Raw genomic sequence first — 72,089 nt, forward strand, 5'->3', positions numbered from 1 at the left:
TTGTTGGCAAATAGGTTATGGATCTGTAGTTTCCAGGCTCATTTCATTTCTTATCCTTCTGAATTAGAGGTGTCCTTCCAGTTGTTCATTTTTCATTTTCTGGTGCTTCCAACACCCAATTCATCTGGTCTGCCAACCTCAAGTGTAGATTTGTCAATGGAGCATCCCACCTTCTCTGATTGATTTCATACCATATCCTTGGATATCGTAATGTCTTCCATACTGAGTACTTCTGTGCATTTTCAATCTATTTTGTATTTCTATTGTGATTCCTGTTGTTTTCCTACAAACCTTTCCAAAATGTTAAAGTGTCTTTGTCATTTTTTTTCATTATTAGTGTTTGATTCTTTCTCATTTTAAAAGATTTCATAGAATTGATGCTGATTTGTTCTAAGTCTCTGCACATTAATCACTATTTTTTTCCTCAAAGCTAGTATATTCGCTTTTGAAATCCACATCTGGTAGAAATATTCCAAAATTGAGTAATTTAATTACTTTGACCAAATTCTTCATTTTTATTTTGTCTTCTAGTAATCTGTCTGGTAGCCTAGCCATATTCTGGTTGCCTAGCAGAGGGATATGAGCCCTATAACACATTTTTCAAAGCATGCCAAGGAACCATAAAATCCAACAGGACTCTGTTAATCTGAGCAACAGTTGATCCAGTAATTAAATTCAATTTGGGTATTTATAAGTGTTTAAAAACAGATTTAGTATGACTCTTCACCTAAGACCTGTTTGGAATGTGTTAGACTTTGGAAGGGTTATTCTTATTTGGTCACACAGCAAGCCAGATGTTAGATTGAATTTGGTATTATTATGCACTTATTGAGTCCTTCCGAAAGGGATAGGCAGATGTTGTTGTTTAATGATGCTAAAAGCATTATTGTAGGATGTAATCTGTTCCAAGTAAAGCTGCCTTTTGAACTGTTATTATTAATTTCACAATTGCATAGACAATAGTTTTCCTGTGATACTGACATTAGTATCATTTGGATTTTGCAGAAGCAGGGTGGAAACAGTATTCATCTTTGTGAACTTTAGTATTAGTAAAGACTCATCAGCATATCATGGATAGCAAGGAAAAAATAAATATATAGGAACATAAAGCAAATCAATTGAGAACTGTGGAGTCCATGGTGTTCAATCCTAAGCTACTGTATGTATATTCTCTTCTATTGGCACAACTGAAAATTCATATTTTGAACAATTTATGTAAGAACAACTCCCTTGAGAAGCCCATAATTCTGGGAAGAAGAAGACAATCAGCTGCAAAGTAGGTAAACTCAATCAAAGCAATGATACATGTACTTTTGCAAGTTTAAAGAGCCTGGCTTGAAAGAGATCATTCTAAATTTAAGTCTATATATGTGGTTAAAGATGCTTACTTGATCACAATCACAATCACTCATCCCCATATAAGAAACATTATTTGTTACAAAGAATAATTGTTTAACATCAAAATAAATAAAAGGATTAATATATTTAATCAGGAACAGAGCATTTTCAAAGTAGTACTTCCAGAAGTGTGAACTTCCATTAAGACTGTTCTTGAGGAATGTTATACAAATTAAGGATATGAGCCAGAATTCATATCTCTCTAATTACAGAGAGAAAATTATTCTTGAATTCAGAACTTCTTTAGGAGCAAGATATCTCCAAACACATTTACAGCACACTATTTTCTTTTTAGAATCTAGATCTTTGCAGCTGCAAGTAAATTGGCCATTTTCGAAGTACCCAGAAATAATTTCTTGGCATGTAAAAATAGTTCAGAGCAAATTACTGGGTTTTAATTGAGCATCATTTTTCTATATGGTTACAACTACAGAAATATGTGAATATTGCTCACCATGAAGAAAAAATGAAGGGGAAAAATTAAGTCTTAACAAGCTTGAAACTTCAATGAAGTGTGAACATAAGAGCTATGCTCAGTTGGAATCACAACCTCGATTAATGGACCAGATAACTCTAACTGTTTGAAAATATCTTTTTATGATGGCTAAAAGCAAAGTGGAGGATCTTCTCATAAGTGACATAGTAAAGGTGAAAGTGATGCATTTATATTATGTATGATTAGCAATGGTATATATCAAAACCAATTCATGTAATTTGTGTTCTTTATTGGTTGGCTTGACTTTTCAAAATAATAAACAAAAACATGAGTCCATCCAAAATGATATGAAACATTCTTGGCTGAAGGTAAAATGATTTGCAGTATTATTCACAATTACACAAAGAGACTCAATAAGTTTATTTTTAGGAATGCCTGAAAATCTCTAATAGTTTCAAGGGACAGATTTTTGCTTACTCAATTAATTAAAAAAAAAATTGCTTTCCAAACAGCACCTATAGCAGTGGTGGCTAACCTTTTTGGACTTCTGTGCCAAAAATTGTGCGCGCGCTTGCACACTCACTGCTGCATGCCAGCACCCAAAAGGCAATGCACCCCCCCCACGTCCCTTATGCATGCACACACAATCCTCCGCCACCCCCTTACCTGCACTCTGCCTCACAACTGATTTTTGGCTAATTTGAGGCTCTTTTCAGCCTCCCAAAGGCTTGAGGAAAGCTTCTGCAGGCTTATACCAGCTTTGTAGGCAAAAATGTAGCCCCGTTTCATCACTTTCTGTTTTTTCCAAAAATACCGGAAGTGACAAAACGGGGCTAGATTTCAGCCTACAAAGCTTGCGGAGGCCTCAAGCCTTTGAAGGCCGAAAAAGGCCTCAAACTGGCCAAAAATCAGCTGTGAGGCGGGCACATGCGCAGTGAGGTAAATTTGTCTACAGCTCACATGCTGGCACAAATGGCTCTGCGTGCCACCTGTGGCACGCGTGCCATAGGTTTGCTATCATGGACCTATAGCAACTAATGCTAGATTCAGCTACCATATTGCAACAAAAATTACCCATGTATTATATTATACACACTAAGTTCTTAAAGAAAATATATATATATAAAACAATAGTACATAAAATACTTATTCTATTCCAATTCAGCTCAACCATTAATGTTACAATCTTCCATTAATATTAATTAACATCTTTAACATTCCTTTTTAATTAAATATCATACTTCCTTAGGAACATTTATAATATTTCCATAATTTTGTTTCATATTTCTTTCATATTTCTCTTCACTTAATTTTTTATAAATCATTAATAACAATTAAAATGTTCCCATCCTTTCCTAATTTCATTCTTTCATTCTCTTCATTTATTTATTAACAAACATTCCATTCCATTACAATTATTTTATCTATCACTTTAATCACACTTGTTTCTATATTCATTTCTATTTCTAATATAACAATGCTATCTTATGTACCGTTGCAGAATCTTCTCTTTCAATTAAATTTTCACCCATTGTCTCTATGTCTTCTAAATAGGCTTATACCTTTAATCCTTGTACATTTTCCCTGATTCTCTATATCCTGTTTCTGTCCTTCGTAACTTCTTTTCCTTTCCTTCTTCCCCCTCTTCTTCTCCCTCCCCTTTTTGACCCCTTGTCTCTCTAATTCTAATTCTCTATTCTGTAATCCCCTCTTCTGTTTCTTCCTAATATTGTAATTACTTTCCAAACTGTTCTTTTTTTTGGTTGTTTTTTCACATCTTAAATTTTTCACTCTCTTTCCCCCCTTTGCTTTTTTATACAGAATTACTTGGGCATTTAAGATGGCTTATTCTTTGTCCCAACCTTCTTGTTCTAGATACATTTCTTGTTGTTTCTCATAGTTCAAGATCTCCATTGAAATACGAAGCCAAAAAAACCTCTTTCTTGTTGTGCATCTTCTTTCTGCTTTTTAAGTTCTATTTTCAGTTCTTCCAAGAGTTTAAACACTTTTAAACAACCACCTGATTGATTTTAGTCATTTAAATTCAATAACCAAAAATTCAAAAGTCACCAAGTAATCCAAATAATCCAAAGCTGTTTCTTCTTGCTTCTTTTTTCCATTTTCTCTTCCTGGGGTTCTATTTAGCTTGTTACAAAGTTTCAGTTAGAATGTATCTTTTAGGAATCTTGTTAAAGTTTCACTGTTAATTCCTTTTACTTCCAGGTGGTCTCCTCCATTTTTCCAGATCTCACCCTTTTATTTTTTCCTTTTCTCTCCTTTCCTTCTTTAAAAAAATTTTAAATATCCAAAAATCTTTATTATCGCTTTGACACTTTATTTTCAGCTTAAATGCCTATTAATGCCAAAGTGAATTTTTATCAATTTCTTGCTTAAGTCTCTTAGCTGTCAATATGGGGAAGGAAAGAAAAAAAAAACCCCAAATCTTTCCCCTTCCTTCTCTCCTTTGCTGCTTCAAAAATCTTCTTTGGGAACAAGTTATTCTTTATAGTTTAAATTCCCAGGTACCTTATATTGTTGCTTTTTCGATTCAACCCAGTCAATCAAAACTTTCTCTTCTTATCTTCCTCCTGCACAATCTTTTCCAGTTGAGTTCTTCTTTGAGGTGGCCATTTCTGACTGCCGCTGCAACTGCCTTTGGGAAAGAGAGTAGTGGCCAGCTGAGGAGGAGAGATGCGGCTCTCCTCGACCATGCTGGTGGTCTCCCCCCTCTTTACCACCTCTACAGGGTGGCTTAGCCCCGAATCCAGCCAGCTCGTGGCGCTCTAGCAGCAAGCACAGATCAAAACCACGCATGATCATGGATTTCAGTCCATTGCCGAAGAAGCTCAAATGGAACTCAACACTCATCTAATACTTTTTAGTTCTCCAATTTGGAATAAAGTTTTCCTGAAATAAAAGAATAAAATGTACAAGCATCAAAGAAACGACTACAGGTCTTATTCATTTATTTATATTTATGTTTACTTAAATCTGTTTTTTAAAAACAGAAAGTACTTGTAAGATTGTTTATGATTAAATTAATGGCATTGTAAATGAAATTTACCTTAATGGATAAGAATATTCATAACAGTTGGATGGAGGCAACTTGTGTAAAGGAAAGAGATGTTGGTTAAAAAAAATGCTGTCCTTTCTAGAATATGGATCTGATGGTAGAACTGGAAATATGAAATTATCTCAGTAGTATTTCCCATTAATCATTTGTTAGCTGAGATCATCTAGCTAAAGTTGACGGGGTCTAGGAAGAAAGCATTTTCTGCCATTGTGCCCACTCAACAAAATATTTTGCCCACTGCGGTGACATAGGCTTCTACTCAACTGACCTTCTGGCACTGTGATCCAAGACTGGTACACAAACCTATAGTGGTTGGTGGTTTAAAGGCCCTTTCTCTATCTTTTTAATTTTGTCTACTTTTTTGTAAGAATATTATGGGTTTTTTAAATTGATTTTTTTTTACTTTAAACCCCTTAAAGATATTTAGACAGTGAGATGGCAGAGTATAAATGTGATTAATAAAAATAAACAAATAAAACACATAAAAATAAAGTGATGAGGTGGAATAATTCAAAGACTAAGTTTCTCAACTCCCAATCTCTCTTCATCTGGTAAAGATATGTGATTAGTTCAAAAAAGGTTTTGATTTGTAAAAGGGAGAATTTTGCACTCATGAAAACACTTTGCTTCAACCCCAAAATGAAAAATGAAAAATATTCACTACCAACATAGTCTTTATTAAATTTTATCATTTTTCCTGTTCTTATTCATAACTATGGCAGTTAGCATATCTTTTTAATGCAGTGAATATAACTTGCTGGGGAAAAAACATTTGGCAAATAATAGCCCTCAGCTTAGAAACATATAAAAAGGAAACCTCTTCCATATAAATATAAAAGAACCAAAAGGCAATTGAAAGTGAGAAGCAAATATTTCTGATTAAGATCTCATAGAAACTCATAGAGGCAGTAAGACACATAATAAAATATTCAGAGGCATGAGCTAAAGCAAATAATTTCTATTTATTGCAATGGGGATATATTATGCTATACAAAGTCAGAACCCTAGCATACACAATGAAGCAATTAGATGCTGACAAATTTATTTTTCCTGTTTGCAGGCATAATGGAAAAGTTATTTCTAAAACTAATCTCCTATACTGCATTTCTCATCTTTCTGAAAAAACATATCATATGCATATCAATTTTCTATAGCATTGCATCAATATAGCAATATCTTTAAACTTGTGCTGAAAATTTGACGAGCAGGTAGAATCCATTTTTTCTTTGGTTGGGTAAGAACAATCACAGCAATATTTTAATTCCAGGTTTTCTGGAAAAAAAGGATTTTTTAAAGCTTTTTTTTAAAAAAAATATTTTAGTAAGTGTGTGATCTCTATAAATAAAGTGAAAATACAAAATGATTCCCAATGTTAGACTCTTTAATACAGCCACCCCCCCCCCAAACTTTTGGTCACCTTGGACCTGTTCTGTGGAGAGAGGTTTTTTCATGGACTGGAGTAGATGTGGTTTGACATGTTACTTGCATCCCTTGGATGGGGCTTTGCTTGTTTGCGCGGAGGTGGTATTCAGCCGGTTCAGACCAGATCTGGTATACTGGTCGTGGAAATTTTGATCAATTCAGAGAAGTGGCAAATACCACCTCTGATTGGTCCCAGCCCTGCCATTACCTGTCCTATATTTCCTTGTTTTTTAGCTCAGCTGATTGCCGCGCTTCAACTGAGCTCAAAAACAGTCCAGGCAGCTTGCCAACCTTGAGAGATGTCTGTATTTGAGCTTTGGGTGTGCGTGCAAAGTGTGCAAATAGAACCGATAGAAATTTTTTTGGAAACCACCACTGTTTGCATGGTCTGGTTTCCTGCATGCAATGGCCTGATGCCGGTCCACAGACATAGGGTTGGGGACTCCTGCTTTAATATATACAACTATGTTCACTCATTGTTTCAGAAGCTCTGCCCACTTATTTCCCAAGATGGGTTGCTTACTGTTACGTTTAAGCAGGCAGGGTGGGCTAGATTATCGCATAGGTGGCATTTGATGTAAATTTTGCTTTCATTGATGGTTTCAAGACATTTGAAACATGTGCAGGAGTCTGGGAGGTCATTGGTAGAGATATTTTTCTTTTGTTTTGGTTTGGAGTTTTTGGCTGGCATCGTCAATGGCAATAGTACAGTAATCAATTACAATAGCTAGTTAATGTGATAGGTAGACAATTACTTAATGAATGTTGGTAATTAATAAATGTTAATTGATATGTTAGAGAACAAATCAAATGTAAGGTTGCTTATTACTAAAAATCAATCAATCAATTGGTTATTAAAATCACTCTAATCAAATAGTTTTGCTAAGCAACAAACAGCCTAATTTATTACAGTAATTACTAAACATACTGGTCAATTAAATTCACTAAATCACTGGTTTTACTAATCAGATCTTCAATAAGTACAATATTTGAACTAAACACTCAATCATACTAAGCAATAAAAACAATAAATCAATTAATCATTTGATAAAATTAATTATTTTAAAGAAATTGATTTTTTTTTAGATAATGAAGGTAACGAAGTAGTATGAAGTAGTATTGAGAGTTGGTAAGTAAAGAGTTATTGCTTTGCTTTGCTTTGCTTTGTTTTGCTTAGCTGTTGCTGATATTTCAGAATAGGTTTATAACCCTTTATAAACTGGCAGGAGGTCTCTTTTCCTGGGCTGTTTGAAAACAATCAATGAGCAAGGGTTTACACTCTCTTTCTTGTTTTGTAGATTGAGTTTTTGAGATAGTAAAGATGCAAAGATGTTGAAGGGGGGATCTCTGGCCCCTTCTTAGCAGAGATAAACAGAACAATTCACTGGGAGGCAACAGGAAACTTTTTCTTTTCTTTTCCCTTGATGGATGGGATTTCTGGCCCCCTCCTAGTGAATTTAAATACACTTTCAAAGTTTGTTGCTTTTAAGAGAAAGAAAGATAGTCTTGAACTGGCAATTTTAGTTTATATTTTTACTATGTAGACTCAGATTTGTATTGAGCATTCACTCCTGGCTTCAATATACTTCTGCTTATATCACAGGAAATAAAATTGCTTCCAATCTTGACAGGAGTTCAGTTATAACAATACTTCCCTACTTATTGAAAGTCCAAAGTTACTGTCCTTTTAAAGAGGATTTGCAATTTGGTGAAGAGGGAAGAGGGAAGGAGGGGCGGCAGGTGGGAAGCAGTCTGTTTCACACCCTGGCTGCAAATGTCTGAAGACCAATTCACAGCTCCCAGTGCTCACCGCCCTGCAAGGATGGGATGAATCTCACCATTTCACCGCCCTGCAAGGATGATCGTTGAGCCCCCTGGTACTGGCGACCCCCACTGCCTTACCTTCTAGTAAGGATGGGTCGAGTGGCAGATCATTGAGCACTTTTGAATAGAGCGCTCCCGAACTTAGTGCCCATCGAGAAATGAGTTCTTTTCTGGCGTGCTGGTCAAGGATGGGAGGAATCCGAGATCTCCGAGATCTCCGAGTCCTTTTGAATTGAGCGTTTGCTGAGGAATGGAACTCTCTTCTGGCCTGCTGGCAAATCTCAAACATTAGGCTTTCCATCTTGCTGGCTGGACCCGCAGGGATTAGAGGGCTTGTTGCCCGGTGCTGCCCATGCCCGCTGGAGCTCCTCACACTACCTCTACTGCTGCGTCCCCAACAAGTCAGATTAGGAACTTTGGAGTGAGATGTTTGTGAGGCATGAATTGGTATCCATGACTTTATTCCTCTTACAGATGGTTGAAAAAAATTTTCACATTGAATTTCTCACAAACAAAAAATGACAAATTAACTTATAATTAATTAATGTTTACTCGATCTGGATAAGTGTTGAACTTGTTTGATTTTAGATGAGCAATATGTTCTTTATTGGATATTTTCTGTCCTCTGACAGTCAATGGTTTTCTGCATTTGCACTGACAAAATAATAGAAGATAATATGCCAATATTAGCCTGAGAATTATTTTGTTCTCTTTAGTATGCTAATGTAAAAGTAATTGAAGAAAAGATCTGCAGTAAGAGTATCCACTACAAGATCTGTTTAAGAATTTGTTAAATATTCCTTGCACAGCCATCATCTACTCCCCATATGGCATTTATGCAAATGAAATTTTCAAGACAAAACCATTGTATCTTATTATACCAAAGAGTGCTTCAGACATTAATAGCTACAATTATTATCAGGAAATATTAAAGTACCAAAACTATTTTGCAACTGAAAAGCTAATATCCAATTGCTGTTCTGCACCAAAATCAATAAATGACAAATAAGGCAGAAGAAATAAACTATACCAACTCCTTGCATATTTTATGAATAATGTTTATTTTCTGAAGAAGGATGGTTTCATGGTTTGTCAGCTAATATGACATTTTATTTCTATAAAAATGGCTTATGCTACTATTAAGATAAGGATTTGTTTCTGTCCTACTCTGTTTACTATAATATATGTACAGTTTCCCTTTAAAGCAATAGACAAGGCTTAGACAACTCATGTTCAAACCATCAATGTCAGTTTAATCTATGTCAAAGAGTTCCTATAATATTAATTAGCAAGATTAACGTGTATATATGATCTTAAACTTCCAGTATGGAATATTGAATATAAAGTATAATAAATATGCCAGTACAATAGATCTTAAAGGAAATAAAATGCTGTTTTTTGTGAGTCATTTCAATGGACTTCAAGAGAGTGCTTTAGCAAAGCACTTTGTGTCCCATAATGCTTTGAAAAAAGATATTTTAATAGTGATAGATTGCAGATTGAAACTTCAGGGAAAAATGACTATAAAAGGTCAAATACACTTTAAAAGTGGATCAACACCAGGTATGGTTTAGAAATCATAGTAAATATTATTTTCCGCTTTATTATATATTTGTCAAACTCCACTGTGGGCAATGTGTGTTAAGAAATCAATTTCAAGAACTCAGGCAGCTTTAGTTTGGAGAAAAGAAATGTCAAGAAAATTTACAATCTTCAAATACCTGAATGTATATCATATGGAGCAAAGTTGAAAAGAGTTGTCTGTCATTCCAAGAATAGGATATGGAATAAGCTTAATTCTATGTAAAGGGGGGAATAGAAAAAATAGTTTAATCTGACTATAGTATCATGCCATTCATTTAGAAGTCATTGGATTTATTAAGAAATAAATACCAATTCATAAAATTATCAACAGTTTTTCAAAGTGCTAATGTACGCAGATAATTTTTTTTTTAATATGGAGCAAAAAGTAAGTAAGAAAGAGGTGGGGGGAGTCAGAGAATTGTTTGAAAAACTCAGAACTGTATATAATACTGTAGCATGGACAGTCCCAAAAGTTCTTGGTTATTCCACCTTTAAACTTTTTAAGTACATTATAAGCAACAGGATATAGGTGGAAAGCAAGGGATCCCTCATCTAGTCTGTGTTATTAAATGAACAGTTTTATAGACCAGGATGATACATCCAATACTGAGAGGATTTTTGAGAATCTGTACATCCTTAGCTGAGGCAATATTTTTAGAGACAGATCTAGGTAAACAAATGAAATCCAATGTAATTTATACATAAATATATAATGTTGTAGACATTTTTTCTTCTGGTTTTAGAAAGTTTGAGATTTTATTTAAATCTAACTCAAAAAAAATGAAAGGGAACATCATAAAATGAAGTCATAATTTATGAAATAGTCAAGATACAAGGGAATCACTGGTTTTAAAAGGACTTGCTATAAAATAGGATGATATTTAAAATAGCCTGCTTCCTCTGTACATATTTCACTATTTCCTCTGATAAAATTTGGCTTCAATGGCTTTAGTGTTTCTGAAATACTAGTAATGATACTGTTGTGAATCAATAAAAAGTAACTAAGCCCAAATGCAAAGCGGGTTTTGAAAGCCTGCACACCTGATTGGTCCTTAAGCAACGAACAAGGATTGGTCCATAACAAGTCCCTGATTGGCCAATATTAGGACACTTCTTATTGGATATTAGTTGAACTTGTTGCACATATTATTGGTTAATAGGGTAGCAGCCAACCCTATAAAAGGGTTACTGCTGCCCATAGCCTCGCTCTGTTCTGTTCTATCTACTGTTATTAAAGAGTTGAAGTCACTGGTCAGATGTCTGGTCTCCATTATTCTCCATACTTAACAGATACCTTTTAGGATTTACATAAAGATATATATACAACAAATATAGCACAAAACAATTATCATATGAGTGAATTACCAAACAATTATACAAACCAGTGAATTACATTGGTTATCATACCAATGTGAAATCACAGCTTTCAACTTCACTGTGCAGGTAATATGTAACATGCACATTTGGGGGAAAAAAAACATTGCATTAGAAAATTAATTAATGCCCTGACATAAATGAAGATTGGCCATCAATATTTTGTCAGTGATGATTTAAGCATCAGCAATAACAAAATATTTCATGTGACAGATGTGTAAAGCTATTAACAGTAGTTTCAGCAGTCATACATTATAGACAAAATGTTTACAATAGGATGAAAAAACAATATCAACTTGACCATAAATCTCTGGGGAATGATATTAAATTCAAAAGAAAATAGCTATTTTTCATGAACTTCTTTTAAATAAAAATAAGAGTTCTGTTGCTATGGCAGACTCAACACAGAGAAATCAAGATACAAAAAATCCAAAGAAGGAAAAATAAAGGAAAGAGGTCTAAAGGAAGATGAAACAAACAAATCAGAACTGAGAGAAGGCTAGATTACAAAATAAAAAAGGAAGAGTAACTTAAATGGACGAACATGAATGTATGTAATATGTAGAATATGTAATATGTGTAATATGTATATGTATGTAGAATGGAATTCCATAAACTAGGAAGAAACATCAGAATTGGGGGTATTATCATTGGACTATTTTTATCTACAAAGTAAGATATGTACTGAAGGTCTGTTTGGTCTTTTTCATAAAGAGCAGGCCACATTTCACAAAACAGCCAGAGCCAGAATAAATTATTGGGTAGGATTAGGACAAATGTGTAATTAAAATGTATTAAAATAAACATATTACTTCTCATATGTTTAATAATTTCCCCTTTATCCTCTATCACATTAAAACTGCACTTAATGGCAATCCAGGTTCAAGGAGACTTTGGGAGTTACTTGCACTTTCAAGATTTTGGAAAATAAATCCTTAGTTAGTTCCTGTAAAAGATATAGGAAAAAATGGTTAAAATGTGAATTTTCTGTAGTGGTGTAAAATTCTTGAGTTAATATATATAAAAAATATGGCTATGAAATTAAAGTTGCATTCATGCCACACTCCTGCCTCCTATTTTTCCTGCCACAATAAACCTATGAGATAGGTTATGTTGACAGAGAATAACTGACCCAGCTGGCTTTCATGCCTAAGGGAGAGTTAGATCTCACAGTCTTCTGTTTCTAAGCCTGCACCTTAAAAACACTACAACTGTTCCATACTAGCAGGCTTGTAGGCCTGCATTCCTATTGGTCCGGAGAAGCCGGGCAGTGATTGGACAAAACTAAGCGTTCTGATTGGTTCTTATTCAGCTGCCGCGATTGGGCAAAACCAAGCACGGCAAGCTCAAATGCATGTTATAGGCTGCCTAGCCGCAGCCAGCTCTATAAAAGGAGCTGCCTCGGCTGGGAGTCTTGTCTCAGTATCTGGTTTCCTAATAAAGAGCTGTTGTCACTACTTCGAGTCTCGTCTCTCCTTGGGACCCACCGCCCAGACATAACACTGGCGATGAAGGTGGGATACTGAGACAACAGAGCTGACTAGCATGTGGCAGATAGCGCATAAACGACCTGCAAGATGGCCAGCAGCGCCGTGCCACCCGCAATCCGGCCAGCGAGGACTGGGAGTCCTACATTGATCATTTCCAAATGTTCTTGGAATCAAACAACCTGAAGGACGCCACCGGCAGCAAGAAGCGAGCGGTTTTTCTAACACACTGCGGACCCGCCGTTTTTAAAATGGCCAAGGCACTCACAAAGCCAACAGACGTCAAGACCATGGATTGGGATACCCTAGCTCCCATCCTCCGGAACCACTACGCCCCGGCGGTGCCGATTCTCATCCGTCGGCATGACTTTTACCAGAGGGATCAGCGTGAGGGCGAGAGCGTTGGAGAGTTCGTAGCCAACCTGAGGGACCTAGGAGGCTTGTGCGGATTCGCCAATCTAGACGAGGCCATGCGTGACAGAGTCGTCCTCTGCCTGAAAGACCCAACTCTCCAAAGCAGACTGATGGCTAAAGGAGACATCTCCCTCGCCGACGCCGTAGCCGAAGCCACCGCAGCCGAGGCCACCCATAAGTCAGCGGCGCAAATGTGGCGTTCAAATGGAAACGACCGCCAACCCACCAGCGAGACGGCAACCGCAGCAGACAAACACGCAGCATCCACCCACCACGGTGACATCGAATCCCCTTCTGACAGCGAAGAGGAAGAAATTCACAGATTTCAGTCGGAACGCGAGCGACGAGACCGGTGCGGTCGTAAGTCGAGCTACCAATGTGCCGGCTGTGGAGGAAATCACCCTCATTCCGAATGCAAGTTCCTGGACGCTGTTTGCCGTTTTTGCGAAAAACGAGGGCATATTGCCAAAGTATGCCATAACAAACAAAATTCCAGCCCCCGACGATGGGGAAACAGCCCAAGAAGAAGAGATGGCACCCCCACCATAAACCGGGACCGCCATAATGACAGCCGATGGAACCGGGACAGCCAACCCAGGAAGTTCATCGAGGTACCCAGAAGAGAAGAAACGCACCAAACAGTCACCATCGGCCACGCTTCATCAATAGATGCACGAAAGATACGTGTAGAGGTCAACATCGAGAATCAGCCTTGCACCATGGAGGTAGACTCCGGTTCCTCCTTCTCTATGGTCTCCTGGAGGACCTTCAAAAGACTAATTCCCAGCATCCGCTGCCAAGAGCTAAGCGACCAGAAGCTAATATTAAGAGACTATCAAGGTAATCGCATTCCGGTCATTGGCACTGGACATTTTCAAGTTTTGTTCAGAAACCACACCACCATCCTACCACTCACAATCGTCGATAAAGACAGACCCAGCCTACTCGGGTTGCAGTGGTTCGCATCGTTGGGGATCGAGATGGCAGGCATCAACCACACAGAAGACGAAAACTGGGAAGCAACGCTCATCCAGGACTTCCAAGAAGTCTTCAGTGAACATCTAGGCAAGTACAAGGGGTCCCCTATCTCCTTTAATCTCAGCCCTGACATAGTTCCCATCCATCCCAAGCCGCGCCGAGTGCCTTTTGCACTCAAGCCTAAAATAGATGAACAATTAGACAAACTAATAGCGCAAGGCGTGTTAAAACCCATCGATCATGCCCGTTGGGAGACCCCAATTGTCACCCCCATCAAACCCGATGGCTCCCTGAGAATTTGTGGTGACTACAAGGCCACCCTCAACCACGCATTGCAGCAGAGCGCCTACCCGGTGCCAGTGGTCCAACATCTCCTGCACTCACTAGGGGGTGGCAAGATCTTTGCAAAGCTCGACCTGGCTCAAGCTTATCAACAACTGCCAGTCGATGCTGAAACTGCCGAAGCCCAAACAATAGTGACACATAGAGGGGCGTTCAAATGTAACCGGCTCCAGTTTGGGGTCAGCGTCGCACCGGGCATTTTTCAAAGTCTAATGGAGAGATTGCTGCAGGGAATTAAAGGAGTCGTGCCCTATTTCGACAACGTTCTGGTTGGCGGGTGACAAGCCCACTCCACACATTTTGTCACCTAGAATGACAAGATGGTCTGAATTTCTTGCCGCTTATCATTACAAATTGATACATCGCCCTGGCAAGACAATCTTGCACGCCGACGCCTTAAGCCGCTCCCCCTTGCCAGACTTGCAAGAGGACCCAGCACTCACATTACCAGTCTTGCAAATTGAAACGATCCCCATGCCACCAGTAACCGCGCAAGACATTGCCCACGAAACTAGGAAGGACAGACGCTTGGCGCGAGTTCTCAGCTGGGTGGAGACGGGATGGCCAGAAACCGAGCCAAACGAACTTTTTAAACCATTTAAAAACTGGCAAACTGAACTCTTTTCACAAAGAGGTTGTGTGTTGTGGGGAGACCGGGTAGTAATACCAGAGATACTACAGAAAAAAGTTTTAAGACTTGCTGCATGACGGGCACCCTGGTATTGTGCGCATGAAAGCTCTGGCCAGGAGCTACGCTTGGTGGCCAGGCATGGACAAGCAAATTGAAACCTGGGTCGCCGCTTGTAACAGATGCCAAGAGACTCGCTCGGCTCCCCCTAAGGCCCCACCATTAGAATGGGAAACACCCAGAGGCCCTTGGTCGCGCATCCATATTGACTTCGCAGGGCCAACCAAGGGGCACACCTTCTTAATCACTGTTGATGCTTATTCAAATTGGCTCGAGGTGAGCACAATGAAGACAACCACCACGGAAGCTGTCATCAAGAAATTAAATAGACTTTTCGCAACGCATGGTCTGCCAGATGTTATCGTTTCTGACAATGGGCCACAATTTACCGCCTTGGCTTTTGAACAATACTTGGCAGACTGCAGCATCCGACATGCATTGACATCGCCAGCTCACCCGGCGGCGAATGGTAGAGCTGAATGCATGGTTCAATTTACAAAAAAAAACTGCACAAAATGGAACATGGCAACATCCACGAGAAGATCACCAGGATGCTTCTTCTACAACATATCACACCAAATACCACCACCAACAAGAGCCCAGCAGAGCTATTAATGGACAGAAGACTCAGGTCACCTCTAGACCGCCTGCACCCTGCTTACACTCCAGAAAAACCCCTTGGTTCCAGCAGCAAGCACCGCGCCTTCAAGGTAGGAGACACTGTATTTGCCAAAAACTTTACAGGGGACCCACTTTGGATCCCTGCAAAAATCACCCAAGTCACAGGCCCCCGCTCCTACCGGCTCGACACCACCGATGGGAGGTCGTGGAAACGTCATATTGACCAGATAAGATCCAGGCTGGCCGCTTCCCCCCTCATAGACTCTAACCAAGAAATCAGAGGGGGGGGGGGAAACCTCAAGTTCAGAAAATGAACGAACATCTGTACAAGTAGAACACCCCCCACAGACATTAAACAAAAACCAACAATACTTACCAGCCAGAAGGGAGTCGTGGCAGACGGGCACTTCGCCTGAAAGCAGCAGCCAGACAAGCTCCACCAGCCCAGAGAGCCCAGGCGGGAGCAGCAGAGCAAACGACTCAACCGACCCGGAATCACCAGGCGGGAGTCGCAGCCAGAGGACCGGCTCATCCTTCCAGGCAGTTCCATCTTGCAGCTTGAGAGCGATGCAGAGCCCATCCGAACCCGATGGTGAACAGAGACACTGTGAACTGCGCAAGTCTAGTAGGCAGGTACGAAGACCCGCCTACTTGCGTGATTACATTACCCCGTCCCTTGGACGGAACCAAGAGGGGAGGGATGTTCCATACTAGCAGGCTTGTAGGCCTGCATTCCTATTGGTCCGGAGAAGCCGGGCCGTGATTGGACAAAACTAAGCGTTCTGATTGGTTCTTATTTGGCTGTCGCGATAGGGCAAAACCAAGCACGGCAAGCTCAAATGCATGTCATAGGCTGCCTAGCCGCAGCCAGCTCTATAAAAGGAGCTGCCTCGGCTGGGAGTCTTGTCTCAGTATCTGGTTTCCTAATAAAGAGCTGTTGTCACTACTTCGAGTCTCGTCTCTCCTTGGGACCCACCGCCCAGACATAACAACAACAAACTCTCATAATTATACATAATCACATAGTTCCTACAGAGAGGCTGCAAAGAACAATTATAATACTGTGATCAGTGGTGGGATTCAAATGTTTTTACTTCCAGTTCTGTGGGCATGGCTTGGTGGGTGTGGAAGGATACTGTAAAATCTCTAGTCAGAGGTGGTATTTGCCGGTTCTCTGAACTACTCAAAATTTCCGCTACCGATTCTCCAGAAATGGTCAGAAGCTGCTGAATACCACCTCTGACTGTGATGTTTTTCTACCTAATTCGGAGAACTTCCCATGAAGAAGACTTAAAATTGATAAGTGGTTGCCATTTTTTTCTGTTAAACAGAAACAATTTCCTTGATTTTTGTATATATTATTTTTACCATCACCATTTTCAGTGTTTGCACAGAAAATGGGCAAAGAAAGACAGAGCATAATATAATGTTTTGGGATCTATCAAAAGCAACTACCAGTCATTCTATTATTGGGTTACTTTCATTAGTAGAATAGGTCTAATAGGAGAATCCTATGCTGGATGTTTTAAATCTTTGTTGGCATTTTGGTTAGATTGTGCCATATCTGATCCCCAGTTTAGCACTAGCCAGATTTATTCCAAAATTGGCATGCTAGTTATAATTTCCAATTTCTATGGAGCAATTTATAATTTTTAAAAAGTGTATAAATGTGTTATATTGTTGTATTATATTGGCAAAATTTCATACAAATATACATGTATCAGGAAAAGCTTTCATGCAAATGTACAGCAGGAAAGTGGGCTTAAATAACTTAAAAGAAATGCACCCCACAATTTCATACAACTGACTTTTTTCTTGAAGGAAAATGATATAGAAGCAAATGAAGAACTCAAGAACACTAGAATGCTAAAGTGAAGAAAAAAATATGAGGATTTATTTCTTTTTCTGACTTGAAAGATAGAGCCAATAAGGCTAATCTAAGAAACAGCTTTATTTCCTTCTGTCCAATGATTTATAATAGATTGGAGGATCCAAAACCCAGCAGGCAATTGTTGGAATGATAATTACATGAATTTTACTATTCAATTATGCATTATTTGCTCTTAGGTGTTTTTTTTTTTTTTTTTTTGGAAAAAAAAGTCTTAGAGAAGTATTTTGTAGTGGCCATATTTTTCATGTTAAGTATACATTTGAAATGTGAAATATGCATGTTTTCAAATAATTATTATATATTTCAGTTTACTGTGGATTCCATATTTCTCCTTGGGTCCACCCTCTTTCCTTTCTTAAACTCTTAACCTTACCAAGGTTGAGAAGCACTACTTATCACTAAGTTAAAGCAGTGTTTTTCAGCCTTGGCAATGTTAAGATGCATGCTGGCTGGGGAATCCTGGATGCTGAAGCCCATGCATCTTAATATGGCCAAGGTTGACATACAGTGAGTTAGACTTCACCTCGTTATTCCTAAACATACTAAAAGTTGGAAATTCTCTTAACTCTGGGGAAGGAAAAGTGGTGGGCCTCAGAAACGATATCTTCCAAGCAAGACATATGCGATCTTTATAAGGTCTGTGGATCAGGATTTGCTAAAAAGCCCAGAGAACTGTATAAGGACATGTAATGGAATCTTTATCAGTCAAATACTTTGGATGTATTACTACGGCATATTTCCATTAAAGATTTGCAAAAGCTGAGCTTCCTGCATGATTTTTACGTCCATGTGGCTTTAAAAAAAAAACAAGTACTGATCTAAGATTGTACTACCCTAGCACAATCCTAGCAACTTTTTATGTTTATCTGTTAAATGTCTTGCCTTATGGCTACTGTTATTAACTTACCTGTATTAACTTACATATCTGTGCAAGCATTCTGATAAGTTTCAGCATGGTTTTTTTTTCTTTTGTTCAATCTTGTCTGATTATCACATATTATCTAAACAAATCCCTGCAGGTTTTTTTTTTTTTTTGTTGGCAAGTTTTTTTCAGGAGTGGTTTGCCATTGCCTCTTTCCTATGGCTGAAAGAAAGTGGCTGGCCCAAAGGCACCCAGCTGCCTTTGGGCCTAAGGTAAGACAAAAATTCAGAGTCTCTCAGTTTCTATCCTGACGTCCTAATCAATACACCAAACTGGCTGTCTCAACACATATAAACCCACCTAAATGAGGATGTCAGTAAAAACCTAGACTTGTGTATTATATAAATAAATCTGAGTTTGTTTTTATACACAAAACCACATCTGGTTTCTCAAATGACTTTTCATGTCAAAAATGCTTTGCATTCACACAGCAACTGATCAAAAATAAAAAGGTGCTTCCTTCTTGTTTTTTTTTAATCAAAGATGAATTAGATGTATAAGATGTGATATCATGAAACTGCTTTATCGAAAGGAATTATAGTTGAAATTTGGCTCGTAAATCAAGACATATTTTATGACATCAAGGTCTTGTCAAGGAACAGCTTTTGTGATGAGGTATTCAAATGAAATAAGAGGGAAAAGGATGTTTGACTGCCTTTCTTTGAGGCCTTCTTGCAAAAAGGAAAGAATGGCTATCAAAATAAGTGAAAATAAACTGGATTACTATTAATGCAAGTATGTCCTATATAATACATATTCACTCTCTTTCTCTGATCTTTTTTCATTAAATATGGTGGATTGTAAATCGGCTTTTCAGTCTATTTCTCTTCCTCCCCCTCCCCCCACCATTCTCTAAACATCTAAAGATTGTATTACCAAAATTCAGGGCCTAAAGTGAAGCTGAGTGGAATATGAAGACCAACACAGAAAGAATATTATTAATTCCAGAGAATTACATTTTGTGTTTGCTTCTTAATCAGTTAGCTGTGGTTGAAGAAAATAGTGTTGTATCTACAAAGGTGAAAAGCAGATTATCCCTTTTCACACTGAAATAATTTCCACTGCAATGTGTTTTCAAAGAGGCAAGGATAAAATTCCACATTGGTTTGTAAATGGTGGAAATAATAGATTTCCAAAGCAAGTAATAAATTGAAAATGACAAGTCAAAGCAAATTGAACTAACTCAATTAAGGATTTGGTTAATGAATTATATTTTCCCTTAACATAGTTTGTTCCAGTGGTGGTATTCAAAAACTTTTACTACTGGTTCTGTGGGTGTGGCTTGGTGGGCACGGCCATGTGACTGGGTGGGTGTGGCTTTTTTTGCAGCCACCACCCTTTTTTGGGAGCTTCTTAGCCACAGAGGAGCCTCTGGGGGACATTTTTGCTCCCCTAAGGCTCCTCTGGGGCTCTGGAAGGCAAAAAATGGAGGGGGGGGTCTGAGCTCCTGCCTCAATTTTTTGCCTTCCTGGGCCTCAGCAAGGGGAATCCTGGCACAGCTGATCTTATCTACAGCTGATTATCGGGAGGGAAAAAAAGAAAGAAATACCTTAGGCAATTGTCAGGTAGGTGGGCAGGATGAGCGAGCATCCGGAAGGAGGGCGACCAGGTGGGGGGCGTGGCCAGCCAGAACTTACTACCGGTTTGGCGACCCATGCCAAATTCTTGCTACCAGTTTACCTGGTAACTTGTTCCTTTGCTATTAGATCCCACAAGCTCAGGAAATCATATTAATAACTAGAACAAGGGTTTTCTGCTACTGAAGGCATAAAACAATATTGAAATCAGATTGCAGGATTGCTATGAAGGATTTGTCTGTTTCAGTTATATAAAAAACTAGTTAGTTAATTGATGTGATCTAAGTACTTTGATCTACAAATGTATTCATAAATTTTTAATTTTCTCACAATATATATACATTTGGGGAAATCCACAAGGTGGATTAAATTGGCAAGATGATCACCACTACAAAATTTATATTCTACCTCTCAGTCCCCATTGTGTTCATATGGGAAGGGGGAAAATAAACCAGGAATAAATTCCTTGCTATTTTACCAATGAACCAGAAAAAAAATAGTTCTTGTTAATTCAATCATAATGATATCAAGCAGAGAAGTATTTTTATATAAATTTTGATGTACATAATTCAGGCTAAGTCCAGAATCCAAGGCTTATAAAAAGAATTTCATGCATCATCAGATTCAGGATGAAAACAAAACTCCACTACTGCTTTCAACATCCCTTGGAGTTTCACATAAACAGCATACGAAGAAGCCAGTTCTGAATATGGTGACTAAAGCTGAAAACATAAAGTTTTATGGATGATTTTCTCAACAGAAAATTACAGCCTTGTCAGTTACACACTGAATGTTATTCATTTAATCACAATGTTCTTTAGAAGAGACTCTAAAGTTTGAAATGTGAATACAATTTTTCAGCACTTCACAAATTTCAATGTGTTAGTCTAATCTTAAAAATATAATAATTTTGATCAGACAAACTCTAACTCTATAAATATTAATAAATTCATGATAATTGTCTTTGAATAAATATTCTATATTTGAAAGATGTACACATTTTATTTGTTTTAACAATAAATGACATTCTTTGCAGACTAAATATAGAAACAAACTTTTTATGCAGTATATATTTTTGAAACCATTAATCTGGGCATCAGATTTGTAGCAACTTGCAAAATACCTTGTTACTGTAACAAGATTTCTTCAGTTTAGCTATACCTTGAATTTGACTTTTGTTGTTTTGTTTAATTTTCATTTACTAAATTAAATGCAGGTTACAGAGTTGAAGAATCTAATCCAATGAGTACTTCAGTACAGGTTAATAAACACAACCAATATTTATTTAAAATAAATCTTGCATTTTCTCAACAGCAACACATTATCATATGAAAATGAATTCTTCTTAACACTTTGTGAAGCATAGGTAATTAATTATTTATGCATTATTAAATGGAAACAATTCAATATATTAACATTGCAGTAAGTTTGACACCTACACAGTCTTTGCTTAGGTTTGATGTCAATAAGGTGACCAACTTTTTTACAATAAAAAGGAGGACACAAATAAATTGAAGAGAAAAAAAAACAAAGCCACTTGCGCGCGGCGCACTCTTGCGTGCAGCACACTCTTGCATGCAGCACTCTTGCGCGCGGCAAATTCTTGCACGTGGCACACTTGCGTGTGGCACACTCTCTCAAAACAATTCTCCTGTGTGGAGCACATATGTCTCATAATAGCATCTCGCTGCACTGTACCGAGCCTTGACGAATCGTCATGTCAAATACAAATACGTCACATCACACACAACGGATTGGATCAGCATCGATCAAATACGGAGATTTACAGATTAGTCTTCAAATATCAAAAAGGAGGACATGTAGGAAGACACTTTTCAAGAGAGGACAGAACTTACAAAAGGAGGACTGTCCTCCCTAAAGGAGGATGGTTGGTTACCTTAACGTCAAAGGTACCTTTAGGTATGAAACTTCTAGTATGGAAGATTAAGCAAAAAAAAAAAAGGTCCGTTATTGAATGGTGGATTGAATTCTAAATCTCATGAGGTTTCCCAGGTCCCTGAAGCAGTTCATGATGATTTGGATTTCTTATAAGGGCCACCCACTTTATCTGATCAGTTGGGTCCAAGACAGACAAAGAATGCTATTATCACTCTGAACTGGTATAAATCCCCAATTCCATGAGAGCACAGTTTCAGAAATCCAAGCACATACAAACTGAACCAGCAGCAATGAACAGTTGTTGAAAGGAACTCCCTTCCTTTCTCCCCCCCCCCTTCTGTGAATTTCTGGAAGTAATCGTTTCACTTAAATCAAGACCATGTGTTGGAAAATATACCCATCTTCCTTCTTATTTCCTGGCCCTTTTCAATCTACTGTTATCTCTCTTTACATATAAATTAATTTTCTGATCCCCTACTCTATTTATTTTCTTTCTTGTCTTTTTTATTCTTCTGAAACTATTAAATAAGTGTCCTTTTTATTTTATTTCCTTCTCCAATTGAACTCCTGACTGTTGGCTAAGGTGAATGCAATAGTAAACTCCCTTCTACATTCTGTCTAAGGCAAATAAAATGCCTTTATCAGGCATATATGGTATTTTCTCTGTTCCCTACATTTTGCCCGTTGATAGTTCATTGCTGTTTCCACTCTACTGTTTAAAAACAATTTCTGTATTGAATGTTCTTCCCCTGATGACTGTAATTTCCCTTTCTAATTTCCCTTTCTGTTTCTCATTGACTCTTATTTCCCCAATGAAGTCACTGTTGTTATTTCCTCAATATTGTTTGTTGTTTTAAAGGTAATTTCCCCATTGAATGCTATTTCCCAATAATTGCTACTTTTTTATTGCCCTATCCTACTATCAAGCTTTTTAAAATGTTGTTCTTCAGTAAAATCCAGTTGCTTTTTAAAAAAGAGTGTGTCATCACTATGTGTGAGATCCATATCATTCCATAATTTTGGTTTTTAAGTATTAGTTAACTTAAAGTTGTCACTTGCAACATGGACCTTCTTACATTTGATTAATTCCTGTTTCCCCCCCTATATATCACAGTGTTTGTGTTGCATAACAAGTGAATGGAGACACAATAATCCATATTATGCATGGGTATGGTGTCCCCATTTTATCCAGGGTATATTTTGCAGGAGCTAATCGTTGGTCACCAGGACCAGAAGTTTTGTTTCCCAAATTTTCAGACTCGTGCTGGAGTCCATCTTCAGGGAACTTTTCTCTCTGAACATGGGTTCCAATACAAGTCTGTAAGCTTGGAAGATAAAACCTTTGATCCCAGTGACCAACCCAGATTGGATCCTACAATCTTATCCTGGGACAAGCATATTTATTCCAGGGTAGATTTTGTTCTGACTTTATTGCTGAACAGCTGCTAGTGTTGTTCTGGTCCATGAGATCCTTCACTGACTGCCTGTTTTAGATTTAAAAAATTAAACCAAATGATCAATCTAGTTTTAAAAAGTTGTAATTTTGATAATAGGGTTTTGGGAATATACAGTAGTGAAATTTACTAGAAATTTAAGGACAGATGAGCATCTGAACACCAAGAGATATAGCAGTAATGTGAGTTTCTCCTACTTCATCAATATAATTTTGATTTGATTTTTTAAATTAAATAATCATTTATTCTGAAATAACTTCAGTTCCAATTAAACAATTTTCAGCAGAAACTGTAATTACAATAGGTTTTAATTTAAACCACTGATTTTTCTTAAGCCTAGAAGATTGTAACTGGACATCTATTGTAAATGATAGCCTGGTAGATTAGACTTTACCTAATTAATTTCCAACAATCATCTGCTAAATTTATCTAAACTGAGAGACAGTCACTACTACAAAATTAGATTTTGAATCTACCGTATTTGCCGGCGTATAAGACGACTTTTTGCCCTGAAAAACATGCCTCCAAGTGGGGGTCGTCTTATACGCCGGGGGACTCCGACTCCCACTTCGAGCTTGAGTTGCAGCCGGGAGGGGAGGCTGGGGGAGCTGTGTGTGTGTGTGTGTGTGTGTGTGTGTGTGTGGCGGGTGTCACTCGCCACGCGCTGCTGCAACCTTTCCCCTCTTCCTTCCTTAGCGGTGTGGGGAGGAGAGGATTCGAAGATCCTCACGTGCGGCGTACTTTTCTTTTTCTTTTTCTTTTTTTCTTTTTGCACGCAGGTTTTGCATGCGGGCGGCTGTAGGTTAAGGATGGGGAGCCCCGGGTGGGTTATCAGGTTTTACGGTGCTTCCAACATGTGCGAACGGTGGGAGAGCGGAGAAGAGAGCGGCGGCGCCCGCTGTGTGAAATCCTGCCGTCAAAGCAACACTGGGGGAGGCAGGGTATAAATTTACCAGGTTAATGTAGCAATGGTGATTAATGCCCAGAACATTGTTTGCGGGTATTGGGGTGTGTGTGTGTGTGTGTTGGTGGTGAGGAGAGGTTGTCCTTTGAATGCGGAAAAGTAGGTGTGACCTTGTGTAGGAAAATAAAGAGATCCTTTTTAGCGTGTTTGGCTTCTTTGCCTCCCCTCGTTCGTTTTGACGTGGAGATAATGGCCTTCGGGCGGGAGGGGAAGAAAACGGTAGCTGGATCATTTCAAATTTCACTTACTCTCCTGCCTCACTTCAATATGTCTGAGCGACTCCAGATACTGGAAGACTTTTTGAATGAAAGTGTTACCTCCATTTTTTTTTTTTAAAGAGGGCCACTTGGGAAAAAAAGATTCTAAGGAATTCCTTGTTTCTTGATTAAAGAGAAGGCATTGAATATACTGTTCCTTGGCAGCCTTTTCAGTGTCCGGGTTTTTGGTGTGTGTGTGTGAGAGAGAGAGAGAGAGAGAGAGAGAGATCAGCTGTATTGAGAAGAGAACGTTTCCTGTGTTCTCATTTTATTTACAACATATTTTACGCTTAATGGTAAGCAATGAAAAATATTTTTAAAACTCATTTCTAAACTCCATAGCTATTTGCATATTCTTGGTTCAAAATTGGATTAGCTCATTTCAAAATTGTCCAAAGCAGAAAAGTGCGTCAAAAAAAAAAAAAGTGCAAAAGTGGAAGGTGTGTGGAAGAGGGGGTAGTCTTATACGGCAAGTATATAACAAACTCTATATTTTGAGTGGAAATGTTGGGGGTCGTCTTATACGCCCAGTCGTCTTATACGCCGGCAAATACGGTATGTTTTTCTGGTTCAAGTTCAATATTTTAACTTCTCCTCTAAACTTTTGCTGATTTACAAAAAATATTTTACCTATGCTGGTTAGACTGAAATAAGGATTGAGTTAATAGTTTATATAGAATATTCATGGTTGATCTGAGCTCCAAACTGAGAACATGCTAGTTCATAACTAATGCTCTTCTCTCTTGCACCACACTAGCTTTAATGTGCATCTGTGACGTATTATTTAGTGTCAGGAATTCGGAGATGTGTTTCCAATTGAATGAAGTGTACAAAAGGATACAACCATCACCAATCTGCTACTGAGTCTCAGAAGGGATTCTGGTAGAGAGAGAAATAAGATTGAAAGCTATTTCATTGTGCTAAAGTTATTCAGAATGAAAGAAGTATTTAACAGCGGAAGGGTCCCTCAGCATCCAATTGCACACTACCTCATGCATGGTATTTTTAAGCAAATTCCCACTGAAACATGATGATAAAAGAAGGATAATTACACATGGCCTTAATTATATAGCATACATTTGGGAGATAAACAGTATTTGCTTACTTTCAAAAGAAAATAATGGTAATTAGAGAAAAGCTTTCAGTATACTTAATTGCCTTTGAGTAATTATCCTCCTCCCCCCACTTTATTCTATGTTCAATTTAATTTGCTGAATAATTAAACTGATTATTCTGATGGACTCATGGACCTTTATGGGTTTCAGGAGCTGGGGGCAGTTATTCTGGTCTGCTGCACAGAATATCTAAAACCTTCATTGTCACTTGGAATAAGAGCACAGCCTAAATTTTAGATTAAATCATGCCATCAACCTTTCCCCTGTTATACATCCTGTCATTCCCAGTGATTCACAAAAGAACTGTGGTAGATGAAATGACAGAAAAAACATTTCGAGTGTAACTAGTATTTAGCAGAGGATGAGCTCAACTGAGCATGGGTTGAGGGATCTTTGGTTGTCTCTGAGTTTGGTTGTTTTCTTGCAGATGTGTACTTATGATGTTATCTAGTTTGTATAATGAAACATCTGCAAGAAAACAACCAAACTCAGACAGCACCAAGAACCCCTCATTTCAACTATGAGCTCTTAATATTCTCCTTTATTGGTGAATATAGGTTAGAACCACTATTGAGGTCTACCTTGAGGCGACAAAGGAGATAAAAAGGAGACAAAAAATCAATACTTCACCCTTATTGTCTCTGGAAATAGCCATTCCATTACCTTCATCCCAAAGGTGAAGAAGAAGAAGCTGAAGAAGCTTCTTGGATGAGAAGCAAAACATCTTCAAAGAAAAAAACAGAAAGTCCAGTCGCCTCTTGAAAAAAAATTAACAGAAATAGATCAGATGTTAACAAGGACAGATGAAAAATTAATAAATAAAATATATAAGTTAAGTATTAAGATGAAAGATGAAAAAGTAAAAGAGACAATGATAGTATGGACTAAAGATGTTGGTTACATAATTCAGTTAGATAAATGGGAGAAACTATGGAATAGAAATTATAAATTAACAATGTCTACTGCATATAAAGAAAATCTTTATAAAATGTTTTATAGATGGCATTATCTGTCCTCAAGGTTAGCAAATATGTTTAAGGATAAGTCTGCAAAATGTTGGAAATGTCACCAGACACCTTCATAGTTCGTACTATCATATGTGGTTGATAGTTCATACTACCATATGAGGTGGATATGTCAAAAAGCGAAAAAATACTGGATAAAAATACATACATGGCTGGAAAAAAAGATAGAACAGCATATTTATTTGAAATCAGAGATATTCTTTTTGGGCATTTTACCAGATCAATATAATAAAGGGAATGCATATTTGATTTTACATGTATTGACTACAGCTAGAATTGTATTTGCACAACAATGGAAAAGTGAAGAGATCCCAACAAATGAAAATGTGATTTAAAAAAATATTAGAATGTGCAGAAATGGATAGGCTAACACTTATAATTGAGGAAAAGAAAGAAACTGAATATTTTTTGACTTGGGACCTATTTTATCAATGGTTAGCTAATAAAAAGAGGAGCTAGAAACAGGGAAATACACGGAAAGGATTAGTGATGAAAATTGTTGCAAACATTTTGATTATTTCCTAAAACTGTTTGTACCCAGACAACACACTGTTTAACTGAAATTGGAAATTTTACATGTTATAAAATAAAAACTTGAATTTAAAAAGAAAAAGCACCTCCAGATAGCCATGACCTGGATGACTGAGAATATCCATAAACATCCCACTACCCTGTTTCAGGTGATTCTTGCCATCTTGGGTAGAGTGGGCCTTTCAAGATTGTATAGTCAAGCTGGTGGTTCTCTAGTGCTCCAGGATCTTTGAAAGATATGGTTCAGTGGTTGTGATATCATGTCTGCCAATCCCTTCAGAACCTGGCATATAATCCCTCTGGTCCTGGTGCTTTGAGTTCATCTATAGTGGATGAATAGGGGACGGTGCTCGTCTCCAGTTCAAAGCTGAAGAGCTAGCGCTGTCAAAAACATGTCTGTGGTCATGTGGCCGGCATGACTAAATGCTGAAGGCACATGGAAAGCTGTTACCTTCCCACCAAAGATGGTCCCTATTTTTCTACTTACATTTTACATGCTTTTGAACTTTTAGCATCAGCGTACATCCTTCTTAGGAGACAGGCTCTGCCTATAATAAAGACAGTGAAATCTTGGCCGGAAGATGCTTCCCAACAACTTCAGGATTGTTTTGAGAACACAAATTGGGACATCTTTTATCATCCTGACCTAGAGGAGCACACTGCAACTGTTCTGTGCTATATCAAACACTGCACAGATACTATCACTGTGGATAAATGCATTAGGATCTATCCCAAACAGAAACCCTGGGTGACCAAGGAAATCCAGCACCACTTGCATGACAGGACCAAGGCCTTTAGGTCCAGTGATGGAGCAAGATACAGTGTTGCCAGAGCTAATCTGAAGAAAGGTATTCGGAAGGCCAAGACTGATTATAAGAGGAAGATTCAGGATAATTTTTATAGCAATAAAAAATAGCAGGGCATTCAAAAAATTACAAACCATCAACAGACCAATGTCATCCCTGCTGAGGGGGTTGCTTTTTTGGCCGAGGAACTGAATCATTTCTTTGCTTACTTTGAAGTGGAGACATCAGAGACAGCTAAAATACAACTACCAGCCAAATGTAGCCCCCACCTCATTGTGGAGGAACAGGAAGTGAAGAACATTCTGAGGGCTGTGGACCCTAGAAAGTCTGCCGGTCCTGACGGTATCTCTAGCCGAGTACTTAAAGACTGCGTTGATCAGTTGGCTGGAGTCTTTACCAGGATCTTTCAATCAGTCCTTATCCCAGTCCACTATTCCATCTTGTTTGAAGGCTTCCATCATTGTTCCACTGCCAAAGAAGTTCCCTATCAATAACCTTAATAATTACAGATCAGTGGCACTCACTTCTATCATCATGAAGTGCTTTGAGAAATTGGTCTGCCGGCACATCATTTCTGGTCTTCCGCATATATTTGACAAACACCAGTTTGCATACAGAAGAAATAGATCTACAGAAGATGCTATAGCCATCACTCTTCACACTGCTCTGACTCATCTAGAATGGGGGGGGGGGTATGTGAGGATGCTTTTTGTGGAATTTAGTTCTGCATTTAACACAATTCTTCCACATAGACTAGTGTCTAAACTTCTGGACCTTTGCCTTTCTTATTCAATCTGCCTTTGGATTATGGATTCCCTGTCTGGTCACTCACAGAGGGTCAGATTAGGTAATCATACCTCTTCAGCCCTTATTCTTAACACTGGTACACCACAGGTTTACGTGTTGAGTCCCTTACTCTATATTCTTTATGTGCATGACTGCATTCCCATTCACGCTAGTAATACTAGTACTAAATTTGCAGATGATACAACAGTGGTGGGACTCATCTCCGGGAGGGATGAGTCTGGCTATCGAGATGAGGTGGACCAGTTGCTTTTGTAGTGTGGGGACAATAACTTGTCCTCAACATCGATAAGACCAAAGAGCTAATAGGAACAGATCAGACATCCAGCCCTTGCTTATCAATGGAGACCGAGTGGAGCAAGTGGCCAGTTTAAAGTTTCTGGGTGTTACCATAAAAGAGGGTCTGACCTGGGGTGCTCACATTGCAACTCTGTCAAAAGGGCCCAGTAGCGATTATACTATCTGAGACTTCTCAGAAAACAACTGAATGAAAAACTGCTGGTGACCTTCTACCGCTGCACCATTGAGAGTATTTTAACTTACTGCACCTCTGTGTGGTTTGCCAATTGCACAGTGGCAGATAGGAAAGCACTCCAGAGGGTTAATGTCATTGTCCAAAAGATTATTGGTTGCCCTCTCCCCTCTTTGGAAGAGCTTTATAACTCCTGCTGCCTTAAGAAAGTTCAAAACATTCTCAAAGATCCATCTCATCCTGGGAACCCTTTTTTGGAACTATTACCATCTGGCAGATGGTACAGAATAATAAAAACAAGCACAAATAGGCTGAAAAACAGTGTCTATCCCAGGGCAATAGTTCTTTTGAATTCTGCTGTACAGTGCAGTATTGGTACGATGTCGGGGGTTTAAGGTTCAATGTGTGGAGGGTGAAGGATGTTTGTTTGTGTTTATTTTCATGATCATGGTCATGATGTACACTGAATATGGTGTTTGATTTCATTGTACGAGGTGCAATGACAATAAAGTAAACTAAACTAAACCGCTAGGTTGGCAGAAGCTGGGACAAGTTACGGGAACTCACTCTATTACACGGCACTAGGGATTCGAACCACCGAACTGCTGACCTTTCTGATCAACAAGCTCAGCATCTTAGCCACTGAGCCACTGCGTCCCCACTCTGTGTGTGTATCTGTGTATTGATAGGTTAGACTGTTTTGTTCCTTTTGTTTAAAGACAGATGCAAAAAAAATGAGTTAAGCTTTCCCCCCTTCTGCTCACTACCTTCTTGCAATTTTCTTCCAATCCTTACCTTGACTTTTTTTCTTGCTTTTTTATTTTATTTTATTAAAAACAAGTTTTATTAATTTTTCAGAAACAAACAAATCATCATTAACCATTACATACTTAAACCCTTTTCCATTATAAATTTAACAAGTCAGATAAAACCTATAATTCTATTTTAAACCATTTCCATATAAGCATACAAAAACCTCTTATCCAGTTTCTCTTCACTTCTCTTTACTCTTATTCAATTTCATTATTATTATTTCATCTATTTCTTTCTGACTTGGTTATCATTATTCTCATTCTATATTTCTGCAAGGTTTTATTAATTCTCCCAGAAACATAAACACACAACACACAAGACATAAAAAAAAAAGATCTTTTAGGAAAGTAACTTGGCCCCAGATATCTCTCTCTTCATGGACTTCAATTATATTCATGCTCATCTTACATGTCATTACTTATTTTATTTACCATTCTAAGTCTTCTATATTAGCTTCTCCACACATTTCATTCTTCTTAATTCTATCTTAATTAATCCATCTTAATTTGAGTCATTATATTTGTATCTTTTGTCCATTCTTTATTGTCCCTTTGTCTCGTTCCTTATAATAAAAAAAGAATTTCTCCTGAAATCACTAATCAGAGTATGATGCCTTTCTATCTCCCCCCTAAATTAATCAAATTAACATTTAAAATAACACCCAATACCCAATCCGATTCTGCTTGGTACGTTCTATCTAAATAGTAAATCCAAAATAATTAAATACATAGTTAAGCAGTAGATCTAAATATTGAATCTTATAACATTCCCATTGCCTTTTCCAAAAACAAATGCTATAATAAAAATTTTATAATAACATCAATACCATAATCTTATTAAACTCTTTAATTAAAACTCAATATTCTAAACCTTCCCTTTAATATTATTAAATTTTAAAATCAATCATTACTAAACATTTTAACATTTTGATCTCTTATCAACTCTTAAACCATTTTAGTTTTCTATTTCTAATACAATGCTACGATATCATCTTATGTACCTTGCAAAATCTTTTTTGAAGAATTTATACTTTACCCTTTATCCCTAAAAAATATTCCTTTTTTCCCATCTAGTTTCAAAACTTTGTGGCTTTTCTCCACCTTTTTCCTTCCTTTCTTCCCCCACCAAACCTTTCTACCCCCCCTTCTTCTAGCCTCTGCCTTACTGGCTTCCCTTCTCTGTTGTGTTCCTTTTTCCTTTTGTTTACTATCATTATATTGATTTTGCACCTTATTTTTCCCCTTCTTAAGTGTTTTTTTAAATCTTAAGTCCTTCATTTCTCTTCCTTTCCCTCTTCCTTCTTTCTTGGTTAAATTCTGAAATTCATTAAAAATGGCTTCTTCCTCTCCTTCTTTTTCTTCTGCTGTCTTCATCTGTTGTAATGTTTGTTGATAGTTAGCAAGCGCCATTTCTAAGAAAAGGAAGGCTTCTTTCAAACCATCTTTACCATCTTTTTTTGTTTGCTCATATTCTTTTCTCAGTTCCTCAACAGAAAAAGCCATTATAAATCTTTTCTTTTCTTTTCCCCTTCTTTCTTCTTGCAGCAACCAAGATATTTCAAAAAAAAAAAATAAAACAGTCCCAAAGTTATCAATCAGTCCAAGCCAAGGCAAAGTTCTCACTTTCTCTTCCTGGGGTAGTATCAATCAGAAAAAAAGAAAGTCCAAATCTGTTTCTTAAAGTCTTATTGCAATATATTTCAGTCTTCAAATCCTTAAGGCATCTCCTCCAACAAAGTCTTAGCATACAAATATTTTTTTAGTCCTCTCCCTTCTCACTTATCACTTAAAGCCAGTTTTTACCTAAAAAAAATAAGTTTCTTAATATCCACTTATTAATTCCGTAGGGAAGGAGAGTAAACTTTCCTTTCAGCACCACCAAATTGCCGCTTATTTTCTCTTCTAGAAGGTATCATTCAGAAAGCCATAATTTCCAGGAGTTTTGTTAAATATATCTCAGAGTCCCGGGAACCAGAAAAACTTTCTCTTTTCAAAAGCTTTCTCCACTTCCTCCTGCGCATTCTTACCCGGCTGCCAGCTTCTTTGTGGCGGCCATTACGGACCGCCGCTGCACCGTCTTGGGAAAAGGGGGTTCTGCCGGCTGGGAAGGGGGTCTGCAACACCCCCAAACCTCACTCCGGATCCCCCTTATCTTCAGCCACCCCTGCAGGGCAGCCTTAGCTCCAAACCCATCCGGGTTGGAGCACCAAAAACGGCTAGCGCAGCAGGGATCGCGCAGTATCGCAAATCCCTGCCGCTTGCGAAGCCGACAAACCGGAAGTCCCAAAAATATATAGTGGTTAAGTGCACCAGACTAGAAACTTGGAGACATGTTGTTTACCTCAGGCCAAAAGTAATCAGGGTGATTTTGGGCCAATCACTCTTTCACAGACCTGGAAGCAGGCAATGGCAACCACTTCTGAAATCGTGCCCAGAAAACTTCAGGCACTTGTCCAGGAAGTTGTTAGAAATCAACTCTGAGTTGAAGGCACACATACACATACACAAACAAACTTGATTGCAGGAAATACAACTTCAGCAACAAAGTGGTCAATGTCTACTCTACCTGACTCTGTGGTTTCTTCCCCAAACCCCAAAAACTTTAACCTTAGACTTTCTACTATTGACCTCACCCCTTTCCTAAGAGGTCTGTAGGCGGCGTACATAAGCGCACCAACGTGCCTACCATCCCTATCCTATTGTTTCTTTTATTTTTCTTATATGTATCTGTGTATTGATATGTTAGACTGTTTTGTTCCTTTTGTTTAAAGACAAATGCAAAAAAAAAATGAGTTAAGCTTTCCCCCCTTCTGCTCACTACCTTCTTGCAATTTTCTTCCAATCCTTACCTTGACTTTTTTTTCTTGCTTTTTTATTTTATTTTATAATTCATGGAATTATACTTAGTATTTATCTGAATTTATTAAAATTCACTATTTCTTCATTTTTAAGATACCTATTTAACAACGTTCAGTTTTAGTTTCTCTTAACATCTAAAGTTCGAGATAATATCATTTTCCTCAATGTTCCTGCTACTTTGCTCTAAGTTTTATTAATGAGTAGTATCCAGAATGCTGATCATCTTGTACTTTCTTCAGCCTATTGGAGATTAAAGTTGTCAACAAGACAAGTCAAGCAACCATTCTTTGTGTCCCAGTAGATAGCAGTGTAATTAAAGTGTTGATGCTTCCTTGATTGATGTTCAATTTGTTTGACTATTTACATCCTTTCCTTGATGGATAGGTACTAATATGTACAAACAACTGTATCAGTTTTATTATTTTATCTACTTATTTTAAAACAGCTATTTCATAATTACCATTGACTTGGATTTATCAAAACTTATGATAATTTAACAAAAGCAATTCCTCCTTGCTTTCTATTGTTTCTGTTTCTACTGAATCTTTTCTTTTTTCCTTTTTTCCCCTGGATTTCAGAGTAATTGAATTCACATTGTTCATTTAGAGAGAATTTTTATTATAAATGAGGGTTTATATGCCCAGTTAGTACAGAATCCTCCAATTCATATTTTCATAAGTGAAACTTAATTACAAAAGTGCCCTGTAATAAAGTATTCAGGAAGTTAACATTCTGTAATCTATTATACTGGATCATATAGTTTCATTATTCATTGAATTAGTAAAAAAATCTTTTTAAAATACATTATAAATAAAATATCACTATACACTAGGTATGATATAATATTATGACAGTGACAGCTGGATTAAACCCAAGCAAGGGCAAATTAAATACCTTGAAGTTGTAGATTCTTTTTCTTGGCAATAGAACTGGTTGGATCCCAGCTCCAAATCAGACTTTGGATGGGGTCACACAAGGTCTATGATATGAGGGTTTTCTGGGACTCATGATTTTAGCTTAAACACCTTGTCTTCTAGTGTATGGAATGCTCTTAACCTTCTGATGTTTAGAGGCTCTTAATACTTGATTAATCTAGAGTGTGTTCAAGTGCTAATTGTGACTTGGCTGCCTTTGTATCATTAATTGACTTTCTTTGCATTTTGGTTTTATGTTTCTTTATTGTGATTGTGGACTACTATAAGTCCTAGGAAGTCCTTGTAGATATGTGTAAGTAAATGAACAAGCTTGTTCACACTGTTATTGTCTGAAAAATTGCTGCTAAAACTGGCAAGGAAAAATTATAAAACTATACCACATCTTCTTTTTTCTACTTTAAAATGTAAACTATCAGTAAGAAAACAAGCCTACTGGATTGCTTAAAGTTTGCTCAATAGATACTATACATATCCTTATATATTGCACTGGACCATGTAATCCATTACAAACTCCAGCCTATTCCATTTTCTAAATATTTTATTTTCACATAAAATAATTAAGAATTGAAGCAAATCTTGCTTCCTAAACATTTCACATCCCTATAATGTCAGAGAAGCCTCACCTATACACTGAGAATTGGCTACTTCATGGCATAAATATACATCGAAGATAAACCAGACATGCTCTATTACTGGAATTGAAAATCTGGCTGAGTCATTCAAATCCATCATGATATTTATTTATTTGAATCTAAACCGTGTTGTTTTCACCATGGTGAACAAGCCAAAAACCAACTTCAGCAAGTCTTGCAGGTGGCTAATCATGACTTGTTTTGCCAATTCCTGATTTATTTGCATTTTTAGCTGTACCTCTATTTTATCTCTAATTGGTTAGAAAAATTGATAAAGACACATACATATGCATACAAAATGAAGCATCTGCTAGAAAAGCAAGGAGTTTAACAAACATATTGTGTCAACATTCTGACTGATAAACCCAACCAAAGCAAGCATAGCCAAGACAATCCAATCTCCTCATGCAAATCTTTATTGAGTACATCACTCCACAAAGATGAGGGTAAAACCAGATCTAACTAATTCCTGCACAAACCCAGTTAAAATTTAGATTCTTCCTCTCACTATTATACCAGGTCACATTGTTCAATTGAGTCTCATGGTATTGTTATGGGAAAGTCTCTTGGGTCTGGTAAACACCTACTGAAGTGTCCTTGGTTCACATGGCTGTTTTCTTGATATCTGGAACCTAAATTCCATCTCTCCTTTCCTTCCCCCCATAATTTGTTGGCAACCTGAAAAGTGATAATAGTTGCAACAGTAAAAGTTCCTTTTGAAGCTTGACATTAAGCACATATGTAAATTAATAGTAACATGCTAAGGTAACATGCTAAGGTTAAAATATTTAAAATATTTGTAAGAAACATTTCACAAAATAGTTGGTACTACTGAATGTAACTGTACTTAAAATAGATGTAAATGAAAACTTCAGCAAAGGTGGGTTAACATTTTTATTTCATGATCTTGAAGGACTTCTCAGAAGCACCTAGTTTCCATTGCTGGAAAAAGGATGTTGGATTAAGCAGCTTTTGCTCTGATCCAACAGTGGTCTTCTTATGTTCTTAAAAATAATTCCTGTAATATGACATACACCAAGAATATATTCAAAATGTGCCAAACAAATTTCCCTTTGAAAGAAAAATAAAGCCAATGTGATCCTTCATGATCTGTTGCCATTCAGCAGAGCTTCAGGAAAGTTTTGCTTTTGTAAGAATTAAGCTGCTAAGCTTTCATTCTTCTTTTTCCTTTTCTTTTTCTTTCCTTTTGAATTCTATCACCCTGGGGATAAATCTCATTCGTTTTATTTCCAAAGCTATAAATCTTCCAGTGTGATCAAACTGAGACCATATAAAATGAAGAGAGAAAATACTCTCACTTCCTTTACTTCATTCCCATAACCCAGTGAATTTTTGCAGCATGAAGCATTTAAAAATGCAAATTTAATTATTATTTTTAACAATAGGCACTAAATGTTTTAAATAGTTTGTGAAAATTAGTCTTAGAACACCACTTAGTATTGTACCAAGCAGTGACTTCATCTTTTAAATTCCTTGTTTATTTGAACACTTCAGCAAATCATAGATATCTAAATTGCATATCTACTGCAGAGGAGAGAGAGAGAATATTGCCTTTAAATGAAGAAATAAGCATTCAAGATATTCTAGAGATAGCTGATGAGGATTTTCAAGTGGAATTTCCAACATGAAGTACAATCTTTACTTTAAAGAAGGTTTTAGTGTATCAAGTAAGGATCTTCTCAGGTCATGTATATAGTATAGAAATCTTATACTTAGTATTATTCCTTTATCTCTTTTCCTATCCCTTTTCCTGGATATTTCAGGTTCTATTTACTTATAAGAGCCAATTTAGTGTAGTAATAAGGGGCACAAGGGTGAAACCAGTCATTCTCTCTCAGCCTTTACAATAAGGTAATGGAAATCAGTTCTGAGAATTTTGCCAAGAGAACTATGGGAACTATCCAGCCAATGTCTGGGAGTCAAGACTGATTGGGAAGCACACACAGAGATACATAAAACCCCATAATCCAATATATGAATCATTTCTGCAGACTCAAATCTTGTTTAAAAAAACACATTACCAGAAAAAAAACCTCCATAAAATCAGAAGGAATCAGTAATTTGATAACTTCTAGTCAGCTGACACATTGTTTAATGTTTTAATTGTTTAATTTTAATTGTTTAATTTTAAGCAATTAAGGACACAAAGGTTTAAAAAGTTTTTGAAAAGCAAAGAGGTTCTAAACTTATCATCCCCTGGGAGATAAATGTTTAGGATGGGAGCAGCCAGACAAAAGGGTGCTCATTGGTGTCTGGGGACCCTCAGTAATTTGCTCCACCTCCCCCTTCCTGGGGACCCTCAGTAATTTGCTCCACTGCATAGGGCTAGGAGAAATATTGTGCAACAGCCTTATACATACCTAGAAGCCAAGTCCTGTCTAAACAATGGGAGATTGTCTTATGTAACAAAAAGGTCAACAAATATCACACTATAGTTTATTCAACACAAGATCATTCTTATTAGACTCCAATATTTTGTGTAAAGAAAAATATTTTTGCCATTTTTGTCAGCCTTATCTCCTTTTCTGATGGTGTTTTCCTGATTTAATTCGTACATTTCTGAGCAGAAGTTTTGGAGATGTCCGTGATCATTACTCCTTTCAATAAATATAATTCTTCATTCTCCATCCTTACTCAACAACACTGGGTCCTTATAGATGTCTCCTAGTTTTCTTCATTATCAGTATTGTGTGAGGTTATATCAGTACACATCCATTACTACTACTACTACTACTACTACTACTACTACTACTACTACTTTTATTCATTAAACATGAAACTCAAGTCAACTGAACATTTAAAAATGTACCAGTTATTATTACAATATTCTCCATTTTGTTTCATGTTGTTTGTTTTTGAATATCTTTGATCCAGGAGGCATTTTATTGTGTTCCACTGGGTTTTCCCATTATTCTTCCCAAAATGTAAAAGTTTTTTCTTTACATGGGTGAACATTAGTTTGGACTTGATTTTCCTCAGGTGACCAGTAGAAGAGGTGTTGGTTTCTTCTGAACTGGACATTTTCATGATATTGTTTTATTCATCCTTCATATCTTTCTATTTTCTTTGCTGTTGCTATTACTCACTGTTTTAGTTCTTCCATGATTTCCATTATTGTTTTTCCTCCAGGTTGTATTTTTTGCATAAACTATTTTTTAGCTTTTCATTCTTTAGTTTTCCTTCTTTCAAGTATTTTAAATTGCTGGCATCTCCTCATAGTTTTTTAATTTTATTTTCAAGTTGAATTTTCCACTTTGGTGTTTCAGTCAGTTTCTTTTTTGGCATTTTATAACCCAATTCTGCAGTTATAATGGCAGCTGTGCTGTACATTAGTTGGTTTGTTTCACATAATGTGCTGGATGGATGGAAGTTAAAATGTTGTTCATGGTATTTAGTAGATTTTTCACTCATTTGCTATGCACTTCATGAATGGCAGGCAGTCTTTTTCTTTCTGTGTTTTCAATCAATGTGGTTTTCAATCTTTTCTTTCAGCATTTTCACTATATCACCTAGCTCTACGCTTTCAAGTTGTTGCACAGGAGGATCTTCATTCTGTATGTTGGTTTCTTCCACCGATTGATCAGTTTGTTCAGGTGTTGGAACAATTTCTTCAGCCTGTTCATCATTACTTGTTGTTTTCTTTTTAGACAATATTTCTAGATGTGCATTTCTGCATCTGTAAAAACTTAATTACAGATGATGAAATGTCTTTTATCCATTAATTGTTGTTCAGTTATGTCAGTTTCCAGATGTTTTCCCTTCCACAGTTGCATCATTCTTTTTTGAAATCCCCTGGCTATATTTGATGATTTCTCAATTTTCTTTGGTGGTCCAGCTTTTGTGTTTTTGTTCTAGTTGCTTTGCAGTTGCACATCCTGGTTCCCCAGTAGTAACTACTGAGCCCTGTAGCCCATTTTTTGACAGATGTCCAAGAGCCATAGAATAGAATAGAATAGAATAGAATAGAATAGAATAGAATAGAATAGAATAGAATAGAATAGAATAGAATAGAATAGAATAGAATACTTTATTGGTCAAGTGTGATTGGACACACAAGAAATTTGTCTTGATGTAAATACTCTTAATATACATAAAGAAAAGATACATTCATTAAGAATCAAGAATCATAATGTACAACACTTAATGATAGTCATAGGGTACGATCAACAATCAAATCATACTAGGAAACAGTCAGTATAAATTGTAAGGATACAAGAGACAAAGTTATAGTCCTACAATCACAAGTGGGAGGGGATGGGTGATAAGGAACATCTGATGTGGCCCTTATTGACCTAGGTGATGACCAATCTGGTGTGGAATTTTGATGTTTTCTTCTCATCATTGGTGATGATAGGTGCCTGGGTTGGTTCACGGTGGCTAAACCATTACCTGGTTTGAAGATGTTAATCCCATAACCATAGAGACTACATCGGATAGCCATCCGGGCCCAACCACAGGAGCCCAACTGCCTGTTTGGTGTCAGGAAAGCAGGATTAGGTATGGGGGAGGAGAAAAGCAGCCCACCCACCAGTTTAGTGTCAGGAAGGCAGAATCAGGTATGGGGGGGAGGGCAGGAAAGCAGCCCAACTGCCCATTAGCAAAGTTAGTAAATCTCAGATCAGAGTTCAGATTTTTTATCCATTCTTAAACTATATTGTACATACTTAGGAAGCATTAATTCCTTCAAATTTCAAAATTCTATATAAGTAAGTATGTAAACTTTGTCAAATTCTAAAACACTCTAAAAATGAATGTTCTAATTTCCATAAATAATACTTACAAGATGGTTCAGTATATTTAAGGAAATAATGTAGTATCATATGAAAATATTATCTGATTTACATTAACAACTTTTTCAATTTTAAGCTTAAATTTTTCCAAAATCTTTTTTTTCAGTGAAGAGGCTAATTGAAATTAAAACAAGCAATGAACCAAGGCAGCTAAGAGGTGTTATCGGTAAGGCAAGAATGCAGAAATACTGCATATTTTGGTTGGATTAAGATACCAGTTGCTTGGGCTCTGTAAAATATTTCTCGGCAGATATTATGGCTTAGGGAAAGGCTAAACAAAGTATTCATAGACTTGTGTTTAGTTGGTTTGAAGTAATGAAAGTCACAGAAAATATCCATGGGGCTAAATGGGAATTCAATTTTGAATTAAAATTAATAATACTCTTTTTTCCTAGGCAAGCTTTTAAAAAGTGCCTTTGATTTTTGTTTCCTATTAAAACAGTAGTCTACTTATTCCATAATCTGGTTTTGCCTATCTATTTCAACTTCCATAATAATACTTGACATATAAAAATAATGATTCCCTTCTTCCATTTCAAAACCCTAAAGAAAGTGTCGGGAAACAAAATAGTGCTTCTAGAATTGAGTATATGAGTCATGTCTTCAAGAGGCTATTTTAAAGAGGGAAATGAGACTTTTTAAAGTCTGTGTGGCAGAATTTTTGTTTGTTTCAGAATCTTCTGCTGTCCTCATTTGAATAAGCAAAAGAAAGCCAATGCTTCTTCCTTATCATTCAAAGCATGTATACAGTGAAATGCTTTCAGACTTTTAAAAAGTTTTTAAATATTTTTTTAGAATTTGCTTTTGTTTGCTTAATAGACTTGATAGTTGTCTTCTTGAAAGGTTGGCTCAAGTACAATACAGTTTAAATAGATCGTTTTGTGACGAGCATCTAAAAACTTTGTTTTTCTCTTTCTTTGGCTTTGTCAAAATTTCAGATTTTTTTTTTTAATTTTGTTTAGCTTATTTTAATTTTTATATCTTTGAGTCTTAATAGTATCCTTATTTGGAGGACGCTGACCCACAACAAATTAAGAACTATAGACCTATTTCCCTGTTAAACTCAGACTATAAAATCTTTGCTTCAATACTGGCAGAAAGACTTAAAAGATATTTGAACAACTTTATTCATCCTGATCAAAATGGGTTTCTGCCAAAGAGACAAATTAAAGGCAATATGAGAATAATTTTAGATACTTTGGAATATTATGAGGCATATCCCGAAAAACAAATGGCTTTGATATTCTTAGATGCACAGAAGGCCTTTGATAATGTGAACTGGTGATTCATGTTATTACAGTTGGAGCAGATGGGCTTTGGTAAGAAATTTATCCATGCCATAGAAGCTATATATCATAAACAAATAGCAAAGGTAATGATAGAAGGAGAATTGACAGATTCCATTGATATAAGAAAACGGACAAGACAAGGCTGCCCATTGTCACCTCTATTGTTTGTGTTAACTTTGGAAGTGTTAAATAGAAACATTAGAGAAGAAAAAGACATAAAGGGGATGAAAATTAAAAAGGAAGAATTTAAATGGCAAGCATTTGCAAATGACCTGGTTTTCATTTTACAAGATCCATTAGAAACAGCATTTAAATTGATAGAAAAGATAGAGGCATATGGAAAAGTAGCTGGTATGAAAATAAATAAAGATAAAATGAAGATTTTGACAAAGAATATGTTATTAAGACAAAAGGAAGAATTGGCGGATGTTTTGAAAATCCAGGTCACAAATAAGGTTAAGTACTTGGGGATACATTTGACAGCAAGGTGTAGCACACTTAAAGAGAATAACTATATTAAACTCAAACAACAGATTGCGACAGACTTGACGAAATGGGAAAATTTACAGTTATCATTAATAGGGAGAATATCAATAATTAAGATGAATATATTACCTAGAATTTTATATCTGCTTCAAACAATTCCAATTAGGTTAGGGAAAGACTACTTTGAAGATTTAAATAAAATAGTGCTGAAGTATACATGGCAGGGAAAGAAAGCGAGAATAAAATTAAAACTGTTGCAAGAAGCTAGAATAAGAGGAGGATTTGGCTTGCCTAATTGGGAGTTACACTATCAAGCTACAAATCTGATGTGGGTTAAGGAATGGATAACACTAAGAAATACTAGATTGGTGACATTAGAAGGACATGATTTGTTGGCACGCCTTCTTATGGTACAAGGGAACTAAAGCACAGGGGTATTTTAGAAGACATTATATACGTGAGGCTTTGTTATTAAACTGGGAGAAGACTAAAAGGCAATGTTATTTGAAAATTCCAGTCTGGCTATTGACTATTGAAGCATTTTCTTATCCTATAACATATAAAAAGGAACAAACAGTTAGATATGGTGAAATATTGAATGAAAAGGGTGAACTTAAATCTATGCAAAAACTAGAAGAACAAGTTATAAAGATGAATTGGTTTTCATATACGCAAATACGCTCTAGATATGATAAAGATTCCAAAACAGAAGGTTTTTATGATAAACTGACTGACTTAGATAAGATTTTGACAGGTACTGATGATAAGGTTATTAAAAAACTGTATGGATATTTATTAGAAATTAAGCTAGAAGAAGAACAAGTTAAAGAAAAAATGATTGCTTGGGGGAAAATTTTTGGATATGGGATTTACTTAGAGAAATGGCAAAAACTGTGGTCTCAAAATTATAAAATGACAATGTCAACAGCATATAAAGAAAACTTGTATAAGATGTTTTACAGGTGGCACTTACTCCCAACAAGAATAGCAGGAATGTTCAAGAACAAATCTGAAAAATGTTGGAAATGTCATCAGACACCTGGTTCATATTACCATATGTGGTAGATGTGCACGGATGCTAAAAGATATTGGACTAAAATCCACACATGATTGGAAAAAATGACAAAAAAACACATAGATTTGAAACCAGAGATATTTTTATTGGGAATTTTACCTGAAATATACAGTAGGGAATTGAAATATTTGATTGTAAATGTATTAACAGTGGCTAGGATTGTATTTGACAAAAAATGGAAAAATGAGAAAACACCAACGCAGGAGGAAGTTATCAAGAAAATAATGGAATGCTCTGAAATGAGTAAATTGACATTTGAAATTAGAGAACAAGACGATAAACAATTTTATAAGATTTGGGATTTATTTGATCAATGGTTAGAAAATAAAATATGGTAATAAAATATGTAGAACTTTAGAATAGAACTACCGTGTTTCTCCAACAATACGGCCTCCACCAATAGGAAGCCCCACCATGTTTTATTGGCATAAAATCAAATTAAGCCCCTCCCCCCAAATTAAGCCCCATATTAAATATGCAAAATGGGGGGGAGAGCGGGGGGGGGCTTTCCGTTAGTAAGTACTTTTGTTGCATGCCCGGATATGGTGCTGCCTGCGTTGGTGGGGCACTTCATATCGGGAGACCTTCCACCGTTGCTTCTCCCTTCTCCCTTGCTGCCCCTTCTCCCTTGCTGCCGCAGCATTTGGCGCAGCCACGTGCGGCCAGTCAGGGCTCCTCCCTGCAACCGGAGCCCTGAGGAGACACTTGGCTTCAGGCGCTCCCATCTTCCCTTTGCTTTGAAGGTAAAGCAAATTATTTTACAAAGCCTCCCCTGCCCGAGAGGGCAGCCCAATCCCATGTGGGAGGCTAATTTCCTGGGGCCTCTTCCGTTCCTCCCCGACCTCCTACGCTGCGCGCCTCTGACGCGCCGCTCCTTTTCAGCCCAGCGAGCTCTTCCACCTCAAAGAAAGGCCAGGCGGGCGGCTGCGGAGCAGCAGCAGCGGGTCTGAGCCGCTCGCAGCGGAAACAGCCACCACCCGTAGCCCGACACGGGAGAACGAGCAAGGTTAGCGCCCGCCAGCCGGGCGAGATTTGGGAACGAGGGGCAGGAGGCATGCACACACCCGCGGCTCACTTTCCCAGCTTTGCCCAGCCCTTACGGCTCTGGCGCGGCCCTGGCGGGCAGCGAGCGCCTCCCTGCCGGACCCTCCGCTCATCCTGCCAGGGCCGCGCCAGAGCCGTAAGGGCTGGGCAAAGCTGGGAAAGTGAGCCGCGGGTGTGTGTGTGCCTCCTCCTGCCCCTCGTTCCCAAATCTCGCCCGGGCTGGCGGGCGCTAACCTCGCTCGTTCTCCCCGCGTCGGGCTACGGGTGGTGGCTGTTTCCGCTGCGAGCGGCTCAGACCCGCTGCTGCTGCCCTGCACGCCCGCCTGGCCTTTCTTTGAGGTGGAAGAGCTCGCTGGGCTGAAGGGAGCGGCGCGTCAGAGGTGCGCAGCGTAGGGAGGTCGGGAGGAAGAGGCCCGGGAAATTAGCCTCCCCACGTGGGATTGGGCTGCCCTCTCGGGCAGGGGAGGCTTTGTAAAATAATCGCTTTACCTTCGAAAGCAAAGGGAAGACGGGAGCGCCTGAAGCCAAGTGTCTCCTCAGGGCTCCGGTTGCAGGAGGAGCCCTGACTGGCCGCACGTGGCTGCGCCAAACACCGCGGCAGCAAGGGAGAAGGGAAAGCAACGGTTGCCCAACCCGAAGGTCTCCGAATATCCAAGCTGTCGCCGCCCGCCCACCCACCCACCCGAGGATGCAAGGGGAGAATTAAGTCACCCCCCGAAAAGACGTCCTAGCCGTTTTTTGGGGGGTCAAAAAAAAATAAGGCCCAGCCTTATTATGTGAGAAACACGGTATATAGAATATATAAAGATGTATTATCATATTATAATTATGGGATGGATTTAGGATGATAAAATGAATTACTATAAGATAAATCAATTTAAAAATATGGAATATGTTGCATAATATGAATGAATAATAGTATAGTCAAATGATTGAGTAACAATGATAATAATGTATTTAGGAATATTTGATTGATAATATGAGAATATATACAAGTAATTGTAAGTGAGGACTATGGAGTGGATGCACAAAACAATTTGTAACCAACCGACACACTGTATGTACATAAGTGGAAGATGGCTTGATGTTTTTATGTTGTGTTTGTGTATATTTGTCTAAAAAAAAAAAAAATATGTTAAAAAAAATATCTTTATTTCTATTTGGTACTATTTGTCTTGTTATCACAACTCTTAAATACTAATAGGTATGCTTGGCCTTGGAGATTTTATAGATACAGAAATGCAAACAATTTATCAGTCACAAAGCATGGAAACCTAAGATATAACTTTATGCTTTCTTAAAACAAGGCAAAGTTAATAGTTAAATGTAACTTTCATGTTCACAAAATCCTGAAACCCTTGATGGACTTTTGCTGACATCAGAACTGAAATGATAAGGGTAGAAGGATTTGTTTATAGACAAACAGTATCCATAAAGATATAAAAGAGATCATTTGATATATTTTAAGATAAGGTGATTATTACAATTTTTATACTTGATATGAAGGGATAAGGCACTTATTTATATATTTCTTTTCTGTCTAAAGATGAATGGCACTGAAAAATAATACCTGGGCTCAGGGGAGGCATGTACCCACAACAGCTTTGAGTAAGAAATAGAAAAACATCGTTTGAAACCTGGAACACAAAAAGATTAGTGCAATGGGTCAGGGGTGAGATGAGAATAGCATTATGAATTTATGTCTTCCTGGAACAGTTAACAAGGCATATCTTACCCCAGTTTGCAGGCTGTGCATAAACACCCTAATTCTTCAGAGACCATAGCTGTCAGGAACAGAATAATGTTTAACTAAACTAAAACAAAAATACAAAAGAGACTGTATTGTTCTAAGACAGATTGTTGGCTTTGCTGAAGGATTAATGAAAGCATAAGTCTTAAAAAAGAAAGACAAAAGCTAAAAACTGCAATAATATATTTGAAGCTGTTCCACAGAACAATGTGACACAAGGTATTTTACTGGAAGTTTAGCACAGTCAACAAAAAGCTGTTTTGTTGACCTCCTACCAGCAGTTCATCTTTCTTTCTTTCTTCCTTCCTTTCTTTCTTTCTTTCTTTCTTTTCTTTCTTTCTTTCTTTCTTTCTTTCTTTCTTTCTTTCTTTCTTTCTTTCTTTCTTTCTTTCTTTCTTTCTTTCTTTCTTTCTCCAATTTGTCTGAAGACCTGCTAAACAATAAATTTAAGTAAGAATTATGTTGAAAGTTCACAAAAATGTTCATATGGACAAATCAAAGAAACATAAGGGAGACAAAAGGTCATCTTGAAGGGAAGTTCAAATATTATAAACTGTCTCAGATGAAATTTGGATTTTGACTCTCATCAATTCTTTCTTATCCATCACAGATTTATTCAAGGCTTTAACAAATATTTTTTGTAGATACAATAGGAAAACATTTCCCAACCCATTCCCTTGTTTTATCAATTGTATTTCTCTTCTAGTTTTTAAAAACTTAGCAAGTTTCCTTTGAATATCTAGTGAAGTGTCCTTTTCCAAATCATTCTCTTGGCCTGTCATTTGTAGTTCTACTATTAGTACTTTCTCTTATCAGATAAAATTATTTCCCATCTGTAATTCCTTCATTAACATCTTTTGGACAGACCATATTCATAAAAGTAAACATAAATACTGTCATTGTTGATATGTAATTTCTGGCTCCATTCTTCAAAGAAGTCCTTTAATTTTTTCAGTATTATGTTTTATATCTTTTTGTAAGTACCAATATTAATCAATATTAAGATCAGGCTTGAATTTTTTTCCACTTCCATTTGGAATCTTTAGTCCACTTAATGATCAGTTTCTAAAATCATAAAATGACTTATCTTTGTTATGACTCACAATAACCAGGATACTCAAAATAAGTCTGTCTTCCACAGCAAGTTATTCATTTTTTTATATTTAATTCCAAAATGTTATAGTAAAAAACAATATTTAAAATTTATCTAATCTTTTAATTAATTTATAATTTATTAGATCTAATTTTTATTTACTTTTTGTTTTTTATTTCAAATTCTTTAAATTCTTAAACATAATTAATTTTTTTTGTTCAGAATTGAGGATAAACTCACCTGGTAACTTTTCCAACTTCTTGTTCTGAAGATCTCTATTAGCTTTATGATGATAATAGGCTATTTTAAAAGAAATTAAAACATGATGTTTGCAGATGTTTGTGTTCCTGAAACAGTGGTCCCCAACCTTTTTGGCATCAAGGACAGGTTTCATGGAAGACAATTTTTCCATGGACTGGGGATTATTGTTTTGGTTTTGCTCCCTCACCCACTGCTCACCCATCACTCTGCAGCTGAGGGTTGGGAATCCCTGCTTTAAAAGGTTCAATTTATGCTGCAAGGAAGGTGAGTATTTTTTTTTACTTTCCAGTGATCAAATGCATGAAAAGCCACTGTCCTACAGTGTTCTCACAAGGATCAGCCATCCAAAGCACATATGGGTGATCTTTTATACTCTTCTTGTCTAAAAGGTTTCCAAGGAGCAGGTCTACTCAATGGTTCTTGGTCTCTGCCACAGTTGTTGACTCCACTTCCACGGAAAATTCTTTAGTTCACTGATATGAAAAGGAAAATATTTTAGAAACTAGGAAGCTTGTATACAAGAGCTGTTAATTCAAGGAATGATTGTATGTATATAAGAAAAGATAAATCATTGCTGCCATTTAATTCCTACAAAAATAGCAGAAACATCTCACAATTTTTCTTGGAGTCTTGGAAGAGTTCTCAGTAGAAATGAGTGCTTTTTCACCATTTTTTTCCAAATAAAATTTGAACAAAATAGTGCCATTCTAGAAAAAAAGTATAGAAAATTAAAAAAAATAAATAACAAATAAAATGCCTTATAGAATTGAAACTATTACAAATCAATTTCATAGAAGGATAAGTAACATTTTTTTCATATTTAGAAAAATTAGACTACGAACATATATTATGTTAATAGGCTCTAATTTTTCTGAATTATGGAAACAATAAATAAGGTCTGTACTGAATGAAAATTTTTACTAATATAATTTAAAAACAACAAAAATAAAAAATATTCAAAATGGGGAGGAGGAACTTCAATTATTTAAATGTTCATTAAGACCTAGAATTAATTTCTTATTCCTTGTTATTTATAAACTTGTATCTTTCTTTTCTGTGAATTTTGCATGTTACATTATGAAATGTGAATATCAATTACATATATACTTCCTGGAGACTATCTATGATAGACTGAATTATATTTCTGGTTATTTCTGTGGTGTAAAATGGCCTTTAGTTTCTTTCTTAGGCTTCTAGTCTTCTAATATTTATATGTACAGCTTAATTATATCTATTTGTGTGTTGATCCCTCAGTCAGCTTTATGCCTAAGGCAGAATTAAAACTCATGGTCCCCTTGTTTGTAACCCAGTGTCTTAATCACTACACTAAACTGGGTATCTACAGTTTGTTTGCTTTTCTCAATTTTGGCAGTAAATGTGAAAACCTTTCCTCCAATTACAGTAGAATCTCTGGTCACGGCCATAATTCATTCCATAACTTTGGTCACAACCTTATTTGGTAGTGACCCAAACCTAATTTTGGAAATTTGGCACTTACAAAAAAAAATGGGGAAATCAGCCATGAAAAGAATTTGTGAATTTTTTTGGTCAGAACCCAATTTGGTTGTGGTCAGAAGCATTTGTGACCAGAGGTTTTTTTTTAAAAAAATAAACTTTATTAATCTTTTATAACTTTAAAAAAACAAACAAAGAATGTAAATATCTTAACTTCAATAGGTTATAACATACATCTTATATTTATGCGAATGTAAATATTTAGACCAGAGGTTCTACTGTATATGATTTTCATGTGTACTTCATGACTTCTTCAAAGGGAGATCTAAATATTGAGATTCAAATTCCAATAACCCCTTCTGGCTGCTTTTGTCAGAATGATGCCATAATGTGTGGGAATCATTGGTGCTGAGTTTGATTGTTTTGTTGCAGACATTTCATTAGCCAAACTAGGTAACATCATCAGTGTTAGTCTGTGATGCCATAATGTGTCACAGCTTTGTGTCATATCCCATTGCTTTGGGACATGGATGTGACATCACAAATCACATAAAAAGCAGTAGTGTTTGATCCCAACACTGTGACACTGTCAGCCTGAGCCCCTTCCCTTTGCTTATTCACTTCTTTTAAAGGGAATAATGTGAAATGTAACATAATTTCCAGAGCATTCCTATGTAACCTTATTCAGGAAATTACTACTGAACAGGTATATATATTGAATACTGTGTTTCTAAGCACAAAGAAATACATATGACTTTCAATCTGAAGCACTGATCTAAATAACTAAATCAAACACCACTGTAATTATGTAAGTTTCTTTTCTCTCCAATGTTTCCAATTTTATAAAACTCACAAATATAAATGGTCTGTAATGGATATTCAGTAGAATTCTACTAAATTGGCATAGCATCTTTTATGTATAATCAAGGAAGAAATAATTAAGTTATATTTTCAATGTATGCTCCATCCCATTTAATGAAATATCCCACTTAACAAAAAGCTTTTCCATGTGTGGAATTAACCTGAGTTAATATGCATAAAAGTGACTGTTTACTATAATTTTGAAGTATATGATTTTCTCCTCTAATGTCAATTGAAAATCACTACTTTTTTTCTTCATGTTTATGACTACTTAATTTGAATTTCTTCAAATGGCATGGTCAGTCCAACTCTAAAATGTGTTGTCAAGCTGCATTTGATTATGGTTTTTTTTATAGATAGAGGCAATAGCTTACAGCTTCGGATTATGAAAGCATAATATTAGAGATAGTCAAACTGCCTGTAATCTTCGATGGAATTAATTTAGAATAAGTGGATTGATTTCCCAGATGTTAACAGAGTTATTATGAACTTCAAATTAATTCTAAATCTATCTCTTGAGCATGCTAGGCTTCACTGTACCATTTGTAAAATAATTTTTCCACCCCACTGTTTGTAGGAGGATATGCCGTTTTACTGTTGTGCATATACAAACTAATATTTGAAGAACATATCTCACAGATTAGAATAACATTCAGCTACTTTCGCATTGCTGCTTATAGCACCTGGATCGTGCTATTACTGTGAGGGTAGCAAGGACTTTAAACAGTGGCAGATGGTGGATAACAAGTTCTATATTTTTTCTTAGCAACCTAGTATGGTAACCCAGCCAAGAGATCAGAGGTGGTATTCAGCAGGTTCTGACTGGTTCTAGAGAACCAGTAGTAGAAATTTTGAGTAGTTTGGAGAATCGGCAAATACCACCTCTGACTGGCCCTGCCCCCGTCTATTTTCTGTCTCCTGAGTCCCAGCTGATCAGCTGGGTCTTCTTTTGTTGCCTGCACAGGAGAACAGAGCTGAAAAGCAGTTTAGTGGAGTGGGGAGGGAATGGGATTTTGCAGTAAGTTTCCCCTGGAGTAGGGTGGGAATGGAGATTTTGCAGTATCCTTCCCCTGCCACACCCACCAAGCCATGCCCACAAACCATGTCATGCCCACAGAACCATTAGTAAAAAAATTTTAATCCTACCACTGCAAGAGACCAAATCACTCTCTCTCCTGTGCCACAATGTTTTCCACAAAACTGATTTTAAGTTATCTTAGGTGCTCTGTGGTTGATTTGTGTGGAAGAGTAATGTGGAAGCTGGATACAAAATGTCATTGATTCAATCCAGGATGTCAATTGCTAGGGTCATAGACTTCAAAATTGTGGATTTATTGGATCAAAGACCTCCACATTTTTATGCGCATGCAAAATGTGTGATGCAAATTAAAAAATGGGGCCAAGCTGTGATTGTTTAGTCATGTTTTGAAGCCAGGGAGTCAGGGACCATTGCTGCTTATGCCCCTAGAATCAACAGGAATGTGATATGATATGATATGATATGATATGATATGATATGATATGATATGGTATGGTATGGTATGGTATGGTATGGTATGGCATGGCATGGCATGGCATGGCATGGCATGGTATGGCATGGTATGGCATGGTATGGTATGGTATAATAATATAATACCGTGTTTCTCTTAATTTTTTTTGACCCCTGAAAAAATGGCTAGGCTGTCTTTTCGGGGGTGACTTAATTCCCCCCCTTGTATCCTCGGGCAGGTGGGCGGTGACGACTTGGATCTTGACCTCGGCATTGGTGGGGCACTTCCTATCGGGAGACCTTCCACCACCATTGCTTTCTTTTCTCCCCGTGCCACTGCGGTGTTTGGCACAGTCACGTGGCATTTGGCGCAGCCATGTGAGGCCGGCCAGGGCTCCTCCCTGCAACTGGAACCCAGCAGAGACACTCGGCTTGAGTTGTTCCTGTCGCCACCTTCCCGGGCATCGTTCAAAGGCAAAGCCCATTCTTTTAAAAACAACACCCTACTATGACAAAGCCTCCCCTGCCCAAGAAAGCAGCCCAACCCCACATGGGGAGGCAAATCTCCCGGGGCTGCAGCGCAGGATTGGCCCACCTCGGGAGAAGCATCCAGCCGCCATCCCTGCCTGGCGCCGGGCAGAGCACGAAGAGCTTCACCTGGGGCTCCCAGCGCAGCTGACAGGCGGGCCCTCCTGCCCGGCAGTGGAGCTCTGGCCAAGGCAGTGAGTGCCTCCCCACCGGGCCCTCCACTCATCCCGCCAGGGCCACGCCGGAGCCAGGCGGGCTGGGCAGAACCGGGAAAGTGAGCCATGGGTGTGCGAAAGAGCCAGGCCAACCCGACCTTGGCTTCCCGAGTCCCTCCAGCCCGACCCCGAAGGGGCCACTGGGAGAGGCCACCCAAGGCAGTGATAGTGCCCACCCATCCGTGGACAGGGAGGTGAGGCGATGGCCCACATCACGTCCTCCTCCGAGATGAGCCCTGCCAAGTGAGCACCTCTGCCCGATGCCCATGCCGCTGCAGCGTTTGGAGCTGCCAGTGCATTGAGAGATGCGTGGGGATGGGGACGGGCTGAGCGAGGGGTGGAAAGGATGGGTGGCTTCGGGCTCTCTCCGCCGGACCCACTAGCCAGGGAAGCAGCACTGCCATCACCTTGCCTCCCTGTCCGTGGACGGGTGGGCTCTATCACTGCCTTGGGCGGCCTCTCCCAGTGGCCCCTTTGGGGTCGGGCTGGACGGACTTGGGAAGCCAAGCTCGGGTCGGCCCAGTTTTTTCACTTGGCAGGCAGGTGATCATCAACGGCTCACTTTCCTGGCTCTGCCCATCCCGCCCGGCTCCAGCGTAGCCCTGGTGGGATGAGCAGAGGGCCTGGTGTGGAGGCTTTCACTGCCTTGGCCAGAGCTCCGCAGGAGGGCCCATCTGTCAGCTGCGCTGGGTGCCCCAGGTGAAGCTCTTCGTGCTCTGCCCGACGCCAGGCAGGGATGGCTCCAAACGCCATGGTGGCATGGGGAGAAGGGAAAGCAACGGTGGCAGAAGGTCTCCCGATACAAAGTGCCCCACCAATGCCGAGGTCAACTCAGGCAGCACAGTATCCAGGTGTGCAGCAAAAATACTTGGTGACAGTAGGGAGGTTGGTGGTAAGGCATGGCTGCCCACGGGGTGCTCCTAACAGCAAGCCCCCCATTTTCCCCATTTCTCATGTTTAATATAGGCCTTAATTTGGGGGGAGGGGCTTAACTTCATTTTATGCCTATAAAACATGCTGGGACTTCCTATTGGGGGAGGCCATATTGTTGGAGAAACACAGTATAATATAATATAATATAATATAATATAATATAATATAATATAATATAATATAATATAATATAATATAATATAATATAATATAATATAATATAATATAATATAATATAATATAATATAATATAATATAATATAATATAATATAATAATATAATATAATATAATATAATATAATATAATATAATATAATATAATATAATATAATATAATATAATATAGTAATGTAATGTAATGTAATATAATATAGTAATGTAATGTAACGTAACGTAACGTAGTGTAGTATAATATAATATAATATAATATAATGTAATGTAATGTAATGTAATGTAATGTAATGTAATGTAATGTAATGTAATGTAATATAATATAATATAATACGAGGCTCTGCGTCTACCCAGAATCTGCAAATTATTAGTTATTTTTTTGTTCATAGCCAGTCTGTTTATACAAAACCGTCTAACTCCATACAGCCGTCAGGAACTTTGGGAAATCAGATCTAACCACCTTAACAGTGGCATTTTAGACATTTGTCTCATCCCTGCTGATATCTCCAAGACATTGGAGGCTACGCACTCTTCCTGGCCGGGCGGAAGTGCTCGCAGGCGGTGTCGAGACCGTAAACAAAGACAAAGGAAACATGGAGGTTTGAGAGTTAAGCTAAAGCTAAAGCCGCATTGGCTCTCTTTAGCCAGCATTTTTCTTGCTAACGTATGATCTCTGGCAAATAAGATGGACAAACTTTGACTTCGTATTGCCACCAGCAAAGGATTAATGGACTGCAACATCATAATCCTCACAGAAACATGGCTGAACAGTGGCATTCCCAATAGCGCTATTGAACTAGCCAGTCGCTACACTCTATGGTTGGACAGAACAGTAGAAGGCTCTGGTAAGACCAGAGGTGGGGGTTTATGCATTTATATGAATAAAACCTGGTGCACAAACTCTGCTATCATCGAGATACTCTGCTCTGCTAACCTCACTGCTCTGCTAACCTGGAATTCCTCATGATTAAGTGTAGACCTTTTTATCTACCAAGGGAGTTCACTTCTTTAATAATAATAGCTGCATACATCCCACCGGACGCTAATGCTGAGCTAGCAATAAAAGAACTACATGCAGCCATTAGCAAACAATTAGCATTGTATCCTGAGGCAGCTTTCATTGTTGGGGGTGATTTTAACCACTCTAACTTGAGAATAGTACTCCCTAAATTTTATCAGAATATCTCATGCCATACAAGGGGGAATAAAACACTGGATCATGTCTACACTAATGTTGAAGATGCATACAGAGTCTTCTCCCTCCCCTACCTGGGACAGTTTGATCACCTCCCATTGTTTTTACTCCCTAAATACACATCACTCATTAAACATGTGAAACCCTCTGTGACCACAATTAAAGTCTGTCCGGAAGAATTGGACAATATACTGCAGGACTGATTTCAGCATAAGGAGTGGAGTATGTTTGCTTCCCAAGCTACTTCTGATTCTCACATAGACATTGATAAATACACCTCTTCTGTCTTGGATCATATTAACTCCACGATTAACAGTGTCACAACTGAAAAACAGATTATCATATACCCCAATCAGAAGCCATAGCTGAATAGGAAGGTCCGTTTCCTGCTCAGGGCCCAAGATGCTGCCTTCAGATCTGGTGACACAGGCCTATGGTGCATCAGGACTGATTTGAGGAGAGGCATCTAGAAAGCGATGTGTAGCTATAAGCTAAGTATTGAGGATCACTTTGCTAACTCCATCCCCGGCGTATGTGGCAGGGCATCCAGAACATCACTGACTACAAGACTGTCCGCTTTACTCCCTCATTCACTAATGTCTTGTTTCTCAATGAGCTAAATGACTTTTATGCTCGTTTTGAATGAGACAACCAGGAAACAGCCATCAAGATCAGACCCTCTGTAAACTTACAGCCCCTCACACTTTCAGTCACTGAAGTCTGCGCTGTTCTGAGCCAGATTAACACACGTAAAGCTGCGGGGCCCGATGGCATTCCAGGACGTGTAATTAGGGCCTGTGCTGGACAGCTGTCTGTGGTTTTGACTGACATCTTTAATCTGTCTCTTTCCCAAGCAACTGTACCAACTTGCTTCAAGACCACCTCCATCATGCTGGTGCCTAAACATTCCAAACCAGAGTGTCTGAATGACTACTGCCCTATAGCACTTACACCTACAATCATGAAGTGCTTTGAGTGGTTAATCCTGGCACACCTCAAACTTGTCTCCCAATCACACTGGACCCCTACCAATTTGCCTATAGCAAGAACAGGAGCACCGAGGATTCTGTTTCCATAGCATTACACACCATTCTAACACACCTGGACAATAAGAACACCTATGCAAGAATGCTGTTTGTTGACTTCAGTTCAGCATTCAATACAGTCATTCTCTCCAGGCTGATCACTAAACTTGGTGACCTTGGCATCAATACTACTCTCTGCAATTGGATACTGGACTTCTTGCCAAACAGACCACAACATGTCAAGTTGAATAACTCTACCTCATCCACCATCACACTAAGTACTGGCATTCCCCAGGTTGTGTGCTGAATCCCTTCCTGTTCTCTCTTTTCACCTATGACTGCAGGCCCGTGCATGGCTCTAACGCCATTATCAAGTTCTCAGATGACACCACGGTGATTGGACTCATCAATGATAACAGTGACTCAGAGTAGAAAGAGGAGGTGCAGAGCCTTGCTACATGGTGCGCTGACAATAATTTATTACTCAACATTAACAAGACTAAAAAGCTCATTGTGGATTTCAGGAAGAAGAATGCTTATACACATTCTCCTATATACATCAATGAGAGAACGGTAGAACGTGTCACCAGCTTCAAGTTCCTGGGGATCCACTTCTCTGAGGACCTGTCCTGGCAGATCAACACCACCAACCTGATCAAGAAAGCTCACCAGCACCTCTTCTTTCTGAGATTATTGAGGAAGAACCACCTTTCCTCAACTATTCTGATCAAATTCTACCAATGTGCAGTCGAGAGCATCCTAACCAGCCGTATCTCAGTCTGCTATAGAAATTGCACCATTAAAGAAAAGAAGGCATCACAGAGGGTGGTGAAAACCACCCAACACATTATAGGGATCCTACTTCCTGCCATTGTGGACATTCAGAGGAAACAATGTCTGCGAAAAGCCCACCGCATCATTAAAGACTCCTCCCATCCAGCCCATAAACTGTTTACCCTTCTTCCATTTGGGAAGAGGTTCAGCTGCCTGCAGTCCAAGACCAGCAGGCTAACGAACAGCTTCTACCACACGATGGTCTCCTTACTGAACTCCTCAACTCTTCTGCCCTCCCCCACACACACTGATACTTCCCCTGATAATATATAATATATCTTGTATAAACTCTCTGTGAATTATACTTATATTCAATATGTTCATAAACACTCTGTACAGTCATATATATTCCTTCCATAGATATATATTCTGTATATTCATAGATATTCTATATATCCATATATAGTTATATATTTTGTATATCTGTATATATACCCTGTTTCTCCAACAGTACGGCCTCCCCCAATAGGAAGTCCCAGCATGTTTTATAGGCATGAAATGAAATTAAGCCCCTCCCCCCAAATTAAGGCCTATATTAAAACATGCAAAATGGGGGGGGGAATGGTGGGGGGGCTTGCCATTAGGAGGTATTTTTGTTGCACACCTGGATATGGTGCTGCCTGCGTTGACCACAATACGAAGTGCCCCACCAACGCCGAGGTCAACATCCAAGCCGTCGCTGCATGCCCGCCCAAAGATGCGGGGGGGGGGGAATTAAGTCACCACCGAAAAGACAGCCTAGCCATTTTCTCGGGGCTCAAAAAAAATAAGACCTGGCCTTATTATATGAGAAACACGGTGTGTGTGTGTGTGTGTATTCTTTTATTGGCACTTGGGTGAAGAGGGATATGACATCGAAGCTCACTAGTAGGTCGCTGGGTTGACCCCACCACCTACCTAGAAAAAACCACCAGATCCAAAATAAAAGCCTCCCCCATCAGTGAAGAAATCCAGCAAAGAATCATACCCAGAGAGAAATCATCCAGATGCCCTAAGCTTTATGGTCTCCCCAAGATACACAAAGAAGGAACCCCACTTAGACCAATAGTCAGCTCCATAGGCTCACCTCTACAAAACCTAGCCAAATTTCTCACCAAACAACTACAGCCCTATGCAGAATCCATCAACTCACATGTCAGAAACTCAATCCAGTTCATCGAGATCATAAAGAAACAAAACTTACAACCCAGCGACCTACTAGTGAGCTTCGATGTCATATCCCTCTTCACCCAAGTCCCAATAAAAGAAGCCTTGACAGCCATCCAAAACAAATACAACCCCCCCAAGCACATCCTAGATCTGACCAACCACTGCCTATCCAATACATACTTCACCTACAATGGACAAAAATACAAACAAATAGAAGGAGCACCCATGGGATCACCCCTCTCACCTGTCATCGCAAACCTCTACATGGAACACTTTGAAACACAAGCTCTAGAAAAATATGATCACAAACCCAAACTCTGGCTCAGATACGTAGATGACACCTTCATAATCTGGCCACATGGGAAAGAAAAACTGAACAACTTCCTCACACACCTCAACAGCCTATACCCCAAAATACAATTCATCATGGAAACAGAAGCTAACAATCAACTTCCCTTCCTAGATGTCTTGGTATACAAAAAATCCAATGGCTCCCTAGGACACACCATCTACCAGAAGAAAACACATACAAACCGCTATCTACATGCACTCTCACACCACCACCCAGCACAGATCAATTCCGTAGCTGAGACACTCATCTCCAGAACAAAATGCTTAGCCGATGAACAACACCTAAAAACCGAACTACACACTCTCACCAATGTACTAACAGCCAATGGATTCCAAAGAAAGAAGATTACCCACCTAATCCAAAAAGAAACCCCAACCAAAATCCAAGACAGAAAACAAGAGAATGGCAAAGCCCTCCTCCCATATATAAAAGGCACTACAGACAAAATCAGCAAGATCCTCCAAAAACACAACATTAAAACAGCATTCTGCACAAACAGAAAAATATCCACCATCCTAAGAAACCCTAAAGACAAAATCGAGTTAGAAAACCAAGGAGTATACGAAATCCCGTGCACCGCCTGCCCCACCACATACATTGGACAAACTAACAGAAGAATAAGTGCACGCATTGAAGAACATAAGAACTCAATCAAAAAGAAGAACCGACCTCTTCCCTGGTCCAACACCTCAAAGCCACAGGACATGAGATTGACTTTAAAAATACCAGAACTATCGCCAAAACTGAACACTTCAACAACAGAATAATCAGAGAAGCCATAGAGATAGAAAAACACAGCATGAATAAAAGAGATGACACCTCCTGCCTACCAGCCATTTGGAAACCCACCCTCATGAACAGACGAGTACCTAACATGAAGAATGACACCAGACCCACACCCACCAGGGCCACACAAGATGCCACCACCACACTTCCATGTAAAAAGCAGACTCACAACCACACAGAAGATGAGACACAACCACGGACCAGAAGCCACACTGCAGCTGCATCACTACCCACTTCAAACCCCTCCGAGCCATACATGAAGCGAACTGACCCCCACCATGAAGATGCGGCACGACCACAAACTCGAAGCCAAACAGCAAGATCACAGCTCACCAGCTCAAATCCCCCAGCAACTAAGACTAACCTGAGCACAACCAAGCCCCCACCTGAACAGAACACACCTCCAGCCAATCAGAACACAGCCAACCCCCAACCAATCAGAACACAGCCAAACCCCCAACCAATGAGAACACACCCCCACCCAATCAGAACACAGCCAAGCCCCCACCCAATCAAGTCACACACCCACTAGCAGTTAAAAGGAAGAAGCAGCTGCAAGCTCACATCACTCTGAGAAGCACAGAGCGGAAGACACAAGCCTGAAGATGATGAATGAGACTTCATCGAAACGTTGCCTAGATACTTCCAATCTTACGCGGGAGAAAACCCGAATAACCAAAGATCCACATACTAATACCCGAGAACCTCAGAAAACAAATATATATATATATATATATATATATATATATATATATATATATATATATATATATATATATATATATATATATATATATATATATATATATATATATATATATATATTTGTTTCTGAGGTTCTATATTATATATGGATATATATATATATATATATAGGCAATATATCCCATCGCCATCTTCAGGCTGGTGCTTCGCTTAGTGCCAGTGCAAGCAGTGTGTGACCGGAGCTGCCATCTCTATATATACAAGTGGTGGGATGGTGTGTTGGCTGGTTGGCTGTGCTAGCCTCTTGATTGGTTGATAGTTGATGTTGGTATATATGCCTTTGTTGTAGAGATATCCTGGATCTTGTGCTGTTACGGCTTGGGTAATGGGTTTGTGATGAGTTCTTTGTTGTGGTATATATCTCCTGGGTCGTTGTGTTTTGATCTATTTTCGATATAGCCTCCTGTGTAGTAACAGCTTGGGTAATATGACCTTGTGAGATTTATTGCTGTGGTATCCTTGGTCTTGTGCTGTGATATCCTGGGTCATTTGCTGTGTTGTGATGAGTTCTTAGTGTATGAGTTTTCTGATGTGATGTCCTGATGATGTAGCATTTTGGGTTTTTAATATGGATTTAGTTGGGGTCTGGGTCTGTGTTCGTTTGGCTTGAGTTCGTGGTCGTGCCACATCTTCATGGTGGGGTCAGTTCGCTTCATGTATGGTTCAGAGGAGTTTGAAGTGGGTAGTGATGCAGCTGCAGTGCGGCTTCTGGTCTGTGGTCGTGTCTCATCTTCTGTGTGGGTGTGAGTCTGATTTTACGTGGAAGTGTGGTGGTGGCATCTTGTGTGGCCTCATGGGTGTGGGTCTGGTGTCATTTATCATATGAGGGCGGGTTTCCAAATGGCTGGTAAGCGGAGGTGTCATCTCTTTATTCATGCTGTGTGGCGTTTTCTATCTCTATGGCTTCTCTGATTATTCTGCTGCTGTGTGTATATACACACACACACACACACACACACACACACACACACACACACTTCATTGCTGTTTTGCACTTCTGATTAGATGCTAACTACATTTTGTTACCTGTGTTCATGTGCAATGACATATTTCGCTAGAATACATTTAGCATTGAAAAACAAAAATAATTAAATTCTTATATGCACCATTTCATAAATGTTGGTGGAAATAAACAATAGACCCATTCTAGAACAGTAATTACTCCAAGTTGCTGTGTCATTTTTCCAATTGTACTTTTTTGTACTTTCAATCACAAAAGGTGAATAAATAACAATTTGGTTACGGTATCTTCCAAATAATATGCAAAAGTGTTGCTTAATATAATGTAATTTTAAGGAACTTTTAATATTTAGTATCATCCATGAAATATTTGTATAGTCCTGTTTACTCAACAAAATAAATACCAAAGGATGTAGTGCAGAGTCATATTAATCATCTGTTGATATATTTGCTCAGTATGCAAATCTATGAATCTTGCACTTCTTTTTCTGTAATCACCAGAGGTTGTGAACCCAATGATTTGGGGTCAGTTGTAGGAGGCTTGGCTGTTGTTAGTGTGAGATGGGGGGTTGTGGAGATAGGTGGCTGTAGTTTCCTTTCAAACTTGCAGTAAAACACATTCAGGTCATCTGCTAGTTGTTGATTTCCTCCTTCCTGGGAAGGAAGTTTGCTGTAGCCAGTGATGTTTTTAAGAGTTTTCCATATATTTGCTGGTTCATTCATTAAGAAATGATTCCTTAACTTTTCAGAATAGCTTCTTTTTGCTGATCTCTCTTGTTAATATGTTTCTGGCCTGACTGTATAGCATTCTGTCACCTTTTTTTTTTTTAAAAACAAATTTTATTAATTTTAAAGACAAACAAATCATCATTAACCATTACATACTTGAACCTTTTTCCATTATAAATTTTACAAGTCAAATAAAACCTTATTTTATACAATATAATTCTATTTTAAACCATTTCCATATGAGCATACAAATACCTCTTATCCAGTTTCTCTTTACTTCTCTTTACTCTTATTCAATTTCACTATTATTATTTCATCTATTTCTTTCTGACTTGGTTACCATTATTCTCATTCTATATTTCTGCAAGGTTTTATTAATTCTCCCAAAAACATAAACACACAACACACAAACATATAAAAAATCTTTTAGGAAAGTAACTTGGACCCAGGTACCTCTCTCTACATGGACTTCAATTATATTCATGCTCATCTTACATGTCATTACCTATTTTATTTACCATTCTATGTCTTCTATATTAGCTTCTCCACACATTTCACTCTTCTTAATTCTATCTTATTTAGTCCATCTTAATTTGAGTCATTATATTTGTATCTTTTGTCCATTCTTTATTATCCCTTTGTCTCATTCCTTATAATAAAATCAGAATCAGATTGGGTATTAGGTGTTATTTTAAATGTTAATCTAATTAATTTAGGGGGAAGATAGAAAGGCATCATACTCTGATTAGTAATTTCAGGAGAAACTCTTTTTTTTTATTCTGTCACCTTTTCTGTAGGCTTCCTCTTTTGGAACAACGTAGCTGCTTAAGTTTAGCTGTGAACCAAGGTTTATTGTCACTATATATTTGCAGGTTCCTTGTTGGTAACATAAGTCTTCGCAGAAGCTGACATATGATGTTACAGTATCTGTGAGCTCATCTAGGTCTGTATCTTCCAAAACGTTCCAATCAGTACAATCAAGGCAAGCCTGAAGCCTCAGCTTTGCTTCATCAGTCCAAGTCCTCATTGATTTAATTGTTGGTTTCATGGTTTTAAGTCTTTGTCTGTAGGCAGATACAAGTGAATCATGAAGTGATCAGAGTATCCCACAGCTGCTCATGGTAAAGACCTATAAGCATGTTTTACTGTTGTGTAGCAGTGGTCTAAAGTATTTTTGCCTCTGGTAGGATAATTGACATGCTGGAAATATTTTGGGGGCTCTTTCCTTAAATTTGCTTGATTGAAATATCCTAAAATAATGGGAAGGAAATCTAGGTGCTTGGCTTCAGCCTCCATAATCTGATCAGATAGTGTTCATAATGCCTTGTTTACACAGGCTTGTGGAGAAACATACACAGCTATTAGGAGAAATGAGGAGAACTCATGTGGAGAATAAAATGGTTTGTAATTGATATGTAAAGACTCTAAGTTTTCATCATAGAATTTATATATTATAGTTATATCCTGAGACCAGCTGTTGTTGATATATAAACATAATCCTCCACCCTTTGTTTTACCTGATGTCTCTTCAATTGTGTCTGATCTAAATATCTGAAATCCTGGGATGTATATGCTGTTGTCATGAATTTCTGCATTAAGTCAGGTTTCTGAGCCAACTGCTGAGTTGTAGAAATCAGAATTGCATCTATTTAAAAGGAGTATTTCATCCATCTTGTTAGCAAGTGAGTGTAAATTAGTCAGAAAGATTGAAGGGAGCAGGGTTCCCCCCACCCACCCATTCCTTAGTCTATTTAAAATTCCCGCTCTTTTGCCTCAGCTCCTTTTCCGGCGCTCTCGCTTCTCTCCTTTGTTTGTTGTAATCCATAACACTGGGGAGTTAGGTTAGAATCTCCTCTATGTTTGCAAAGACAGGGTGGGGTGAGGAATCAGAAAGCTTCTCCTTAAAGAAACATTGCCCAATTCTTAGCAGATGGTCTTGTGAGTATGAAATCTGTAGTGAATTGCAGAGAAGAATAAAGAAACCATTGGAGAACATTTCACTGAGACAGCTGTCATCGAAGCCATCTTGTACCCTAATATTTTATTATTGGTGACCACATTTTTGTTGAAATTATTTCAATTATTGTATTTCTGGATTAACTTCCTATTTTATTATTATTGGCCAGGATTCTGTCAAAATTATGTTAATTTTTACATTTGTTGAATTGTCCTGTAGTGAGCTGTCCATAGTGAGTTGGCTGCAGTAAATTGGTCATGATGAGTTGGCCATGGCAAGTTGTCTCATTCCAATCAGTATGATGTTACTCCAGATTCATTTCAAGGAAGAGGACAGAATGCTATACAGTGTGAGCTCTTTGTAAAGGGCCCATCAAGTTTCTTTGTGCAATTGGGAAAGTTGTGAAGAAATAGGTGTAGGAAGTTTCAACAATTTCCTGGGGTAAGAGTAGTACAGGATATATTGAAAGAGAGAATGCTTGAACCTATTTGTTGTGGCCCGCCAGCAGCCAGCAGAGCTGGTAGCAGATTCAGACAGTGAGGAGGTTGGGGATAACAGATAACAGATAATTAGAGTTGGAAGGTACCTTGTAGGTCATCTAGTCCAACCCCCCACCCAAGCGGGAGACCCTATAGCATTTATGACAGATGGCAGTCCAATATCTTCTTGAAAGTCTCAAGGCCTTTCCTAGAGCTAGCTGTGGCAGACATTTACTACCCATTCTCCAATCTTCTCTAAAATACAGTAGCGGAGGTACAGTTACAGAGAACTCTAAAGAAAGTAAATATCTTAGACAGTGCTGCAATAGAGAGGCCTCTCTCCCGTGAAAATAGAAGTAGAGAAACTGACTTATGAGTTCATTCTTTCTTTTCCCTGCCTTTTATTATTTAACAAGGCACTCGAAAACGTTAAATGCTAGTTTAGGGTGAAGTAGCTTCAGAACACTAATGGTATTTAGATAATGACATAACTCTATAGCAACAAACTTAACAATAAATGAACAATGAAGGACACAAGTCTGAAGCTTAAGTGTTTTAAACTTATGTAGAAAAAGGATTCCAGACAGTGCCTTTGCTTTTAAATATAGTTCATTTGTATGGCTGCATGCATTTCCAAAGCCATTAACTTCTAATTTTTTGTGCGCTTTAGCGAAGAGAAGATGCAGTCTGTTGCTTCTGGGAATGTAAACCAACTTAAATCTGTGAAATATTTATACAATTCTTGCCATCTTTTTAATAAGTGTTTTATTTACTCTCTCAAACTCTGGTTAACTCTCAGATCATGCATTCCCTCTGATATACATCTCCATCCTGAATTGGAAAGGCCAAAGGTAAAGTAATAATATTTATTCAATGTCTACGATCTATAGTAGACAGGATACAAGGATCAATTGAAGTGCAGAGCAGAAATTCTGTTTTTTTTCCTTTTAAAATATATTTTATTATTGAAATACAAAACAAAATAAGGAAAAGACAGATTAAAAAATTACTAATATAGCTTTGTTTTTTAAAAATAATGCAAACACCTGCCCCTCAAAAAAACCAATCCCCTCTCCCCCCTACCAGTCCAAGTCAGAAATGGTGGGGACTGACTTCTGGCTGGCATTGCAGTGAGATCAGACACAAGGAGCAAGTCTCTGTGCTTCCGTGCCAAGTTCTCCCCATTGGTGGGCTCCAATAGAAGCCAAATCCACCCTGCAGGGGCAGCAAAGTAAAGAGGGGCACCCTGCGAGGTCGCAGAGAGCTGCATTTCTTTTGCCTGAACCAGGGCTTTCTTTCCCTCCCAGCCATGACGAAGAAAAGAGGCAGCCCAATGATGGCCACCATGAAGCCGGGACAGCCGAAGACTATCTAAGATTTGTGCTGGAGTGAATTTTGGTGAACAATATGGAACTGGTGAGAGGATCCCTCTTTTTTTTTTTTTTTTTTACCAAAACTCAACTCCAAGAGAAAGTCCAGGGGAACTATTAACTCAGAATTATATGTTAAAGCGGTGAGTAAAGACTTTGAGAAAATTACCAAACCGGAAGGGAAAGAATTAAAGAGAGAGAATTTTCTTCTTCTTCTTCTTCTTCTTCTTCTTCTTCTTCTTCTTCTTCTTCTTCTTCTTCTTCTTCTTCTTCTTCTTCTTCTTCTTCTTCTTCTTCTTCTTCTTCTTCTTCTTCTTCTTCTTCTTCTTCTTCTTCTTCTTCTTCTTCTTCTTCTTCTTCTTCTTCTTCTTCTTCTTCTTCTTCTTCTTCTTCTTCTTCTTCTTCTTCTTCTTCTTCTTCAAAAATACAGGAAATTGGACTGTCAAGCTGGGAAGACATGGAATTGAGAAGGCATTTAAAATGCTAGAATTATGGATTTAAAAATTAACCTTGATTTTATATTTGAATTGCAATTCAAAATAATTAAAATCAGATCTGTCAGCAACAATATTGTTATTCAGAGTGTGCCATTTGCTGATAGAGAAAAATATAAAAGCCTGGGAACATTTATTTGAAGGACTGTGAAAATACCTACTGGATTACATTCACCTACCCTAAGACCACTGGAAATTTAAATATGAAAACAATGGAAGTTTTTAATTAAAATGACCCCTGAATGTTATGTTATATGATTGAACTTATAAAAATGACTCACGGAGGCTTGGATAACTCCCTGGACTATTTCAATGGAACTTGACTGACAAGCAGGAAAATACTTTGGGGATGAAGATAGGGGTCAGAGCAGATAGTTACAAAGTTAGACAGTGAAAGAGAGTAGGGATGGGAGAAATATTTAGACTGAACAGTCAGAATGTAGATGTAGATAACAACAAAGATCCAAGAGAAGAATATGGGAGGCAAGTCAAAAAAAAGAATGAGACTTAAAATATTGATGCAAACAACAGAAAAAGAGAGACAGATAGAGAAAGAGATCCTTCTTTAAGAACAGATTTTAACACAAACAGGGGTATTAACATTAGAATTATGTGGACTGGATGTAAACAAAGAATATGAATAGAATTATTTTGTATGTATTATGAAAGGTACTAGAATAGTATATTGAAATATTCAGAGGAGGTATTAAGCTGTTTCAGACCAGTTCTGACGTACCTATAGCAGAAGTTTTGAGTAGTTCAGAGAACTGGCAAATACCACCTCTGGCTTGCCCTGCACCGCTCACTGGGATTGCCACTCAGGGTGAGGAAGGGAGGCTGCATGACTGGGAGCTGTGCTGATCAGCTGGAAGACAGCAATGGACCGGCACCCCTAATCAGCTGGGAGGCTAATCAGTCAGTTCAGTCAGATCTTAGAACTTCACAAGATCTTTTTTCCCCTGAGAAGCTGGAAGATCTAACTGAACATTTTTTAAACTGGTCGTCACATGGTCTTCTTTTGTTGCCCTGCATGCAGGAAAATGGATCCAGAAAACAGGTTAATGAGGAAATGATAGGTGTTCTGGAATGGGGTGGAAGTGAGGATTTTGCATTATGATGGCTCTGTAATGTGTGGAAGTGAGGACTTTGCATTATCATTGTTTTGGAATGGGGTGGAAGTGAGGACTTTGCATTATAATGCAAAGTCCTCACTTCCACCCCATTCCAGAGCAACCATCATTCCCTCACTAACCTGCTTTTCAGCTCTGTTCTCCTCTGTGCAGGGCAACAAAAGAAGTGTCAACTGATAAAACATTTCTGTGGGCATTTTATAATTGCCAACAGAAAGGTAAGGGGGAAAGGGGTTTGAAAGAGCAGTGCGGCAGCTTGGAATCAAAAGTTCATTCCATGCATAGTTTGTCAGAGATTGTAACTAGGTGACTGAAGTTTCTGCCATGCAAAAATCTAACTGGAGAACATGATTGATGACTTTTGGCTATGGATATGTTTCACTGGAGAATATGAATTATGGTATACTCAGAGGGGTGGGAGAAACCCAGGGTCAAGGGTGACAGTGAATTATGTGTCAGAATTGGCTACACCCAGGTCGTGCCAACATGTTAACTCCCAATAAATTCTGTTTAGTTTTGGAAGTTTGGCTTGAGACTCCTGATTTAATTGGGGCAACTGCTGGAATCCTGACAGCAAGACGATGTGACTACCAGTTTAAAAAAGTTCAGTCAGACCTTCCAACTTATGTGAGATCTTTTATTTAACTGGTAGTCACATGGTCTTCTTTTGTTGCCCTGCACAGAACGGAGCTGGAAAGCAGATTAGTGGGATAGGGAGGAAATGGGGATTTTGCAGTATTCTTCCCCCAAGAGTGGAGAGAGAATGGGGATTTTGCAGTATTCTTTCCCTGGAGTGGGAACGAATGGGAATTTTGCAGTATCCTTCCCCAGGAGTGGGGAGGGAATAAAGATTTTGTAGTATCCTTCTCTTGGAGTGGGGAAGGAATGGGGATTTTGCAGTATCCTTCCTCCAGGAATGGGAAGAATATGGGGATTTTATCATATGTTTAAATATTGCAATTGATATAAGAATTGAATATTAAAACATTGAATAATGAAATAATGAAGGATGAAATTTTAATAGAAATAAATGTGAAGAGTTAAATAAGGGAAATATGAATATGAATTAAAGTGTTAAAGCAGGTGAGAGATGAAAGACAGAAAGGAAACATATTTTAATATAAAGGTGATATGAATAAAAGTTAGAATAGTGAGAAATAAGAGAAAAGGGAAATAACAGTATACACATTTTTATATTACAAGATAATATAACAACAAGAGGGAGGTTTAGAAATTGAATGGCAGTAGTATCAGGTATGTTCAAACAATATGAAATAATGAAATATTATAACCTACTATAAATGTGTATTATTATTAGAAATATGTAAGCTGGATAAATGTAATAATCATGAGTAATAATAATATTTTTATTTGTACCAAAATGTATGGCACCCAGGTGTCACACCATGCATTGATAGGTATATGTAATATAAAATAAAAAAAACTTGAAAAAAAAAAGAAATGTTGGGGACTGCTGCTGTAAATGTATTAGAAATATGTAACCATTTGCATTAAAGTATATGCAAAATTGTAACTGCATTGAAATAAATACAACAAAGAAAAAAACCAACAGGTTAGTATTCATATGGCTTTTTTTCTTTGTTGTGTTATTTCAGTTTTTTATTAGAGCACTTTTTATATATGTATCTCCAGGACTATTATCTTTGTATCATCTTTGTGTTTTGCTCCTGTTTTTTTGTTATTAATTAAAAAGCAATAAAGTATAAATAAAAAGGCACTTTCTATGCTGCATTGGCTTTTAGTATTCCCAGATAAAATTCAAAGTGCTAGCTTTAATCTATGAAACCAAAAAGAAATCAAATAATGAGACTAATGCCTTTGCAACCAGGAACAACAAAAATTGTCTTCAATAAATACCTTCCTTTTTGTTATCAGTCAGACTGTGCACAGGGATAGGTATTTTCTTATAATATCTGAAAAAGTACTTGAGGGACTAGTTCACAAAAAGTAAAATATGGCTCGTGCTCTTTGAATGACCGTATTGAGAAAGCTCCAGATCTCCAGCTGACCATAAACTATTTATTGAAGAATACTATTTTTGAACTGCTGTATCTGAAAAGATGGTCTCTTTCTAAAGCAGTGATAAAATAGAAGAGACTAATAATATTTGAGAAAGTAAATTTGTACATCCAAGAGATAACAGAGGGCAGGGGTTGTATTATAGGAAAGATGCTTTCTTTTAGCATAAGGCATAAAGAATTGAATAAAGATGCTGCTGCTAACTGAAAGAGACTATACCCTTTGAAACATTCTCATAACTAAACATAAATACCAAACATCTTATAATGAATGATAATGAATTATTCAGATAGAGGCACGAAAATTGTATTTGTTGGGTAATTATCTTCAGCCAGCTGAAATGTTAGCTTGGTCTGAAAATGGAATCAGAAATGCTGGAAGGTCTGGAATATTATTTCAAAGGAATGATCATTTTAGTATGATGATGGTGAAATTTCCTGCAAATGGTTACTGTTTATTTCGTATTATAGTTCTGTGTATAATTGTTTTACTTACATATGTATAATGGAAAAAAAATGGTAATTTATTTAAAGGGAACAAGAATCCAAAGACCACTATAATAGTTGAGACCACCATTGCTATTGTGCGCTGCATTGAACGATCTTCTTAAAAGTGATCAATGAAAAATATATAAGCTCTGAATTACTTAATGATACAATGTATCTCAAGAAAGATGTACTTATCAGTCTGATTCAGCCATTGCATCCTAATCTGAATTGCAAACTTAAAATATAATTAAGAAGTGGGAAGGAAGGATAGGTAGATAGATGATACATAGATGATATTTAGACAGACAGACAGACAGACAGACAGACAGGCAACAGATAGATATCTTTCCTTTCTTCATCTCCTTGCTTTGACTGTGTTTATCAGAGGTTTATTCCTCTGTGTTTATTCAGCAGGTTCTGACCAGTTCTGGAAAACTGGTAGCGGAAATTTTGAGTAGTTTGGAGAATCAGCAAATACCACCACTGACTGGAGATTTTACAGTTTTCTTCCCCTGCCATGCCCACCAAACCACGCCCACAGAACTGGTAGTAAAAAAATTTGAATTCCACCACTGATGTTTATAACTTTTCCCCAGTCAACTGTTTTGATGTTTACTGATTTTCAGTAAGCAAGCACCAGACTATATTGGTGTAGCTTAACAGAGTGGCAGGTGTACTTGCTTTTATATGAATGTTGGCACTGTTTGGGTTATGGGGTGCAAACTACACAAAAGCTGGACAAAAACGATGCACTCCTTTTCTGAAGAATTTCAAAATTGGATTAATATGTGCAAAAAGACATAGAAAGATGTGAAAATTATAAATGTGTTTGCATGTTTTAGACTATAGCATTATATTGTGAGAAATTGGAAAAAAGTTTATACATCTTAAAGCTGCCAAGTTTGAAATATACTGCTCTTAAACATTTCATTTATATTTTAACCTAATTCAACAAAAGCCACTATCGGATTAAGTCCCAATGTTACATTGAGTAGACTGAAAAACACTGGAGATAAAAATCACAACCCCCAAGCAACGGTCCAATTGCAATATGTAAAAATTACACTTGAAATTATACATTCACATAATTACACAAATAATTACACAAATTATACATAAAATAGCTCCTTTGTTTTTGGTTTGGAACATATAAAACAACTGTTTTGATATCAGAATATTTCAGGCCTGAATTATTATTTTTTAACATTTATACTGTCCATTTTTATATTCTGACAAAATAGAAGCCATGTTCCACCAAGAAAAATCTAGGAATGGAATAAAAATGATTATTGCTTCGTAGTATGCCTGAAAAACATCTATTTTAAAAAAAAGATTAGAACTCTGATGGCGATTAGATGAGATTTGGCTCACCACATTAGAATTCTAGCAGCAGCAAACCATTAACTATGACCTATAGGATAATACCAGTGTAGACTTACCAGTAGTTTAGATTCAAAACATTTTCTAATTACATTATATAACAGATTCCAATTAGAATGAAATTTTCTCCATTTAATAAACAATTAATCTGGAAAATATTTTTAAAAATGAGATTTGGCTAAGCCCTAACACCTTTCATGAACAATTTTGCTTATCATATAGCATCTTTTTTTCCTTTTCTCAGAATAGGCTGAATATACACAGAACTAAGATATCAGCAATTTCAACATTTCCTGCCTCTGTTGAAATTTAGTATTGAAAAATAAGATATATTTAGCTATTTATTTCTAAGTAAAAAGTTAAATAGTTCCTGTCAAATTTTATTTTTAAGGAACAGAAGCTACACAAACTTATTTCAGCAAGCACATAGAACTCTAATAATATTTAATTATTAGAAATGCTTGAAATATTCCCTGAGATATTCAATAATACTCAGGTCTAGGAACTGTAAGGCCATTTGAAAACCTTTATATTTCTTTCTCTGTAACTATTTCATAGTTGATTTTGAGTTGTGTTTTGGGTTGTTGTCTTCCTGGAATATGTAATCTCTTTTTAGCTTCATTTTCTCTACTGATCATAGTGCATTAGCTGCTATGGTAGTATATGTTGGTATTAGCTGAATCAATTCTTCTTTCCTCACCAGTCACTGCCATACAATTGCAGTGCATAGTAAAGTCTCACTTAAGGTTGAATGATTGACTATAATTGATTGTTTATTTCTTGAAATACTTCATTATTTTGACTCCACATGTATCATATATAGTTGTAGTCAAACAATTCAGCTTTTGTTTTATCAGTCCAAAGCACCTCACTTCAACATATTTCTTTGACATAATTTTCTTTACTGTACTTTTCTGATACGAATAATCTTTTCTTAAGGTCTCCCTTTATGTTTTATTTATTGTCCATTTTCAGCACCAGATCTATATTTCAGCATGCAAATATTTAAACATTTATTATATATTAATCAAATTTATATGGCCACTCATCTACCACAGAATCTCTGAGCAGTGAACAAAATGAAATCAGATAATTTTTCATTACAACAAAAAGCCAATTAAAAGTATATCGAGGTTCAATAAAAATATAAAATGACTAGATACATGCATTGCCACAAGAGTTTCTGTGCTAGCATTCTGACACCAATGCCTGAGAGAAAAGCCTGTCTTCACAGCCCTGTGAAAAGCCAATAGAACAAGGGATGCCCCTATTTCAGTGGGGAAAGGGAAAGAGATAATAGGTCCATAATACAAGTGCCATAGCAGAACAATCTTGTCTTTACTTCAACAGTTTCTGTTTCTACTTCTATTTCTTAACTGTGTGTCACATAGTTGAAATTGCCAGCTATAAGCACTTAGAAATGTTTTATAGCTTTCTCCATTTTACGAGAGTGAATTTTCTTCATTTCAAAATGCTCAGCCAAATGCTTAGAGTAGTACATTGTTTGTTAAAAATAGGCATAGCAACAATAATAATTTTAGAAGTTAGGAGGATCTTATTACTTATTTACCTCTGGAACAGTATTCACTGGCAGTCATTCACTTTTGTGGGGGCAGGAGAGTTCACTAAAAACTGTATAGAATAATTTAAAAAATAGCTTTGCTGGAAATTGCCCAGTCTTCTGAGCCTGCCATATTCACTGGTTAATGAATTCAGCTTAGCAATTAGTCTAATCCAATTTGGTCTGTTGGTCTCAAGAATGCTAATACTGACTCATTTCTGATTCTTAAGTATAATTTGAGGAAAATAGTTCTCTTTCCTCTATAACTTACAAAAGGAAAGAGGTAATTAATTGTCTTTGCAATGATCAAAACTGAAGGGGGAAGGTAGACATGTTTGTCTTTTTTCTAGCTTTTTCTTAAGCTCACATAGAAACTTCTGATATTAAAAAAATGTTTTATGCCTTTTTGATATTTCCAAAATGCAATGGAATTTACAAGAAAACTGAATAACTATTAAGTGATGAAACATTCTAAACTAATTGAAATCAGTACAATAAAAGTTTTTTATATTGTACTCCTTTAAATCCTGATTCTGTAATTAATCCCTTAGAATATAGTGAAATTTGCTATGAAAATGGATTGTAAAATAAAGAATATTTATAATAAATTATATGCAGATAAGTTGAGAGGTTTGAGTAAAAAGAAAGAGTGGAGAAAAGAAATAATCATTACCCTTGAAAATGATTGAAGCTGATTGTGGGCTTCAGTATAAACCCTGTAGTGTTTTAAAGGGACCTTGGAGTTGTTCCTGAGGCTGTAATGCTTTGGCTGTAATGCTTTGGCAGTTCAACCAAAGCTTTATTACTACTTGAAATTAGAAAACAATGATGACCTTGGATCAGACTGTACCTAGGCAGACACTATAGGCATGGATCCTAGAAGTGCCTGCATTTCAAAGAGTGATGGCTGATGAAATTGCATAAGATATAGCTAGAGCACTGCTGGAGAAAAAGAAAGTATGAACTCAACCAAAAATGATAAGAACTTTCTTGTGTTGATAAGGATACTTTTCTAATTTTCTTGCATCTAAGCTGACTGGTGGTCTTGTTTGGGTAATCCAGTTAGATCTGGGTAAAGAACACCAGTGGAATACTATGCTAGGAATTGATCAGATAAAATTGTAGGATTTGCTCAGTGTTAAAACTTTGATAGATCCCTTTACCTTTCGTAACAGAAAGGTAGATCAAGAAGATTAGATTTTCAATCCCATAAGGAACTGAATCTACATTTGTGCATAGTAATTGAAAGGTAAAAGGTTTCATAATTAAGAAGGCAGACATTCCGAATGATTTCAAATTTAAGTAGCACAATTTTCCATTTTTGAATTGTTTTTGAA

The sequence above is a fragment of the Notechis scutatus genome, chromosome 5 (genome assembly GCF_049901735.1).
Source record: "Notechis scutatus isolate UNSWTSFEM ecotype Mainland chromosome 5, rNotScu1.2, whole genome shotgun sequence".
NCBI lineage: Eukaryota > Metazoa > Chordata > Lepidosauria > Squamata > Elapidae > Notechis > Notechis scutatus.